The following is a 72089-nucleotide window of genomic DNA, read 5'->3' on the forward strand; positions in this document are numbered from 1 at the left end:
TTTGATGTAATTTGATTTGATTTTTCATTGTCATATGTACTGAGATACAGCAAAAAGTATTGATTTGTGTGTTACGCAGACAAATCATACCTCACATAAGTACGTCAGGGTAATAGATCAGAATGCAGGATACAGAGTTACAGCTACAGAGAAGGTACAGAGAAAGATCAACTCTAATGTATGAGAGGTCTGTTCATAAATCTGATAACAGCAGGAAAGACATTGTTCTCAAATACGCGAGTATAAATTTTCCAACTTTTGTAACTTCTGCCCGATGGAAGAAGGTGGAAGAGTATAACCACAGTGGGTGAAACCTTCCCAAGGCAGTGAGAAGTGTGGGGATGGGGTAAATAGAAGGTAGTCTAGTTTGTGAGATGGACTGGGGTGTGTTCACTACTCTCTGTAGTTTCTTGAGGTCTTAGGCAGAGCAGTTGCTATACCAACCAGTAGTTCAGCCAGATAATGTGCTTGCTATGGTGCATCAATAAAAATTGCTAAAAGTCATTGCAGACATGCCAAACTTCCTTAGCCTTCTGAGGAATTAGAGGAGTTAGTGTGCTTTTTTTTGACTGAAGTGTCGATGTGGATGGACCAGGACAGCTTGTTGGTAATATTTACTCCAAGGAAGTTGAAGTTCTCTACTACCTCCAACTTTGACAGCTTCCTGACCCCATCCTCCTCAGTGTAATCTGTCTCTGGGTAGTTAACTCCATTAAGATGTTGGGCAACCATGACGCATGTAAAGGCAGAGGAGAAGCCAGTCTACAATCAACAAAATGTAAAACTGGAAAATCCACCCTTCCTGGCATTCAAATCATGGAAATTAGCTGCATGTTTTTCTGGTCATAGAGTCATAGAGATATACAACAAAGGAAATGGACCCTTCAGTCCAATTCATCCATGCCGACTAGATATCCTAACCTAATCTAGTCTCACTTGCCAGCATTTGGCCCATATCTCTCTAAACCCTTCCTATTCATGTACCCATCTAGATGCCTTTTAAATGTTGTAATTATACCAGCCTCCACCACTTCCTCTGGCAGCTCATTCCATACATGCACCATCCTCTGCCTGAAAAAGTTGCCTCGAAGGTCCCTTTTGAATTTTTCCCCTCTCACCCTAAACTTATGCCCTCTAGTTTTGGACTCTCTCACCCCAGAGAGAGAGAAAAAAATTACTTTATTTATGCCCCTCATGATTTTATAAACCTCTATAAGGTCATCACCCAGCCCTTGACGCTTCAGGGAAAACAGCCCCAGAGTATTCAGGCTCTCCTTATAGCTCAAATCCTTCAACCCTGTCAACGTTCTTGTAAATCTTTTCTGAACCCTTTCAAGTTTCACAACTTCCTTTCTATGGGAGGGAAACCAGAATTGCACACAATATTCCAGAAGTGTCCTCTACAGCTGCAACTTGACCTCCCAACTCCTATACTTAATGATCTGACCAATAAAGGAAAGCATATCAAATGCCTTCTTCACTATCCTAATTACCTGAGACTCCACTTTCAACGAACTATGGACCTGCACTCCAAGGTCTCTTTGTTCAGCAGGACCTTACCATTAAGTGTGTAAGTCATGCCCTTATTTGCCTTCCCAAAATGCAGTGCTGTCACATTTATCTAAATTAAACTCCATTGCCACTCTTCGGCCCATTGGTCCATCTGATCAAGATCCCGTTACACTCTGAGGTACCTGTCTTTGCTTTCTACCACACCTCCAATTTTGGTGTCACCTGCAAACTTATTAACTTTACCTCCCATGTTCACATCTAAATCATTTAAATAAATGAGAAAGGTAGTGGACCCAGCACCAATTCTTGTGCCACACCACTGGCCTCCAGTCTGAAAAACAACCCTCCACCACCAGCCTCTGTCTTCTACCTTCGAGCCAGTTCTGTATCCAAATGGCTAGTTCTCTCTATATTCCTTGTGATCTAAACTTGCTAAATACTCTACCTTGAGGAACCCTGTCAAACGCCTTGCTAAAATCCATATAGATCACGTCCACCGCTCTGCCCTCATCAATCCTCTTTGTTATTTCTTCAAAAAACTCAATCAAGTTAATGAGACATGATTTCGCATGCACAAAGCCATGGTGACAATCCCCAATCAGTCATTGTCTTTCCAAATACATGTAATTCCTGTTCCTCAGGATTTATTTCAATAACCTGCCCACCACCAATGTCAGGCTCACTGGTATAATCAGGAAATCTGTATTTTTGCGTACACTTCGGACAGGTATAGTGGGAATGCTTCAGGGAGCCCTCCAGCTTAACCCTAGCTATTTTAATGGCCAACCCAAGTCTTCTGGTATACAGTTCAAGGCCAAATAAACTCAACTCAGGTTTCAAATTGATGATCTTTCATCAGGATTGCCAATCAGTCTCAAATGTTAATTTTGTTTCTCTACGGATGCTGCTAAACCAGCCAAGTATTTCCTGCTGAGAACTTTCCATTTTTATTTGAGATTTTCAGCATCCACAGTTCATTTTATTTTTACTTTTGGAGAGATGTTACACATTCGGTTTATGTTTCTTAAACCCGAAAAGGTTAAAGAAGTTACCTAATCAAAGTGTTCAAAATATTAAGAATCAACTAGGGCAGGTTTGAATAAATTATCCATGTTTGGGGGAATATAGAAGAGAGGCAAAATGAACAAATTAGAAATATTTCACAAATGTAGTTAGGAAATGCTTACTCACCCAAATTGTAGTGGAAGTTTGAACACTTTTCTACAAATGACAATTGATGCTGGATCTATTTTAAAAATTGGGGTAGATAGACTTTGGTTAGCCAAAGGTGTTTAGGGCTGTGAAGCACAGACAGATTATCTGAAGTTAAGTTACACGTCAGCCATTATCTTATTGAAAGACAGAATAGGTTTGAGAGCTAGATAACCTATTTCTGTTCATACACAACTTTGACAAAGATAATCAGTAATTAAAAAACAGAAAACGCTGGAGAAACTCAGCAGGCCTGACATCACCTGTGAGTGAGAAACAGAGTTAATGTTTCACACTCAAAACAATTCTTCTTCAGAACTGAAATGGGCTGGAACATTGTGTTTTTTAATGCTGTAGACAGAGGTGAAGAAGAGTGAGAGATGCAAATGGCTAAGGTGTCAGAGCAAGAGACAAAGGAATTGCTATTAATGGTAAAGGAGAGATAGAAAATTAAAGAACGTGTAAATGATAGTTATGAAAGATGAAAAAAAGGATCCCCTCTGCTGACAGAAAAGCTAATGAGCCTCAAACAAGACATGGGGGAAGACATTTGTAATAAAAATGAAGGACAGAGATGGTGACTACCAGCAACATACTCACCACCAAGCACATCTTCCTTCCCCTCCACTATCAACATTCTGCATGGATCATTCCTTCTCTGACTCCCTTCTATCACTTTCTCACAATCAATGGCACCTTGCCATGCAATGGCACCTTCCTTTCCACCTCCTCTGTCTTCACCATCCAAAGCCCCAAATCATATCTTCCAGGTGAAGCAACAGTTTAATAGTATTTATTTCAATCTGAGTTGTATTTTCTGCTCACAATGTGGTTTCCTTTCCATTGGTAAGACTAAATGCAGTCTGAGAGAACACCTCAGCTCTGTCTGCAAGAATGATCCTGACCTTCCAGTTGCTTGGGCTACTACAGTGTTGCAGTTAACATTCCAGCAAAGAACTTAAATTATGCATTTCATACTTGAAAAATGCTTGAATTAGTAATGCAAGGACAAGATTTTCCTGTGGGCTTCTGTGTGGAAAATAGTCACTTTGCTGTGACATAATGCAAATCAGCCAGTTTGTGGACAGAGAGGGGGCTTGCTATTCATGTAAAGACAGGAGGTGGTCTGCTGAAGCTGAAAAGCTGACAGAGCTCTACAGATTGGAATCAGCAGCAGGATGCCATTACAGTGAGGGTGAGCACCCCTAACATGGAGACATCCCTTCTCCCACTTCTTCAAAGTTTAAATTTCCAAATTAAAGAGAAGATCTTAGCTACTGGCCTGTGACAGGTTCACTCCACAACACAAGCAGACTGAAGCTTACAGTGACTAGACATTCGATTTCTTTATGGACAATCTGATTTGTAACTGGTCTGGTCACCATTTGATACTGGATGGCATCATATTCATATTATGACCAGTTAGACAAAAAGACCATAAGCCACCCGCCAACTGGAGGACGAACGCCTCATCTTCCACCTTGGAACCCTTCAATCACATGGGATCAACATCAACTTCAGTAATTTCAAAATCTCCTCTCCCACAACCTTATCCCAGATCCAACCCTCTTGGCCTATCCTACCTGTCCATCTTCTTTCCCACGTACGAGCTCAACTCTCCCCACAACCCATCACAATTAGCTACATCCACCTCCCAGTTACCTTACCCCCAGCCTCAGCCCCAACTCCCATTTATCCCTCAGACTCCCTTTCCGTCCACGTTCCTGATGAAGGACTTACACCCAGAGCATCGACTCTACAGCTTCTCGGATGCTGCCTGACCTGCTGTTGTTTTCCAGGGTCATACTTTTCAAAGAAATACATAAGAAATAAGAGAAGTCAGCCATTTTGCCCCTGAGCCTGTTCCAACGTTCAACTGGATCATAGCTGATCAGACATTCCTTATATTCACTTTGCTGCACATTTTTCCATAGCATTTGATTCCTCTATCAATCAACAACGTATCCATCTCTTGCTTAAATCTACACAAGGACTCTGCCTCCACAGCTCCCTGTGGCAAGGAGTTCCAAAGATATACAACCCTCAGAGAAGAAATGCCTCCCCATCTCAATCTTAAATAGGCACCTACTTTGAGACTACGCCTTTTGGTCCTACAAGGGGAAACATCTTCTTAGCATTTACCCTTTCAAGCCCCTTCAAAAACCCTATAATGTGTCTATGAGATGACCTCTCATTCTTCTAAATTCCAGTGAGTAGAGTCTCAACTTGTTTAGCCTTTGCTCATCACACAATTCCTCCAGACCAGAGATCATTCTAGTTAAACTTCTCTGAACTGCCTCCAATGAAATAATATCTTCCCTCAAATATGGGGACCAATACTGCTCACATTGCTCTAGATGTGGTTTCATTAGCAACTTGTAAAGCCACAGTGAGACCACAATACTCCTATACTCCAAAAACAAAAGAGAAAATGTTGGAAAAGCTCAGCAGGTCTGGCAGCATCTCTGGAGAAAAGTCAGGAGTTAATATTTTGGGTTGAGTGACCTTTCCTCAGAACTTCCTCAGTCAGGTCATATGACCGGAAACATTAATTCTGATTGTTCTCCACAGATCCTGCCAGATTTGCTGAGCTTTTGCAGCAGTATCAGTTTTTGTTTCTGATTGACAACATCTGCAGTAATTCTGGTTTTTAGTCTTATACTCCAATCTCCTTGAAATAAGAGCCAACATGACATGGTGGCTCAGTGCCTAGCACTGCTGCCTCACAGTGCCAGGGACCAGAGTTCAATCCAACCTTGTGTGAAGTTTGCACGTTCTCCCCTTGTCTGCTTGGGTTTCCTCCCACAATCCAAAGATATGCAGGTTAGGTGAATTGGCCATGCTAAATTGCCCATAGTGCTAGGTGCATTAGTCAGGGGTAAATATAAGGTAGAGGAATGGGTATGGGTAGGTTACTCTTTGGAGGGTCAGTGTGGACCTGTTGGGCTGAAGGGCCTGTTTCCACACTGCAGGGGATCTAATCTGATTCCACCAACCTTCCTGTTGCATGTGTGCTAGCTTTTTGTGCTTCATGCACAAGTACATTCAAGTCCCTTTGTGTTACAGCTTTCTCCAGATTTTCTCCATTTAAATAATCTTCATTTCTTTTGTTCACCCTTCAAAAAATGAATAACTTCACATTTTTCCACATTATACTTCATCTGCCAATTTTTTGCCCACTTACTTAACCTATCAATCGGTTAACCTAGTAAAGCAACCGCGGGGCTTAGTGCTTGTTCCTTTTCCATTTCTGCAGAAGCCTCAGTGTGATGGTAACACAGGGATTGAGTATGACTTTTTTTCTTCATATTCACTGCTCCGTGGTCTCCCAACAATTGTGTCCAAAATACTTGACATGTGCGCTGACACCACTTGACGTGTATTGTGGACCTGTCAAGTTTTGATGGTCGCCAGCACTTGCCATTCTCCTGTAGCTGTAGGGAGGTCCTCTGTTTGTTTGTGCACTGTTGCTCTTGATCTGCCGCTGTGTGGCCACATCCAGACAGCTGCCTTCCAAAAGTCGACCTTAAGTGACCATTAATGACAAAATTGACCACCTATTGCTTCTGGGCACATAGTCCTGCCACCGCTTATTCTGCCTCCAGAGAAAAGTTTCAGATACGTGATTGTAAATTTAATCCTGCACATCTCTGTGACTGTCTCAGTCAAGGCCTAAAAATTTAACTTCAGATATCAACTGACAATGACATGCTATAAATCCTAAACAGGCCCCCAATTGGCGGAAGGAGCAGATTGGAAAATGAAGCAGCACATAACTAGGAGGTGGGAGTTAAGTTGTTGGTATGGTTTATGATGCTAAAATTAGCTCTGTTTCATAGCAGAACCTGAATATCAGTAAAGGCTGAGTGGATAGAAATTGAGGCTAAGTATCAGTCAGTCATCAGCTGAAACTCACCATGCTGATTTAGCCTGGGGCCATGCCAGTTTTGTGGGATGGGTCATCTTCCAGCCCAATATTCTTCATTTGACATTCCTCAACCATAATCTATCTTTTTATTTCTGTGCAATATAAGGAGTGTCTTATTATTTGTAAGTGCAGTCTTTTAGGGGAGATACTACACTTTCTTAAGTAGACATAGTTCCCACCACACTTTGCAAAAGACCACAACATACTTCTGCGTCTAAGCCAAAATCTACCCCTCGAGGAGCATTATTAAAATAGAGCATCTGATCATTCATCTAATTTCTGTTTTTGACTACACTTCAAAACTACTTACCTGCTGCAAAATGCTTCTAGACATCCTAAGAACATCAAAAATGAAGTTTTCTTTCCTTCTTTTTAGGAACTGGGTCTTGCTTGAGTGGAGTTTCTTAGGAATGCATAGCCCTTCAGCATCTCAGCCCTAATACCTTAAATTTAAAATTGACGTATTTTGTCAATCCTTTCATAGCTTATCCCAGCTGCATCTTTTGAATTTTCTGCATCCTAAATGCTTCCATCCCTCCTTGCTCTGCCTCTAGCTCGACTACCCTCTGCAACACACCATTGAGGACACTGATTTTTGCTACTCAACATTAAGCTCTTGAATCCATTCCTAATATGCTTCAGCATTTACACTGGTCTCTCTTCCTTAAATGACCTCAGTTTAAAGCTCCTCTCTTTGACAGATAAAATGATTTAGCCTCCAAAAAGTTTTGCATTTTCTGATGTGTCATGTTTATGCATTTATACCTCTGAAATATTTTGGGACTGTATTTGAATGAAACTAACAGTTGATGGTGGCATCCATCATCATTTATACAGACTGAAATTAGAGGACAAAATATCAACCTGTATGGCTCTTCTTATGTTTCAACTATTAGATGACATGACTCTATGACCCTATTATAGTCGCAGAGATGCACACCCAGTCAGTTGAAGCAAGGGGGGAAAGGGAGATCTACAAGCCCAGATTACCTATCAGTTAGAGACCTGAATACCACCACAACCTTGTAACTGATCAGTAACTCCAGTACTGTGACAGGGTATTACTGCCCTGAGCAAGGAGGTCAGCTCAAATAACAAGGTTGCAGGTACACTTTCTTCTGGAAAGGTATGGCAGAAGAAAAATGCAAACTCTATGCAGTTGCCTCCACCATAAAAGGACTAACTGGTTGACTGTCTCAATAAGCCATCTTAGAGGCATAGAGATGTACAGCATGGAAACAGACCCTACGGTCCAACCCATCCATGCCAACCAGAGATCCCAACCCAATCTAGTCCCACCTGCCAGCACCCAGCCCATATCACTCCAAACTTCATATATCTATCCAAATGCCCCTTAAACATTGCAATTGTACCAGCCTCCACCACTTCCTCTGGCAACTCATTCCATACATGTACCAGCATCTGCGTGAAAAAGTTGCCCCTTATGTCTCTTTAATATCTTTCCCCTCCCACCCTAAACCTATGCAATCTAGTTCTGGACTCCCCAACCCCAGGGAAAAGACTTTATCTATTTATCCTATCCATCCCCTCATAATTTCATAAAAGCCTATAAGGTCACTCCTCAGCCTCCAACGCTCCAGGGAAAACAGCCCCAGCCTGTTCAGCCTCTCCTTATAGCTCAAAGCCTCCAACCTTGGCAACATCGTTGTAAATCTTTTCGGAACCATTTCAAGTTTCACAACATCTTCCCGATAGGAAGGAGACCAGAATTGCACGCAATATTCCAACAGTGGCCTAACCAATGTCTTCTATAATCGCAACAAGACCTTGCAACTCCTGTACTCAATATTCTCACTAATAAAGGAAAGCATACCAAACGCCTTCTTCACTATCCTATCTACCTGCGACTCCACTTTCAAGGAGTATAAACCTGCACTCCAAGGTCTCTTTGTTCAGCAATACTCCCTCAGACCTTACCATTAAGTGTATAAGTCCTGCTAAGATTTGCTTTTCCAAAATGCAGCACCTCACATTTATCTGAATTAAGCTCCATCTGCCACTTCTCAGCCCATTGGCCCATCTGATCAACATCCTGTTGTAAGTTGAGGTAACCCTTTTCGCTGTCCACTACACCTCCAATTTTGGTGCCATCTGCAAACTTACTAACTACACCTCTTATGTTCACATCCAAATCATTTACATAAATGACAAAATGTAGAGGACCCAACACCGATCCTTGCGGCATTCCACTGGTCACAGGTCTCCAGTCTGAAAAACAACCCTCCACCCCCCCACCATCCTCTGTCTTCTACCTTTGAGCCAGTTCTGTATCCAAATGGGTAGTTCTCCCTGTATTCCATAAGATCTAACCTTGCTAATCAGTCTTTCATGGGGAACCTTTTTGAATGCCTTACTGAAGTCCATATAGATCACATCTACCACCCTGCCCTCATCAATCCTCTTTGTTACTTCCTCAAAAAACTCAATCAAGTTCGTGAGACATGATTTCTCATGTACAAAGCCATGTTGACTATCCCTAATCAGTCCTTGCCTTTCCAAATACATGTACATCCTGTCCCTCAGGATTCCCTCCAACAACTTGCCCACAACTGAGGTCAGGCTCACTGTCTATAGTTCCCTGGCTTGTCCTTACCACCCTTTTTAAAATGTGGCACCACGTTTGCCAGCCTCCAGTCTTCCAGCACCTCACCTGTGTCGATGATACAAATATCTCAGCAAGAGGCCCAGCAATCACTTCTCTAGTTTCCCACAGAATTTGAGGGTACACCTGATCAGGTCCTGGGGATTTATCCACCTTTATGCATTTCAAGACATCCAGCACTTCCTCCTTTGTAATATGTACATTTTCAAGATGTTACCATCTATTTCCCTACAGTCTATATCTTCCATATCCTTTTCCACAGTAAATACTGATACAAAATACTCATTTAGTATCTCCCCCATTTTTTGCAGCTCCACACAAAGGCAGCCTTGCTGATCGTTGAGGGGTCCTATTTTCTCCCTACTTACCCTTTTGTCCTTAATGTATTTGCAAAAACTCTTTATATTCTCCTTAATTCTATTTTTTTTTACAGCGTGGCAACAGACCCTTTGGCCCAACAAGTCCACACCGACCCTCCAAAGAGTAACCCACCCAAATCCATCCCCCTCTGACTAATGCACCTAACACTATGGGCAATTTAGCATGGTCAATTCCTCCTACCAGCACATCTTTGGACTGTGGGAGGAAATCGGAGTACCGGAGGAAACCTATGCCGATACGGGGAGAATGTGCAAACTCCACACAGTCACCCAAGTCTGGAATCGAACTCAGGTCCTGGCGCTGTGAGGCAGCAGTGCTAACCACTGAGCCACCATGCCGCCCCATTTGCCAAAGCTATCTCGTGTCCCCTTTTTGTCCTCATGATTTCCCTCGTAAGTATTCTCCTACTTCCTTTATACTCTTCTAAGGATTCACTTGATCTATCCTGTCTATACCTTACGTATGCTTCCTTCTTTTTCTTAACCAGACCCTCAATTTCTTTAGTCATTTAGTATTCCCAATACCTAACAGCCTTTCCTTTCACCCTAACAGGAATATACTTTTTCTGGATTCTCGTTATCTTATTTCTGAAGGCTTCCCATTTTCCAGCCATCCCTTTACCTGCAAACATCTGCACCCAATCAGCTTTCGAAAGTTCTTGCCTAATACCAACATTGGCCTTTCTCCAATTTAGAACTTCAACTTTTAGATCTGGTCTATCCTTTTCCATCACTATTTTAAATCTAATAGAATTATGGTCGCTGGTCCCAAAGTGCTCCCCCACTGACACCTCAGTCACCTGCCCTGCCTTATTTCCCAGGAGTAGGTCAAGTTTTGCACCTTGTGGATAACCAAATGCCTCATGACCCTTTAGCTCACCCAAATGCAGAGGCAGTATACCACAGTCATCAATGAGCATGTCCCAATACTAGATGCAACAAATGTGGTCAAAGAGAAATTCTATTGAAGCACTGATTATCACTGAGAGCTATGCCAAAGGGAGGAAAGCTGATTTTCTTTGTTGAATTCAAAGTCAAAGTTCGGAGGGACAGAAAACTCTGGAAAGGCATGACTGTCAAGGGAGGAACAGAGACAGGCAACACCAATGGAGTCCTCCTCCTGTTAAAATGCCAAGAGCAAATGCATAACAAACACACTATTTCACCAGAGAGAAAAGTACAAGACTTCATGGCAATACCTTGAATCTAGACATTGGCTAGATTACATCATTGTCTGAATGAGGATGTTCATATCATTTGCACTAAGACAGCTGGGCTGACTAAACTGCTGGACTGACCATCACCTTATCCAGTCGAATACTTCCATCAGACTCGCCCAAAAGCAGCAGCGGCACCAGAAGCACTGGAACTTCTGGACTGAAGTTCTTTGCATGCAAAGATCTAACCAGTCAGTGCCTCACAATCAACTTGGCAACATTCAGAGAAAAGGAACAGCAGAAGTACACAACACCTGGTCTGCCCTTAAAATTCTTCACAAAGCAGTACGTATGAGAAGACGGTGGGTTTCTCTTATTAAGAGTCAAACTGTTTCCATCCATCAAGAGACACTGGGGACATGATTTTCACAGCAAGACAGTTTCATGACAAATGCATCCAGCAACCTCTATCTCAAGAGAGATTATGGAACATCCTCTTCAAATTTGGCCACCCACAGAAATGTGCCATCATCTTCCACCTGTTACAAGATGACATGCAAACCTTGAGTCTCACCAACAGATCCACCACAGAAGTCTAATCTGGTAGCAAAGTAAAACTTCATCATCTCATTTATGCTCTTCTCAATTTTCCAAAAAGTAACATTCTATTCTATATCCATGAAGCACCCTGCTGGAGTGTAGGTTATCTACAGGACAAAGGAAAACATTACAACCTCGAGACCAGATCCAAGTTCACCCCAATCACTGTCATCAAACTGCAACACAGTGACAACACTTATATGTGCCCATACTCAATGGCTAAACTACAAATCATTGTCAATGTATTCACTGAGGCAAGGAAAGGATACAAAAGGATTGCCCCCAGGCTAAACATCCTGAAAGCAAAGCTCCTCTAAAAGCCTTGGCTCAGTGAACTACACTGCTCTCAGACTATCAAGGTCAACTAGACAACGTGGATTAATTCTTATATCTTGGTAACATCATTTCGGACAGGGCAGTCAGAAATGTTGAGGCTCAACATCTTCCCAATATGCCAGCATGGACTTGTTCTCTGAGGAACACACAGCATTTGATGAGAAAGCCCAAAATCAAGCTAATGGTCTCCAGGGCAGTGTTACTGCCCTTTTGTACGCATCATAGACATAATCAATGTAAAACACTGGAAAAGTATCATCAATGATACCTTCACAAGACCCTATAAATCCAATACAAGATAGGTTTCCAATAACAGTGTCCTTTCTCAGACCATTTTCCCCAAGATCAAACCATGGATTATAGTCCAATCAGTTACAATAGATTGGTCACACCTTCCAAATGCAAGCACAAGTCTTCCAAAACCAGCCTTCTGCTCCAAGCCTCAACATGGCGTGTCGCTCCCAGAACGGTGGAGGAAAGATTTCAAAAGCATTCTCAAAAGCCTCTCTGAAAATTAAATACCTCCAACATGGGAACTCTCACCCAAGACAGCTCAAACTGAAGACGAAGCACTCACGAAGATGTCAACAGTTGAGATAGTCTCTAGCATGCCCAGGTGAAGTTGAAACTCAAACAGAGAGAAAATGAAGTGAATACCTGAGTATCCCTCCCACCCTGCCCCCTGTAAAAACTCCATCCCTCCCACCCTGCCCCCTGTAAAAACTCCATCCCATATTCCCAATTCCTTCGTCTCCGCCACATCTGCTCCCAGGAGGACCAGTTCCAACACCGCACAGCCCAAATGGCCTCCTTCTTCAAGGACCGCAGATTCCCCCCAAACGTGATCGACGATGCCCTCCACCACATCTCCTCCACTTCCCGCTCCTCCGCCCTTGAGCCCCACTCCTCCAACCGCCACCAAGACAGAACCCCACCACCCCACCAACCTCCATATACAGCGTATCATCCGCCGTCATTTCCGCCACCTCCAAACGGACCCCACCACCAGGGATATATTTCCCTCCCCTCCCCTATCAGCGTTCCGCAAAGACCACTCCCTTCGTGACTCCCTCGTCAGGTCCACAACCCCCACCAACCCAACCTCCACTCCCGGCACCTTCCCCTGCAACCGCAGGAAATGTAAAACTTGCGCCCACACCTCCTCCCTCACTTCCCTCCAAGGTCCCAAGGGATCCTTCCATATCCGCCACAAGTTCACCTGCACCTCCACACACATCATCTATTGCATCCGCTGCACCCGATGTGGCCTCGTCTACATTGGGGAGACGGGCCGCTTACTTGCGGAATGCTTCAGAGAACACCTCAGGGACGCCCGGACCAACCAACCCAACCACCCCGTGGCTCAACACTTTAACTCTCCCTCCCACTCCACCGAGGACATGCAGGTCCTTGGACTCCTCCACCGGCAAAACATAACAACACGACGGTTGGAGGAAGAACGCCTCATCTTCCGCCTGGGAACCTTCCAACCACAAGGGATGAACTCAATTTCTCCAGTTTCCTCATTTCCCCTCCCCCCACCTTGTCTCAGTCGGTTCCCTCAACTCAGCACCGCCCTCCTAACCTGCAATCTTCTTCCTAACCTCTCCGCCCCCACCCCACTCCGGCCTATCACCCTCACCTTGACCTCCTTCCACCTATTACATCTCCATCCCCCCACCCCCAAGTCCCTCCTCCCTACCTTTTATCTTAGCCTGCCTGGCACCCTCTCCTCATTCCTGATGAAGGGCTTATGCCCGAAACGTCGAATTTCCCGTTCCTTGGATGCTGCCTAACCTGCTGTGCTTTAACCAGCAACACATTTTCAACTATCCCACCCATTAGCCTCTTCAAACACCATCTGCCTCACCTGTGGCAGTATATGTGGATCCGGCATTGGCCTGCTCAGTAACCCTAATCCCTGAATTGAAAGAAAGTCATCCCTCATCCCGATGGTCCAACTCAGAATAAGAAAAAGAAATTTACCTCATTCTCCTATCAGTTATCTAATCCCTGTTCCACAAAGCAAATACTCATTTAATGAATAATCACTGTGTTCTCCTTTACCTTTGCATAAACAATTCACATGCTGTTTTAATTCGATTCCCTTTTTCAGTCATACTCATTTTCTTAATATTCTTTCAGATCTCACCAATTCCCTTTGGGCTTGCTCTAATTCTGTCCCTTTTTTTAAATTTTATGTTTCTGGCCTGCACTTGCTTTCCTAATTTTAGCTCTGCCCTACTTCCCTTCACTTCCTCTCCTAAATCTTATTCTAACTCCAGCATGTTTTCTGCCTTTTGGCACAGCTCCACCATGTTCTGTTTCCTTTGGCCTCAATCCAGCTTCACTGCAATCACTGCTGTTTAAAAAAAAATCTTGCATCGTTCTTCTACACTCTTTGTTTTCTAGACCAAAGCTATTACGCTCCTCTATCCTCTTCTTGCCTTAGTTACTATTATACCTAACTATTTTACCTTCTCAGTTTGAGCTTGTTGCTGTTTTGTTTCTTTGAAACTACTGTCCTCCATCTCATAAATTTTAAATTCCACCCGTTCAGCGCCAACAAAGTAACTATGTAACAGGAAAGGAAATCGAGGTGGGTAACAGATGGAGTGAAAAGGATGGCAAATTATAAAGTAAACGAAATAAAAGTAACTAAAGCAACAGTAAAAAAAAACTACAAAATGAAGGAAAGATATGAGTATAAATGTGATTGCTTCAACTAGAAAATACCAGTAATCAAAAATCAAAATAAAAAAATGTAGGCAAACAAAGAGAGCCATTACAGTAGCAAGCCTATAGAAAATAAATTGAGCAAAATACGAGTTGATAACTGAAATAACACTTGTTTTAGATCACTTATGCCTGCATGCAGAAGATTTGACACATCCGATTAGTCTCGTATCGGCTTTTACTAAGTTTCTTTCAATTGTCAGTTCAATTCCCAAACAGCCTACTTCTCCCATCAGGAGTTGAACTAAGATTTTGGTGCAAATTTCATTTTATATTTGTATAGTAGCAACAGCATTTCAAATAAAAATTCAGTAATGTAACAAGAATTTCAGAATGTAACTTCTTCCTTGGACTTCTTCAATTACACGGTGGCGCAGTGGTTACCACTGCTGCCTCATAGCGCTAGAGACCTGCGTTCAATTCCTGCCTCAGGCGACTGACTGTGTGGAGTTTGAACATTCTCCCCGTGTCTGCGTGATTTCCTCCAGGTGTTCCAGTTTCCTACCACAGTCCAAAAATGTGCAGGTTTGGTGAGTTGGCCATGCTAAATTGCCCGTAGTGTTAGGTGAAGGGGTAAATGTAGGGGAGTGGATCTGGGTGGGTTACGCGTTGGTGTGGACTTGTTGGGTCGAAGGGCCTGTTTCCACACTGTAAGTAATCTAATCTAGAATGTTGATTTTGTTATGTCAATGTTTATATATTAAAATGTACAATTTTCAATATTAATCACCTTTGATTCTTCTGTAATAGCATTGTGAGCAAATCTGTAATTTTTGTAGGAGTGTTAGAAATAAGTCTTCAGGAGAGTGTTTCATGTCAAGATTGTATATCATTTAAATCGACAGTTTAGGTAGTAATAATGGGGGACATTAATTATTTGACTAAAGACAAGGATGATGTTGGTGAAAAGTAAAGATAGAGGCATATATTTCTAACTTATATTCAGGAGTGTTGCCTACAGCAGAACATGTCTTAACCAATGAGAAAGGATTCACTGCTGCACTTGATTCTTAAAAAAACTGGTAAGACAAGTGGATCAATTGTCAGTGACAAAACTGTCAGTGATCATTGTATCTGAAAATGTGTTGCTGGTCAAAGCACAGCAGGCCAGGCAGCATCTCAGGAATAGGGAATTCGACGTTTCGAGCATAAGCCCTTCATCAGGAATGAGAGAGAGTAGCCAAGCAGGCTAAGATAAAAGGTAGGGAGGAGGGACTTGGGGGAGGGGCGATGGAGGTGGGATAGGTGGAAGGAGGTCAAGGTGAGGGTGATAGGCCGGAGTGGGGTGGGGGCGGAGAGGTCAGGAAGGAGATTGCAGGTTAGGAGGGCTGTGCTGAGTTGAGGGAACCGACTGAGACAAGGTGGGGGGAGGGGAAATGAGGAAACTGGAGAAATCTGAATTCATACCTTGTGGTTGGAGGGTTCCCAGGCGGAAGATGAGGCGCTCCTCCTCCAGCCGTCGTGTTGTTATGTTCTGCCGGTGGAGGAGTCCAAGGACCTGCATGTCCTCGGTGGAGTGGGAGGGAGAGTTAAAGTGTTGAGCCACGGGGTGGTTGGGTTGGTTGGTCCGGGCGGCCCAGAGGTGTTCTCAGTGATCATTGTATCACGAGATTGGCTTTGGAAAATAGTTATGAACAATCTATACTAAGCAAAATTAAGTGGGAAAAATCTGATTTTAATGGGGTGAGAACAGAATGAGCGAGATAGACTGGAGCCAAGGATAAGTGGGAGAAATTGAAGGTCAACTATGTGATTTCTTCAAAGTAGTAGTATTTTAAGCACAGAGAAGATTTATTCTTGCAAAAGGAAAAGTAGGGCAAACAAATCCAAAGCTGTCTTGATGAAGAAGGAGATAGAAACTAAGGTAAAGAGGTGAAAGCATGCTTTTGGCAAATGTCAAGTTGACAATACAATTGAGAAACAGACTGAACATAGAAGGCTCAAAAGGGAGTAAAAGGTGTAGAAGAGAAGGAGGGGAATTTTGAAAAGAGACTGACAGCTCACATAAAAGGGAATCACAAAGTCTTCTATAGGTACATAAGTAGTAAAATGGTGGTAAGGGAAGTAGGACAAATTGGAGATTTACAAGTGAAAGCAATGAGCATGGCTGGAGTACTAAACAAATACTTTACACCTGTCTTCAACAGGGAAGCAGATGCTAGCCTAGTCCTGGTGACAAAGGAGGTAATTCAGGCATTAGAAGGGACTAAAATTTGTAAGGAGAAGATATTGGATAGACTCTATGTAATTAAATTTGGCAAGGCACTAGAACCAAATGAGATTCTTGTAAAGGATACTGAAGGAAGCGAGAGTGGAAATTGCAGAAGTGTTGGCCATAACTTTTCAGTCTTCCTTAGTCTCAGGAGTGGTGCCAGAAGACTGGAGAATTTCAAACATTGTGCCTTTGTTCACAAAATCATATAAAGATAAAGCCAACAATTAGAGAATACACAGTTTAAATTCATTGCTAGAAACGATCATTCAGGGCAGAATTAATAGTCACATGGACAAATGTGGTTTAATTAAGGAGTACAAAATTATGTTTTGCTATTAACATACAAACAAGAATCAAAAGTTCCTCAGCCATTCAATTCTATTCTGCCATTCAGTAAGATGACATCTTTCCATGTCTCCTACTATTGCCACCCCCCACCCCCATTTCTCCACCCCACACCCCAGGGCTTGTCACGTAATAGTTTCCTTTCAACACAGCCAACCCATTTTTAACTACTCATAGTCCCCATTATCATCTTTCTAGCTTCTCTTCTTCCCTGGCTACCGATCACCAAGCCCTTTTACCTTTTTTGACCCCTCTCTCTGGGCTCCCTTTCCACTTTTCCACTTGCTCCTCTTTCTCCTCAATCCCTGTCATCAGCATAAATACCAAGCTTTCCTAGCTGCTATCAATTCTGAAAAAGAGTCACTGAACTTGACATATTAACTCTGTATTGGCTTCACAGATGCTGCCAGACCTACTAAGTTTCTCCAGCAATTTCAGTTTTTGTTTGTTCCAGATTTCCAGCATCTGCAGTTCTTTGATTCATTTCAATAAGATTGTTGCTGATCAGATTTTAATCTCAACTCTACATTCCTTCTTAACCCAATAACCTTTTATCTCCTTCGTAATCAAGAATCAACCTATCTCTGCCTTAAAAATAAAAATTCTGCATTCATTACCTTTTGAGAACGAGAATTCCAAAGAGTCATAACCCTCTGAGAGAAAAATGTTTCTACATCTTTGTCTTAAATGGGTGACGTTTTACAGTACTGATTTAAAGTTAAAAATCACACAACACCAGGTCATAGTCAAACAGGTTTATTTGGAATCACTAGCTTTCGGAGCACTGCTCCTTTATCACCTGATGAAGAAGCAGTACCCAAAAGCTAATGCTTCCAAATAAACCTGTTGGATTATGACCTGGTGTTATGTGATTTTTAACTTTGTCCACCCCAGACCAACACCAGCTCCTTCACATCAGTACTAGTATAATCTGGGTGAATTTACACTATTTAACACCACGTTCAAATATCTCTTCTAAGATTCATGCCCAAAAGAGAAAAAAGAAACAGTTTACTCAGCTTTCTACCATTTATAATCCAGAATTCTGCAAGTATAGACTAATATTCCATGAGCTTTTAGCAAATTGATTCAGTGATATAATTGGGCATTTTCTTATTCAGAGTTTTAATAGTGAATTAGGAAATTGAGCAGTTCTCACTTTATACCATCTAAACACAAAAGACTTCATTGTCCTTTCCAAATTTCTTCCTTGCTTTAATTCTTCACCTGCCTGACAGCAACTAGATGGCTGGCTTTAGAATCATCCAAGTTAGTTACCCACCAGAAAATTGCCAAGATTTGACAGATAGAAATTTAACATTTGCCCAAGTAGGAGCAAAGGTATCTGTTCAAAACTGGAAGTCTCTTTCATTACAAAATATATGCTGCGTCTTCAATTTTAATGGAGGTATGAACGGGGAAAGCACTGTCTCCTCTTCATCAAGAGAATAAAAGAATCAATCACCTGCTGGGAAATAAAAGGGGCCTGTTTTATTTCTCACTTTCCTTTGTGGCCCTGCAGGAACAGGAGTATATAGCCAGATATATGGAACATGATCAAAAGATTGTCACAATTCTTTCATGTTTAGTATTAAGGAAATAATTACTCACTGTAGGTAGTCGGGTAGTCACTTGGAAGCCAATACCACCACTTCATATTAACTCTATCGTCAATGACCCGCAGACAGTACAATACTGCAAACTCAAACTAATAGATTTTCATTCTGAATTGAAATGTAGAGCACCTTTTATGATGAGTGGTTTGAGCCAGGCATCAGTTCCCTGATGCCAAGAGTTTCAAATTGAATTCTAAATAGCATATGTGTGAAATGGGGGATATTCATTTGGGAATCTTGCTCAATTAAAATTACAAATTCATCCACCATCATACACTTTACATTGATCTAAATAATGTCAGGGTCAGAACCATTACATTCTGAGTACTTGAAATTGCAGTTAATTTTATAATTTTTTTAAGCAAAAAAAATTATTCAGTCCTTATTCAAATATCAGCACTGAATCAGAGAACATAACCAATAAGATTAAGGAGAAGTCCATTCATTGCCATAGTAACTTGCATGAGTGAATATGCTCAGTTCCTTATATTTCTTGCTAGAAAAGCGCAGCAGGTCAGGCAGCACCCAAGGAGCAGGAGAATCGACATTTTGGGCATGAGCCCTTCTTCAGGAATGAGGAAAGTGTGCCAAGCAGGCTAAGGTAAAAGGTAGGGTGGAGGGACATGGGGGAGGGGTATTGGAAATGCGATAGGTGGAAGGAGGTTAAAGTGAGGGTGATAGGCCGGAGTGGGGGTGGGGGGGGAGAGGTTAGGAAGGTAGTTTTTGGATTAGTGATGCTGGAAGAGCACAGCAGTTCAGGCAGCATCCGAGGAGCAGCAAAATCGACGTTTCAGGCAAAAGCCCTTCATCAGGAATAGGGCTTTTGCCTGAAACGTTGATTTTGCTGCTCCTTGGATGCTGCCTGAACTGCTGTGCTCTTCCAGCACCACTAATCCAGAATCTGGTTTCCAGCATCTGCAGTCATTGTTTTTACCTTAGGAAAGTGGTGCTGAGTTCGACGGTTGGGACTGAGACAAGGTGGGGGGAGGGGAAATGAGGAATCTGGAGAAATCTGAGTTCATCCCTTGTGGTTGGAGGGTTCCTAGGCGGAAGATGAGGTGGTCTTCCTCCAGCCATCGTGCCTCCGTGCCTACTTCTTCAACCAGGATTCTCACCCACCCTCTGACGACCCCTTCTTCTGCCTCCAACACACCCCATCTACATGGACACCCTGTACTGGCCTCTTACCTGCCCTCGATCTCTTCATAGCCTCTGCGACATTAACCGCCTCAACCTCTCCACTCCTCTCACCCACTCCAACTTCTTACCCTCGGAACGTGCAGCCCTCCACTCCCTCCGTTCCAACCCCAACCTCACTATCAAACTGGCAGACAAGGGAGGCGCCTTAGTAGTTTGACACACCAACCTTTACACCGCTGAGGCTAAATGCCAGCTCGCAGACACCTCCTCCTACTACCCCCTTGACCATGACCCCACCTCCCACCACAAAACCATCATCTCCCAGACCATCCATAACCTCATCATCTCAGGGGATCTCCCATCCACTGCCTCCAACCTCATAGTCCCACAACACCGCACCGCCTGTTTCTACCTCCTGCCCAAAATCCACAAACCTGACTGCCCCGGCCGACCCATTGTCTCAGCCTACTCTTGCCCCACCGAACTCATCTCAGCATACCTCGACATAGTCCTGTCCCCCTTAGTCCAAGAACTCCCTACATATGTTCGGGACACACCCACGCCCTCCACCTCCTCCATGATTTTTGCTTCCCCGGTCCCCAACACCTTATCTTCACCATGGACATCCAGTCCCTGTACACCTCCATCCCCCATCACGAAGGACTCAAAGCCCTCCGCTTCTTCGTTTCCCGCCGAACCAACCAGTACCCTTCCACTGACACCGTCCTTCAAATGATTGAACTGGTCCTCACTCTGAGCAACTTCTCTTTCCAATCCTCCCACTTCCTCTAAACCAAAGGAGTAACCATGGGCACCCGCATGGGCCCCAGCTATGCCTGCCTCTTCGTTGGATATGTGGAACAGTCCATCTTCCGCAGCTACACTGGCACCACTCCCCACCTTTTCCTCCGCGACATCGATGACTGTATCGGCGCTGCCTCATGCTCCCATGAGGAAGTTGAACAGTTCATCCACTTTACCAACACCTTCCATCCTGACCTCAAATTTACCTGGACCATCTCAGACTCCTCCCTCCTCTTCCTAGACCTCTCCATTTCTATCTCGGGCGACCGAATCAACACGGACATTTACTATAAATCGATCGACTCCCACAACTACCTAGACTACACCTCCTCCCACCTTGGCCCCTGTAAAATTGCCATCCCATATTCCCAATTCCTTCGTCTCCGCCGCATCTGCTCCCAGGAGGACCAGTTTCAATACTGAACAACCCAGATGGCCTACTTCTTCAAAGATCGCAACTTCCCCCCAGACATGATCAACGATGCTCTCCACCGCATCTCATCCACTTCCCGCTCCTCCACCCGTGAACCCCACCCCTCCAATCGCCACCAGGACATAACCCCACTGGTCCTCATCTACCACCCCACCAACCTCCATATACATCGTATTATCCGTCGTCATTTCCGCCACCTCCAAACAGACCCCACCACCAGGGATTTATTTCCCTCCCCTCCCCTATCAGCATTCCGAAAAGACCACTCCCTCTGTGACTCCCTCATCAGGTCCACACCCCCCACCAACCCAACCTCCACTCCCGGCACCTTCCCCTGCAACCGCAAGAAATGCAAAACTTGTGCCCACACCTCCCCCCTTACTTCCTTCCAAGGCCCGAAGGGATCCTTCCATATCCGCCACAAATTCACCTGCACCTTCACACACATCATTTACTGCATCCGTTGCACCCGATGAAGCCTCCTCTTTATTGGGGAGACAGGCTGCCTACTTGCGGAACATTTCAGAGAACATCTCTGGGACACCCGGCCCAACCAACGCAACCACCCCATGGTTCAACACTTTAACTCTCCCTCCCACTCCACCAAGGACATGCACCTTGGACTCCTCCATCACCAGACCATAGTAACACGATGACTGGAGGAAGAGCTCCTCATCATCCGCCTGGGAACCCTCCAACCACAAGGAATGAACTCAGATTTCTCCAGTTTCCTCATTTCCCCTCCCCCCAACTTGTCTCAGTCCCAACCCTCGATGTCAGCACCATCTTCCTAACCTGCAATCTTCTTCCTGACCTCTCCGCCCCGACCCCACTCTGGCCTATCACCCTCACCTTAACCTCCTTCCACCTATTGCATTTCCAATGCCCCTCCCCCAAGTCCCATCTCCCTACCTTTTATCTTAGCCTGCTTGGCACACTTTCCTCATTCCTGAAGAAGGGTTCATGCTCGAAACGTTGATTCTCCTGCTCCTTGGATACTGCCTGACCTGCTGCGCTTTTCCAGGAACACATTTTCAGCTCTGATCTCCAGCATCTGCAGTCCTCACTTCCTCCTTATATTTCTTAACATTATTGAACTTTTTTCTTGTTTCAGGAAGATTACAGTCAGCCGTTACATTCTAATTTCAGGATACATGTAATTCAACCAGATTAAATTTACAGAATATTTAAATTGTTTATAATACTTTAATGAGAATATAAAATGAGCTCACCTTGTAACTCTACAAAACTATTGTTCTGGTCTCTTGTGGCTTTGTTGACACTACCATCTTGTAAATTCTAGGGAATATGGTGAATATGTTAGTTAAATCTGCTGATGCTTTACTGCAATGACAAGACAATTTAAAAATGCTCAAAAGGGTACAACATTTAAAACACTCAACAACAGTTTCTCATTATCCTGCAGACATAGGGTGATGATAATTACTGCACATTAATGATGCTAAGCCTAGTGGACAGAGGAGATCTTCTCCTTTCCCCTTGCACATTGTAGATTTTATAGTGGTAAGCCTATTAAAAAAATTTTCCCAGCCTTAGCTCCTGATGTGACTTTGAAAGCTCTCCTCCCTTCTTCCTCGCAGCTGCAAAATCTATAGCTTGCAAATTGCTCTCAGTGGAGTTCCTCTGCACATGCCGGATTTGTGTTGCTGTACCAAACTGTTGGATATCAATGTACAATTTCTTACTTATAATTTGTCATTATAATTTGTCTCTGGGAGAATGTTGGGAGCAGGAGTGTCCTTCCCTGCATCACAAGTAAAATTTAGGCCTTACCTGAACTGATCTGTCATTTTACCAATTTTAACTGCAGGACTAGTTCTGGCATGTATGCAATGGTGTGAGCAACTCCAATAGGATACTTTAACTGAAATAAAACAGAAATTTCTGGAGAAACTCAGCAGGTCTGGCAGCTTCTGTGCAAAGAAAGCAGAGTTAACATTTTAGGGCCACTGACCCTTTTTCAGAATGCACCTGTTCACTGGATCTGAAACATTACCTCTGTTTTCTCTCCAAGATGCTGCTAGACTTGCTGAATTTCTCCAAAACATTTAGTTTCTCTTCTGATTTCCTGCACCTACAGTTTTTTGTTTTACTTTCGCTATTTTACCTGATGTGGCAATGTTTATGTTATCCTCTACAACATATGAAACAGACTATAGTTAACATGGTGCTGTAGAATCCAACAGATATTTTTTGCAGCAAACTGTTTTGTACAAACATTGCATTCTGTGGGCTATTAGCCTCTGGGATAACATTAAGCTAGGTGAAAAGTCACAGACTATGATATTGCTGATATCACAAGCATGTCTCTTAATGGCAGACTGATATACTGACAGTGAAATATGAACACGCGTAATGGCCCAAGAAATGAATTTGCATTAAATCTTCCAGCTGCCTTTCCCACAACACCTCTCCATCCCCATTTTGCCAACATTAGGTAAGTGATAGAATCTGCCAGGCTGTCTTGTTCTGGGGAGAAGGAGATTGAGCAGTTTAGGTAAGGCCTAAGTTTTACTTGTGGTGTGGGAAGGAGCACTCCTGCTCCCAACATTCTCTGCAAATCAAATTATAACTAAGAAATTATGCCTTGGTATCCTCCAGTTTGGTACAGCAACACAAATCAGGCATATGCAGGGGAACTCCATTGAGAGCAATTTGCAAACTAGATTTTTCAGCTGAGAGTAACAAGAGAAGTTTGAAGACACATTGGGAGCTAAGACTGGGAGATTTTAAACAAAAAAATGCTTACCACTATAAAATCTCTAAAGTGTAAGGACTCCAAACAAAAGGAGACGATTTCCTCTGTCCACTGGGTTTAGCAACACTGAATGTGCAGCAATAATTTTCACCCAATGTCTGCAACATTATGTGAAACTTGCTGAATGTTTTAAATATTTGAGCATTTTTAAATTGTCTTAACTGTCATTTCAATAAAATATCAGCATGTTTATAAATAACTGCCCAGTACATAATTCTGATTGACAAGATAGTGTTGCTTCACCATAGAATCCCTATACTATGGATGGAGGCCATTTGGCCCATCTAGTCTATACCCACCCTGAACCACCTTCCTCTCCTATCCCTGTATTTCCCATGGCTAATCAACAAAGACTGAACATTCCTGGACACTATGGGTCAATTTCATGTGGCCAATCCACCTAACCTACACATCTGAGGACAGTGGGAGGAAACCAAAGCTCCCCAGGAAACCCACACAGACACTGGGAGAACGTGCAAACGCCACACAGTCACCAGAGTCTGGAATCAAACTCAGGTCCCTGGCGCTGTAAGGCAGCAGTATTAACCACTGAGTCACCATGCTGCTCTTTTTAATTTGACCATTATCAGAAATCTCATGATTGAGATCCATTTCCAAAATGAAGAGGATTGGGAACAAAACAGCTATAACATTTAAACATACGTATCCGGAATCACAATAAGGAAACACCAGCTCCTGAGTAACAGCATGTACTGTGTGCTGTGCAGTTCCTGCCATCAGCTGCATGCTACTACTAGATGTATAAAATCTGTTACAGCACTTATCCCACTTAATAAACCTAAACTCCATATGGGCAAGATAATAAATGCTGGGACTAATCTTTCAAACAAAGCTACTTCAGTATGATCCAGCACTAATAATAGAGTCTTTTGGGGGAAAAAAGTAATTATTAGAGCAAAATGCTGCTACTTTGAGCAAAAGATTACTTTAAAGTATATCCAAAATTTAAAGGAGCTAGTTCCACATTCACCTACATTATCTTCCCCATGAGTGAATAGACCATATTTTCCCAAGTAAGTATTCAGACACCTAAGCTGTCATTGTGAGGTGTACAATTATATTTTAATTAGCTGGTGAAATACAAGAGAATTTCAAAGATGCATCACATAATTATGAAATCACATATTACACACATGTCACTGCATATTAATTATGTCCAAGAAACTAAAATTTTCACTGACTGGTTATTAAAATTAATTTTAATGAGCATTTAAAAATGGTGATTGGGTCATAAGCGTAAGCTGTGATGCAAAGGGCTGCAACTTAATAACTACTTATCAACTCACATTTCTCAATCCATCAAACAATAGCAAAATACTGTGGATGCTAGTGATCTGAAATAAAAGTAGATAGTGCTAGAGAAACCCAGCTGGTTAGGAGCATGTCAAGACCAGTCCTGGAGGTGAATAAGAGAATTGTTGATGCTTTTCACAGGTTAAGGAGTTCCCCAATAAACCAACCTCACCCCTCAATTTACCTAAAACACCTCTTGAAGTTAAAGCTTCTCAACTTATCACAAGCTGAGCAAGCATTCAAGATATGCAGATATAGTTTAGACATTTTTCAGCCTCTTGAGTGCATTTGGGCCTTGGAACAGTGAGCACAGCTGCTAGGACTGTTACAGCTAGGTGAGGATTGTTGAATTCATTCTTTATAGCCTACTTGGATGGCTGTAACAAACTTATATTCTTTTTAACTTGAGGCTATGCCACTCTCTAATAAATGTGTGTTTTGTCTATAAAGACCCACTAACACAAGATATTCTTGAATGAAAGATAGACCAATTTTAATATCTGTTAATTAAAAAAAATGATAGTTACAATGTCTAGCATACACGCAAGTATAAAGTTAAAGAGACAGAGGACCCTGGACACAGTAGGTAGAAGCATATTTGTTTTAATGTACTTACGTTGTACTTTGAGGTGAAAAACGTTTATCAAAGACCACAGTTGTTTACTTCCTCTGTCAATCTTTAAGTCCTCAGTGTTCAGATGACTCTCTCCAGTTGTTGTCACAGGATACTTTGTCCTTTGAGAGTTTAGGAGAGAATACCTTCTCCATTGCATTGCTATTATAAATCCATCTTGTCTACTCTGTCAAAGAACAGCTCCCTGAAATATAGCTGCTTCATGCGTGACACTGCGAGTTCCAGGTTTCCAAGCTTAATAATTGGAGGCAATGTTTTGCATTTTAAATATTTGAAGCTTACAATAAAAGTTGGAAATCAAATTAGAAGATGAGGGTTTCTTCAGGCCTAACCAGGTGGACACGTTTTTAACATATTCTGATAAATATGTTCATTTTTACTCAGATGATTTTGTCTATTCCACATTGGTTCCATAGAGCTTCGTTAAACAGTGTAGTCAGATGATTGCTGTGGCCATTTTAAAGACATGTTTTCCATTTTCAGAAGCATTTTATTCCATAAAGATCTCAGGTATTAAAATCAGAATATGCATTTTTGTATTTGTTCATGGGATGAGGGCCTCACTGGCAAAGCCAGCACTTATTGCCCATCCCTACTTGTCCAGAGGACAGTTAAGAGTCAACCACGTTACTGTGGGTCTGGAGTCACATATAGGCCAAACCAGATAAGGATGGCAGATTCATTCCCTAAAGGACATTAATGAACCAGATGGTTTTTTTTCAATGATTGACACTGGATTCACAATCATCAGATTTTACTGAGTTCAAGTTATACCATCTGCTGTGGTGGGATTCAAACCCAGGTCCCTCAAACATTACCTGGGTCTCTGGATTAATATTCTAGTGATAATACCATTGCCTCCCATTGAGAATCAAAATACCTTTTTTTCACCTGAAGTTACATAACAGGACACCCCAATGTGTACCAGGAAGACTGCAGAAGGCAAAGGTACAGTACCTTCAGAAATTGAGGCCAGTGGAGCTGATGAGCGCTGACCTGCACAGAAAGGACAGAGCTGGGCATCAGGAAGCTCACAGAGGGGGGCAGGAAGCATGAAGGAGATGAAGGCACATCTCTGAAAGCCAAATCTATGGGTAGAGGCAAAAAGACCTGTAGACGGCGGAGAACCAGTACTAAAGAAGACTGCAGACTACTGCAGCCTCTCATAGGTGGCTACACACAGGGACATCACCCATTGGCATATGCCGTCTTCACTGAGGCTAAACAAGCATTGGGTAGTGTTCTAGAAATATAATTTTGAAAAGGTGTCAGACATTGTAGTGTTTTGCTCTGTCCTCCAGAGAAAAGTTGGCTTTGAGCACCATGAGGCACTATGGCAATAGTCCTGGGTGAGAAGCAAGAGTTAAGGGAAGAGGAATTGGTGACAAAAGGAGATAATGCTTAACAGAGGTAACCTGCAACTTGATGAGGGGCATACTCCTACAACTCTCCAGGACCTCCCTCTACCTCCACATGGCTGCCAGACCTACAACTCTGTGTGATGACTCATTTAACTACCGTGTAATGGCAAGGTTTAGCACAAACTCTCATTCAGAACAACCAGACACCTACCTCTTGCTTGCTGCCTTAGATGCCTGAAACTGACCCCCATTCCTGCTCCAGCTAGCTTTAATTAGACAGGAAAGTATCTTGATATCAATTAAGAGAACATAAACTACTGCAAGAAACTCAATTTCCCATAGGAAGCAAAGTCTGACACAAAAACAGATCCAGCACAGGCGGAAGTTGGCCACATAAGTCTATTCCATTTTTAAAACTACTCTCCACTCTTCTTTCAATTTAAGCTCCTTGGAATTTAAATCCTGATACATGTCAGAAGATTTTCTGTGAGATGTCCTGATCATAATCTGGAAACATTGATCATGGCACCTAAACAATCAGACTGCAAGTTCTGTGGCATTCCTAAAGTATAGGGAATGACCAAATTAATTAAAATATGAAAGGGTTAAATTAATTTAATAAGAGTTATTGGAAATAGAATGCACTATGCAGCATTTCAATCAGTGCCAAGAAACCAGTGAGAAAACAGAAAAGCTCAGAACTTGTAGGGGTCTTGGAGGGTCACCAAAGAAGAGTTGAACCATTAAAAATCATGCAAGCAACTGTAAAAGTGAAATGATAAGGACAGTTTTTTGTTGACATAAAATAGATAATGACAGCCTGCTTAAACAGCCACAGACAGACAAAGTTTTAAACAACAACACACGGTCATACAAATGGTGAAACAAGAAACAGGTGAGTTCTCTTAAAACAGAATTTCTCTCAGGTTGACGTAGAGATACTCTAAAGAAATTATATTGAATTGAGAGTTTACTTCTCTTGTTTGATGTGAAAGCCGATAATAGGATTAAGGTTAATAAGTTTGATTTGGTAGGTTTACCTTGCCATGGGTTAAAGATAATAGAACCGCGAACACGTTCTTCTTAAAGGCTCCACTTAACTAAGTACATAGAAATGTAAATTAAATTCATGCAAAGTTTCAGTTATTATGTGCCAAAATAACAAAAGGTTTCCAATCTGCAGAAAAAATGTTGATGACTGGCAGACGTAATTGACTTTGAAGGTGACCTTGTAAATATGTATATATCTAAGCAAAGATAGAAGGATTCAAATCAGCTGAGAAACATAATAAATCCCCTTTTGTGTTTGTCCATAGCATTGATGCAACCATTGCACAAAATTTGAATCCCTTTGAGCATCAAAGGTAAAGGGAATATTTGGAACACATCTGCACAGCACAGGGTGATTTCAGTTCACTGTAGTTCTTTCATCTGCACCTTTAATATATCTTTGAATTATTCAGAGGATTTGAACTGTCAGTGGTCTCCAAAGGTCAGACCAGGCATCTAATCACAGTCAAAATGCTTCATGCTCTAAAGAGCTATTTCATGCAAACAGGATTTTGCATCCTTCTTTGCACTAATTAGATGATGGTATGTCACATTATTAACATTTTGTCCATTTTTCTACAGAAAGGATAGGGGAGAAATATATGTTCAAACAATGGGTAAAAATTCACACACCTTCAAAGTTGGGCCTCCTTTAAATAAGGTAATCTGGCAATAGTAACAGAATTTCTAAGGCAAGATATTTAGCTTTAAATATGAACATAGGCAATATGAACAACAAGATTATGAATATTGTTCAGGTCATGACACCTCTATTCAATGCTTTTTCACCTGTTGATATCAAACAAGATACAATGCTAACTGTACCTTGTTGAAACAGGATGACACATCTCTGAGATCGAATTTGTACACTTTCATTTGTGACAATATACACTGGAATACATCGCTGAATTGCAATCCCGTAATGATTAAGATTCCAAATAATTTCTCTAATGTACTCACTCAAAATGTTTGCCTCTTAAATAGAGTCATAGAGATACACAGAATGTAAACAGACCCTTCAGGCCAACTCGTCCATGCCAACCAGATATTCTAAATTAATGTAGTCTCACTTGCCAGCATTTGGCCTCTCAATCCCTTCTATTCATATACACATCCAGACACATTCTAAAATATTGTATTGTAACCAGCCTCGACCACTTCCTCTGGCAGCTCATTCCATATATGCACCACTCTCTGTGTGAAAAATTTGCCTCTTTGGTCCCTTTTAAATCTTTCCCCACACACTTTAAACCTTTGCCCTCTACTTTTTGATACCCCAACCATAGGGAAAAGACCTTGTCTATTTACCTTATCCATGCCCCTCATGATTTTATAAACTTGTGTGAGGTCATCCTTCAGCTTCTGATCCTCCAGGAAAATAGCCCCAGCCTATTTGGACCCTCATTATCACTCAAACCCTCCAACCCTGGCAATATCTTTGTAAATCTTTTCTGAACCATTTCAAGTTTCACAACATCTTTCTGATAGCAGGGAGACTAGAATTTAATGCAGTATTCCAATAGTGGCCAAACCAACGTCCTGTACAGACGCAACATGATCTCCCAACTCCTATACTCAATGCATGCATACTAAGCATCTCCTTCATTATCCTATCTACCTGTGACTCCACTTTCAAGGAACTATGAACTTGCACTCCAAGATCTCTTTGTTTAGCAACATTCCACAGTACCTGATCACTAAGTGTAAATGTCCTGCCTTGATTTGCCTTCCCAAAATGCAGCACCTCGCTTTTATTCAAATTAAAGTCTCTTTGCCACTCCTCGACCCATTGACCAATCTGATCAAGATCCCGTTGTACTCTGAGGTAACCTTCTTCACTGTCCATTACACCTCCAATTTTGGTGTCACCTGTAAATTTACTAACTTGCTGCATTCACATCCAAATAATTTTATAAATGAAGAAAAATAGTGGACTCAGCACTGATCCTTATAGCACACCACTTGTCAAAGACCTCCAGTCTGAAAAGCAACCATCTGCCTTCTGTCTTCTACCTTTGAGTCAGTTCTGTATCCAAATGGCTAGTTCTCCTTCTACTCCATGTGATCTAACCTTGCAAACCAGTCAACCATGACGAACCTTGTTTTACATCTTACTGAAGTCCTTTCAGATCACATCCACCACTATGCCATCATCAATCCTCTTGCAGCTTCTTCAAAAAACTCGATCAAGTTTGTGAAACAGGTTTGACTATCCCTAATTAGTCCATGCCTTTCATAGTACATGCAAATGCTGTCCCTCAGGGCTCCCCCCAACAACTTGCCCACCATCGAAGTCAGGCCCACTGGACTATAGTTCCCTGGTGTTTACTTACCACCGAGTGGCACCACATTAGCCAACCTTCAGTCTTTTGGCATCCCACCTGTGGCTATCGATGATACAAATATATCAGTAAAGGGTCCAGCAAATATTTCTCTAATTTCCCACAGAGTTCCAGGGTACACCTGATCAGGTCCTGGGGATTTATCCACCTTTAAGTATTTTACGATGTCCAGCACTTCCTCCTCTGTAAAATGTTCACTTTTCAAGATGTTGCTTTATTCCTCACATTCTCGATCTTCCATACCCTTCTCCGCAGTAAACACTGATGCAAAATACTCGTTTACTATCTCCAAAAATGTTGGCACTGTTGCAAATGTACAAGAAGTATACTGTTTGAGGAATTAAAGAGAATATTTTCTGGGTAATGTTGCCATTCCTTCACAGCTGCTGGGTCAAAATCCTGGAAATCTCTCTCTAAGGACATTGTGCACCGACATATAGAACACGGACTACAGTAGTTCAAGAAGGCAGCTCACCACCAGCTTCTCAAGGGAAACAAGGGATGGTCAATCCCTATTTCCCACAAGTGAATAAAAAGAAATTATACAGGGCCTTGGTGATGTCAGACCTGGCATACTGAGTTTGTCAACATGGTGGCTCAGTGGTTAGTACTGCTGCCTTACAATGGCAGTGACCTGGATTCATTCCACCTTCAGGCAACTGTCTGTGTGGATGCTAGATGGATTAGCCATGGGAAATGTGGGGTTACAGGGATGGGGTGGGTCTGGGTAGATGCTCTTCAGAAGGTCAGTATAGACTTAAATTGGCCAAATGACTGTAGGGATTCTATTTTGTGAATGCAGTTTTGGTCTTCCTAAGAAGAGATATACTTGCCAAAGAGGAAGTGCAGTGGAGGTTTACCAAGCTGATACTGGGAATGGCAGGACAGTTTTTTGAGGAGACATCGGTTCAACTTGTCCTGTATCCACTAGAGTTTCGAAGGATGAGAGAAGATCTGATTGAAGCAGCTAAAATTCCTGGAGGGCTGTGTAGATGAGATGCAGGGAAGATGGCTTCCCTCGTTGGAGAATCAAGAACCAGGGTGACAGTTTTTGGATATGAATTACGCCATTTAAGACTGAGATGAGGAAAATTTTCTTCTCTGAAAAGTAGTGAACAGGTGGAATTCTCTACCACAGAAGGAAGCTTGTGGAGGTCAATGAGTATGTTGAAGAAAGGTATAGATACCTTTTTATAGAAATTGAAGGCATTGAGGAATTTGAGGATAAAACAGGTATATGACACTGAGATAAAGGATCTGCTGTGATCATTCTGAATGATGGAGCACATTTGAAGAGCTAACTAGCCTACTCCTATACCTCTTTTCAATGTTTCTCTATTTAGAGTGATTAAGTGAGGGGTCATGATCACATTTTGTGATCATGTCCAATTTGGCATGTTATTTAAATTGTAAGAGATTGCAGAAGTCTGAGGTATAGAGAGATTTGGATCCCTTGGTAAAAGAATCTCAAATATTAATATGCAGATACAGCAAGTAATTAAGAACACAAATGAAATGCCATCACTTATTGTCTGGAGAACGGAACAGAAAAGTAGAAACATTTTGCTACAGTTGTACAATTCAAACAATTCTAGCATACTTTATGATGTTGGTCTCATTTTATAAGGCTATATTGACACTAGAAGAGTTCAGAGAATCACAACTTTTTTTCTGGGTTGATGAACTTATTTTATGAGGAAAGGTGGGAATGGCTGGGCTGACTAAAAAAATGTGAGGGATCTTATTGCAGCATACAAGATCATGAGGAGACTTGACAGGGTAAATACTGAAAGGTTGTCTCCATTTATGGAAGAGATGCAGTTTAAAAATAAGAGATCTTCCATTTCAGAAGGCCATGAGGAGAATTTGATTTTTCTCTCTGAGGGTTCAGGATTTGTGAAGCTCTCTTTGCCAGAGAATGGTGTAAGCAGGATCACTGAGCTTATTTGAGGCAGATTTATATAAATTCTTGACCAGCTAAGGAATCAATGTTTAAGGGGTAGCCAGATACGTAGATGTGAGGCAATCAGATCAGCCATGGTCTTATCCATTGCTTGAGCAGGATCAAGGGGCTGAATATCTTATTCTTGCTCCTAAATGCTTACACTCAAATGTATGTACTTTGGTGTCATTTCAAGGACAATAATATCCTTCCTGTTACTACATATATGGAAATGTGGGCAGTTCTTCAGTTAGGTTTAGGTCAATATTCAATACAGCAATACCCTCTCTGGTTTGCATTCTATTCCTCTGATTAACAGCAATCGATTAAATAATTTAAGCAGGATTTTCCACTCATTCTTTATGCACAAGAGGAAATAACTAGTTCTAGTGTGAAAATGGACTCTGAATAAATTTGATGAATTAGGATGATATGGGTTTAAGGAACCCTTAAATTGTTGCTCATCTTTTTCATGTTCATCAGAAAGGTCAGATTAAAATGTTTGTAATTGTAGCAATATTCTGAAGTCCCACAAAACCTCCCCAAGGCTTATTTGGAGCTGCCAAATCCAATCATTTATTCTTTAATTAAAGAGACTTTTTAAATGCATGGGCTCACATCCTTCAGGGATAATGGAGACGAAATGTGATCTGAAACCACAATAAATATTAAGAAATTTTCCACCTAGAGATTTTCAGATCCAGGCTTTGCAGCTTGATGGCTCTTGATTATATTTACATTCTTTCTTTTCCTGCACAATGCCCCTTCACCTCCCTATCTGTCTCAATTGAATGACAGCATCACACTATACAACTAGCCACAAGTATAGCTCTTCCCGACCCTCTCACAAGTTGATTTCAAGAAGTTTGGCTTTGCAGGTCCAGCTGACTTGCCTTTGTCTGGTCTGTTTCCTTTTGGCTGAGATTTCACTTTTTAACTTGTGCTCAAACCAGAAAGTGAGTCTTCCTGTCTTTTTACCTGAAGGTCAAGGCATTACCAGGGACTTTCACAGGGTCATTCACAGCACACACTGACCAGATTTGAAACTGGCTTTTAACTTTTTTCTTGATTCTTTAAAGGGAAAATACAAACAAGTCTGCAGTTTGGGATATTAACACAAGATGGTTTTCAGCTGAGAGGGGAGGTCATCAGCCTGTTATTATCACTGTAGCCATAAGAGATAACAATCCAGTTTGATTTGACTTGCTTCTCTCCCTTTGAAGGCTGTTGTTTGAAAGTTCCTTTGGAACTTTCATGTGTGTAGTTCCATCTCATCTCCAGCCAATCGTTAAATATGTGGTCTTTTGGTTGTATGTCCTCTTTTAAAAAAAAAGCATTGTAATTAAAAGTTCAATATGTCCATAAGCTCAAATCCATCACCAGGATAGTGAACTTGTCCAATTTAGCAGGGTAATGGAAAAGCAGAGTGCTATTTAAATGAAAGTGATGACAGAATTTTGCAATACATGTCTCAGAAGGTTAGTTTGCAGTAATGTGTAAAACAAATGGAATGGTAGCATTTGTTGTGAAGAGAGTGGAATGTAAGAGGAGAAGTATTGTCCTGTAGCCAGGCAGAGCCTTACTGAGAGCACATCTGAAGCACAGTGTACAGTTTTAACCTCCTTAACTGGAAAAGATAAAATTGGGTTTAGAAGCAGTTATTTCCCAGAAAACTATAAAGACTGTGTCATTGAATTTATTCAGTGCTAAATTGAGTGATTCTAATAGACAAAGGAATCAAGCATTATGTGGCCATCTAGGAAAGTCGAGTTCAGACCTCAGTATGGCCTTATTGAATGGTGGAGCAGACTTCAAGGCTGCAAAGTACTCTTCCTGCTCCTATGTCCTGTGTTCCTGATGCTTATGAGAAACATTCTATAGCAATAGAACTTACAGCACAGAATTTGCTATAAATTCTATGTCTTACAATTTTATTCTCCACAACCACCTGATGAAGGAGCAGCACTCAGAAAGCTAGTGCTTCCAAATAAACCTGTTGGACTATAGCCTGGTGTTGTGTGATTTTTAACCTTGAAACATAAAGGGGCTGAATTTTACATGGCATTTCAAATTAGACATGACAATGTGATGGAAACTGGGTAAGAATCAGTTCTATGTGCTCCGCCTTTGTTTCTGGATCCACAGACTTTCAGAGTCAGGCTTGGAGAGGGTATCTGCAGGTCCAAAACATTATTATTTACAGGGACCAGGGAATAACACTGAGTCACCTTCCAGAGTGGTTCCAGATTTTGAACCCTACCTTATCTAATGACACTGAGCAGGAAGAGGAACCGGGAAAATGCAAAAAGACTTTAGTAATCTTTTCTGGTTTTTATTTGAGACCTCATTGTATTTTGTTTCAGTTACACATTTTCAAAAGCCTTTTGTGTTAATCCAGATCATTCTAACTAACAATTTGAATAACAACATCTCAGACTTGCATGTTCATTCTATCATAGAGGTCTACAGCACAGGAAAAGACCCTGCAGCCCCCTGCATCTATGTCAGTGAATAACAACCATCTAACTATTCTAATCACATGAACCAGCTTGACCAGACCCTTGTGCACCCTAGCATCTGTACAATGCTTAGCTTACTTTTATATTGCTTACGTTGTTGACTGATTACCTAGCAGATTGACCACTGACAGGATTTATGCTGAATGAATGACTGCAGGACCAACCGACCACACAAAAATGTAAGCGGGAGACTCATACTAGAGTGTCACATATCTTGATGTCATCTAGCTGCCTTAAAGAAATAGTGTCTTTCTGAGATCTGCGCAATAACCCTACTGCATACATGAAAAGAAAAGTGCCAGTATTCACATTGCTTCATTCATTGCTGTCAAAAAATGACTCAATTCCACAGGAACATGCAGAGCAAGCACGGTGGCACAGTGGTTAGCACTGCTGTCTCACAGCGCCTGAGACCCGGCTTCAATTCCTGACTCAGGCGACTGACTGCGTGGAGTTTGCACGTTCTCCCTGTGTCTGCGTGGGTTTCCTCCGGTTGCTCCGGTTTCCTCCCACAGTCCAAAGATGTGCGGGTCAGGTGAATTGGCGGTGCTAAATTGCCCGTAGTGTTAGGTAAGGGGTAAATGTATGGGTGGGTTGCACTTCGGCGGGTCGGTGTTGGGCTGAAGGGCCTGTTTCCACACTGTAAGTAATCTAATCTAATAGTGAGACTGCAGTACTCTACAGTTTCAGACATTGGGTCAGCAGAAGGAAAAGTGCTAATCTGTTGCAAAAGCACCCACAGCGGTCAGGCATCATGGAATTTTTATATGTGGGGGGATAATATCAGCCTGAAATTTTGTTATGTTTCCTTAATTGTACTGCCACAGTGCTGATCAAGATGCAGTGCAGTAGTGTACAAGGCAACTTCCTTAATGAACATTTCATGGAGTTGCATCTGTGTTTTAACAATCAAGCTATTGGATAATACCTTATTTTCTCTAATGACTCTTGGCTCCATTGGAGATTCATTCCTTTCAACTTTGCCTGTTATTTTTCAAATATCTGCCCTTTCAACTTTAGCATCACAATATCCCTCCACCTACCAATTAGTCCATATGCAACAGAGTTTGGAATTGAAGTTATGAACAATTTTGCAAATAAAGCACGTTATACAACAAAAGTTGAATGCTATTTACGCTGAAGATTTAAACGGCTCTTATACCATTGCAAATATTTCAGAATTTAAAAATAGAATATCTGAAAAGAAAAATCAACAAATGTTCATGAAACAAAATGATTGGCACACTGTAGCAAAGTGTTTTGTAGCATTAAATTTTATGTTTACATAGTTAATTGTTCTATGAAGTGAATGATCTTAGCTATAATAACTTTTGCGTTACTGCTCATTATTGACAGAATGTGAAATTAGTCATTGCACATTCTGAAACAAAGAGCTAATAGCAGTTATCAGCAACCATTTATTTTCTTTTATCCTTTGGAAAAAAGGAAAGATTGTTGGGAACAATTATCATCAAAACCAATCAGCTGCAAAAAATGTGCCTAAAGTTTTCCTATAATTAACTGTGATAGAAAAATGTGACACAGGAAGCATGAAGTAATGGAAAGAAACATATGCACACATACTATTTTCATTAACCTACAGATAAATCGCTAATATCATTGCATGAGAATACATTGTTTTACAGCAACAACTTCTTATGCAAGGTATCAGGACTCCAAATTCCTACAACTATATATGTCACATTTCTTACCATAATGCAATATCCTGGCATTTTCTTGTTATTGCTTTGGGGATTATAAAATTCTACAGCTCTGTTCACTTTTCCAGGAAAAATGTGTGGCTTTATTACATGATATCGAAGGGTTTTTAGATCAATATCATTAGCCATTTGCTTTTTCCTAAAGTGAAGCTCTCAACCAAGGTCCCAACAGCTGGTGGCATTGGTGTAGCAAGGCAGACTATATGTGCACAAGGGACAATCTCTGAGTTGTCATGGCCAAGTTCAAGGTAAATAGAATATTTGGCCTTGGGCTACATTCAGGTGTGGCAAACAAATTATGGCTACATGTAGGCCTGGTTTGCCTGGCACAACTATAACCAGCAACTTGAGTGTAAACTCACTTTTCCATATGTCATTAATTGATCATTTTTACCAAAGTGTATTCAGCAGTCAGTTCAATTCTGGATTCTTCTTTCACTGTACTTATAATCTTTTAGTTTCTTCATTCAATCAAAAACAGTCAGTTAACTATATTTGCAAAACAATTTAAAGAAGGGGTGTGAATGATGCTAGAAAATGCAGCCCCATGTAGTGTACATTACTTAACAAGGAAAAATATGGTTTTATTATATAGAATCTGAATTAGTGAGCTGACCTTCCTCAGTTTAAAAGACTGATGAGAAATAGTATCCTGCTTTGATCAATTAATCTCAAAGCCCACAAATATGAGAATGACACTAACCTTGATTACAATTAGTAAAATGACATTGCCACAATAATCCCTGCTGGCAACCCCAAGCATGGGCTTAGTTTCAAGCACAGTTGTCTGTCTGCTCAGTAACTTGCTTAAGCACAAGCTCAAAAGGGAGTGTCATCTTCAATAACAACATACATCTTCAGATCCTGCAAAAACCTTGATCAATACCTATAGAATTTGCCAAATTAAAAATCTTGATAAGTTGGACTCATCACAATGAAATAACTAGGCTTCGAGTAACAAATGTCGGTTCACTTATTTCACTGCTTTGATTATCATTAGAAAATAATGTTTTATTATAATTAATTTGGACTGGTTTTAAATTAATATATTGACAATTAACATAAACGTCAAAGTGTGAATTTGTTCAATTTCAATGTCAGGTAGTGTTGAGACGGTTCTACCGTCCCCGTGTTCGTTTTCGGAGGAATGAGACACCGAGTCAGATTCTAAGAAACAGACTGCTTTATTCGAGAGAGAATCGGTTACAGCTAGACATTTGTCCAGCTGGAGAAGGCGTTCTGACCCCTTTGTTCTAAGTTGTTTATTCTTATACCCCCCTTATCCCTGCACCGTACCCTTATTTGGTAATGAACGGTTTTTACAGTTTGTCATTGGCCCCAGTCTCTTATCAGTGTTTGACCATGCCGTATTTGGCTATCAGCTAGCTCAACTTGTTATGTGCCAGATGGCCCCCTTTGTTCTGTTTTCCCAAGTTTTACTGCTCCTTCAGTACTTTTCCACTGGTTCAGTTATCTCCCTCAGACCTCGTGTCTGTTTCCCCCTCTGGGGCCTCCTGGGCACCTTAGCCTGAGAGCTATTTCTATCTAACATTTTAGTGTTACATCCATCTTACATTTGCCCGAGTGTTAATCCTACCTAACAGTAGGAAACCTAGTTTTAAAACTCTGGAAGACAAAAGTAGACTTAAATGTTTCATCGATATACATGTTAATACATGTGCCATCCTTTTAGAAGTTCAGAACACAGTCTAGAACGTCCAACTGATAATATTTCCATATGCCCTAGCACAGACATTTATCCTTTTGTGAAAAAACTCCTAATTTTAACTTTTGCAATCAACTCCAATAACCATCTTTTACCTCTCTAATATATACTTCAGACAGAAAGCCTAAATATTGAATGGAGTATCTCAAATACTGGCTCAATAAAACTCAAACACATGTCTATGAATCAAAATTTAAACATATGACAAAAGGCAAATAAATCTCATTTTATAAGATTGTAATGAACCATCCCATACTACTTCTCAAATCGCATATTCAATTTGAAATAATTGCTTTCATAGCTGTAACAGAAAATAATTTAGGAGGAGAAAGTGAGGACTGCAGATGCTGGAGATCAGAGCTGAAAATGTGTTGCTGGAAAAGCGCAGCAGGTCAGGCAGCATCCAAGGAGCAGGAGAGTTGACGTTTCGGGCATGAGCCCTTCCTCATTCCTGAAGAAGGGCTCATACCCGAAACGTCGATTCTCCTGCTCCTTGGATGCTGCCTGACCTGCTGCGCTTTTCCAGCAACACATTTTCAGCAACAGAAAATAATTTACCCATATTTGCTCTCTATAAAATTTAATAACCATTGTTTGGGAAAGATTGCCGATGAAACTTATATAACTGTGGAAGAATGCATTGTGTATTGGTGCTGAAGGTCAGTGCCACATTAAATATTTCCTATCATTGTCCAAAAGATTGACTGCATTATTGAATTAGTTTATACGTAAATTAATACTGTAAAATAGTTTTCTCTTTGGTGTTAATTAATGTGATCTGAAAGGTCCAAAGTGCAACAATATTGTAATTATTAAAAAACAATTTATTAATTGAATTTCTGAGAAATAACTGCCTTCAAAAGCGCAGAAAACATAACTGATTTCTTCTAGCTTATTCTTAGCAGTTTTTGTGAATTTTGTACCCATTAACATGGGCATTTTAGCATGGGAAGTGGAAAATCTTCTCATTGGTGCTCTGTAAGAACTCCCACATAGAAAGGAGCATATATAAGGTGCAGTTTATGCTCAACCAATTAACTTTGACCCAATACACCACTTAGGGCACCAACATCTGAAGGAAAAAGAAAAGATTGCTTTATATATTGGCTATGCAGCCTTCTCTTCCTGGCTGTTTTTTTCTCATAACTAAGGAAACTGAGAATTTCAGTAGTGAGGCTGAAGTTCCTAAACACTGAAACTGCATCTTTTGTGCGTTCATGTTAACATCCTATAGATCAAACAGTAGCCTCAAACTACAGTAAACTGCTAATTAGAGTACATGACATTCCTAATATATTCCCTAGTAACTCAAAGATGAAGAAAAGTAAAGCATTTAATGTCTCAATACAAATTAAACTACTTGTAGAGATTTATTTTTAGATAAAATAATAGGCAAATGTGCAAGATGGCAGTTCAATTAATACTGACGATGGTATTATTTAAAAATTCCTGCAAATTCGGCACACATTCTCGACACTGTCTAATTTGTCATTTCCATAATGGAAGCCCAATGTAGAATTTCAATTTCACATTCATGTAAAGTCTACCCCAACAGAGAGAAGTTGAACATGTTAATAAAGAATCATATGTTTCCTTGTGAAAAGGCATTTATGGAACTAAGCCTATTAACAAGAATTACAGAGTCAGATCAAATTGCCAATATTTCATCTACATGCATACTCAAAAAGCATGCAACTTGACTGATTTTAAATCAATACTTTTTCCTTTGACCCTTTTGACCCCAGTTGATCTAGGGTTTTCTGCTGTCAAATGTTTGGTTGAATGCTGACTTGACATTAAACACAGCTACTCTCACTGGTCCTCATGTATGCAATCCTTCTAACAATGTATGGATCAAGTTGTGACAAGGTCAGTTGTTCTATTGGAACCTAAAGTGAGCATCAGCAGCATCCTAATGGTAAGTGCATGATACTTGATGATACTAAATTATAGTTCCATCAGTTATGATCTGAAGGGGGTATACTGACTGCAAATGCACGTGCTGGAGATTTGCCCTTCATTTTCTGAATAGGACATATGTTCCAGTTTGGGTAGGTAGGTACTAGTATGGAAATGACCTAAGAAATAAAATACTAGAAATATTAAATAAAAACAAATTACTGGAATAACTCTTAACATTTCATTTATTTCTCTCCTCATAGCTGCTGCCAAGCTGGCTGAGTTTTTCTAGCCCTTTGTTTTTATTACAGTAGAGCAGGTTGCTAAGGACAAACTAATTCTGGTACACTCTTCAGCAACTATTTCAACAGTCTCTCTGCTCAGCTAGTTGATGACAGTCATGCACTTCAAGTAAACGCTGAGTAGGAGTAGTTCATAGCTTCAGGTTTCATTCTTGAAATGGTGAATTAAAAATCTTGCTATCAAGTGACAGGAATACATTTTAAGTTTTATTAATTACCCAACTCGACCCCATCCCAATCGACTTATGTCACATTCAGAATCACAATGTTTCCAAAATCAAGCAGGTGCCTACTGTATTGGGTCTTAAACCTCACTTGCAGGTGCATACATGGCTTGGCTGACATCCTCCTTTTCTGCACTATGAATGGATCCATTACGACTGCAGAAGGTGCTTCCATGGTCACTGGGTATAATGTCTCCCTGCAGCCTCTGAACATCCAATTTGGCAACAGCTATGCTCAAATGTCAGGATGTCAGATTCCATAGTTGCCAGCAGGCTTAGACAGCAGCTTTTCTCTGAGGTAGCCGATTAGCGAGCAGGGCAATCAGTAAATTTTACCTGATTACCAGAGGGAAAACCTTCATGCAGAAGCCCTGGCATCTACCTCGCCAACGGGAGAATTACCCAGACTAATTTTATTCAGAAAATTCAGGTCAAATCCCTGATGCAGCCAATTACCTTTCCATCTACCTCCTCTGAATCAAAAGGCCAATCTGTGGGTTGAGGCTTGAAAATTGCCAGTAGCGTTTTGTCTGGCACAATTTTGAGCAAAACCTTCTCCCTGCTGAGATACACATTTCTCAAGGAATGACTTGTGTGATGGATGCAATAGAATGTTTCTTTTTTCCAACTGCATCTCTGATATTCTTACCTCTATAAAAGGTTTTAGTGTCTGCACAAAGCTTGTCCTACACCAATGTTAATGCTAAAGGTTAAAAAAAAACTGCAGATGCTGGAAATCAGAAACACGAACAGGAGATTGCTGGAAATCCTCAGCAAGTCTGGCAGCATCGGTGGAGAGAAAGCAAAGTTAATATTTCAGACCCAGTGAACCTTCTTCAGAATTGATTTTAGCTAGGACAATGTCAGTGTAAGTCATACAGCATTGACAGACCCTTCAGTCCAACTAGTCCGCGCTGACCATGTTCCCAAACTAAACTAGCTCCACTCACCTGTGTTTGGCCCATATCTCTTCAAACGTTTCCTATTTATGTTCTCATCCAAATGTCTTTTAACTGCTGTAACAGTAACCACATCCACCACTTCCTCTGGCAGTTCATTTCATATGTGAATCATTCTCTTTCTAAAAAAAGCTGTCCCTCATATCCTTTTTAAAACTTTGTCCTCTCACCTTAAGAATATGCCCCCTGCTTGTGTACTCCCCATCCTAGGGAAAAGACCCTTGCTATTCACCTTATCTATGATTTTATAAACCTCTATACATATCAGTGAAAAATGTCCCAGCCTATCCAGGCAAATTTTTGTAACTCAAACCCTCCAATCCCAGTGGGGTGAGGGGAAAACAATAGGTGGAGATGGAGCTCAAAGAGAGAGAACAGCAATTGGGAAAACAAATGTGTAAAACGCAGCTTTGCAGAATCAAAGCTGCTAAATGGACCCCATTAGTGACTGACAATGGTTGGTTGTGGTCGTAGTATCTAGATTAGAGTGGTTCTGAAAAAGCACAGTAGGTCAGGCAACATTTGAGGAGCATGAAAATCGACATTTCGAGCAAAAGCCCTTCATCAGGACTGAAGGGCTTTTGCCCGAAACGTTGATTTTCCTGCTCCTCAGATACTGCCTGACCTGCTGTGCTTTTTCAGCACCATTCTAATCTAGACTCTGATCGCCAGCATCTGCAGTCGTCACTTTTGACTGGTTGTGGTAGTAGCCCATGTGATGACAAAGCCTGGTGTCTAGGAGTTGGGGTAAAGACATTGGACAAGGTGTTCAGGTCCTTAAATTATCAGACCAAAATCCCCGCTGAAATCCATTCCAGCAGTCTCTGTGTTTCTGATTTGCAGCATCTACAGTTTTTTTTTGCCTTAGCATTAATATTGATGCTGGTCAAGCTTTGTCCAGGCACCTTTGTAGAGGTAAGTATATTAAAAGACATTGTTGAAAAAAAAACACTTTATTGTATACATCAAATAGAGAAACAAGTCATTCCTTGTATCTCAGTAGGCAGAAAACTTTGCTCAAATTGTGCAAATCAAAATCTTACTTGCAATTTTCAAACTGTAGCCCACCGACAGGCATTTTGATTTGGAGAATGTAGACAGAATAGTAACTGGCTGCATGGTAAATTTGTATATTATAACAGAAATCCTTTTATTTTGTTTAGTGTTTAACTCATTACCACAACTCTTCCAGGTATGTCCACCTTGAAGAAGTTCTGCTCCTCTCTCTGACAGGATTTCTGTTCTATTTTTTTTCTGGTTCATCGTCATTACTTTTGGATTTGCTCCTGGTGTTTGCAAAACTGATTGCCAACAATCACTTCCACAGCCACACCACATTCCTCAGTAACTGGCTTTGCTCAGACTCACACTTCATGGATTCCAAGTGAAGTTTGTGTTTTGAATCCACCCAGAATCACAGGTATTTCCTGTACAATGCTCCTCAAAAAGTTGTTCCTGTCACATCCTGAGATCCACACTCAGTGCCACATACATACTCGACTCTCTCTCCATCAGCACTACATTAAGCAGCCTCAGAGCTGCCTACCCCTCAGGTCCACTTCATCCTTTGGCTCATTTGACTTTCTAATGAGAAACCTTTTTGTTTTCTTTCGGGCATTAACGAACACAGGGTGCAACAACTCAGAGATACCATGATCATCTGGCACTTTCCTTGCCTGCCTTTCCCTCTTATTGCATTCCCTCTCCAACCCCACCTCATGTTGTTTATTTACCATACCTTCTCCCCTTCCACTCTCTGATGCGGAACATTCTGTACTTAAAAAGGTCTTAATTTTATCCATCTGTACCTCTAACTCATTGAACTTTTGGCATGACATTTACCTCCTCGCTCCTTACTATCTAAGGCTTCAGACACACCTTCAAGGTGAAGCAGCAATTTACCGGCATTTCACTCAGTCTAGTCTATTGTATTCACTGCTCACTATGTGGTCTGCTCTACGCTGTGGAGACAAAACACCACTTTGAGGAAATTCTACCATCTGCAAAAAAAGACATTGAGCTTCCTATTCAAAAAGTGTGGTGCTGGAAAAGCACAGCTGCTCAGGCAGCATCCAAAGAGCAGGAGAATCGATGTTTTGAGCATATGCTCAAAGCGTCAAATCTTCTGCTCCTCGAATGCTGCCTGACCACCTGCGCTTTTCCAGCACCATACTTTTTGACTCTGATCTCCAGCATCTGAAGTCCACACTTTCTCCTCCTTGAGCATCCTGTTGTCTACTACTTCAACATATCATCCTATTCCCTAGCCAACGTCTCTGTCTCAGGCTTGATGAAGTGCTTCAGTGAACCTCAGCACAAAACAGCACCTAATTCACCTCTTTGGGGACTTCTATAGCCTTCAGGACTCAATGTGGAGTTCAATAATTTTAGAACCTGAGCACCTTCTCCCATGTATTTACCAGAACCTCCACACATCAGGCCTTGTCATGGCATGGACTGTACCACCTTCCTGATGAAGGGCTTTTGCCCGAAACATTGATTTTCCTGCTCCTCGGAGGCTGCCTGACTTGCTATGCTTTTCCAGCACTACTCTAATCTTGACTGCTACTACACACAATCTATTGTCAGCCACTAATGATCCCCATTAGCAGGTACTGACTCCCTCAAGCTAATCTTTATCCATTCCTTTGCCTGCCGAATTGTGTTCGCTCTCTGGACTTCATCTCAACTGATCATTTACTCCTAACCCCTCCTGCCACCCCATCTTCAGTATATATACCAAGCTTTCCTTAGCTACCATCAGTTCTGAAAAACCACTGGTAACTCTGTTTCCCCAATCTAGCTAATGAGATTTTCCAGCAATCTCCGTTTGTGATATTGCTAAGGCAGCTGTATTACAGTGAACAATTCATACTTTGCACTTCCTGGATGTAAAGGCTAAAATGGGTTTTGCACCAGAGATATATGAGTGCCATCAGAGATTCTACCCTTTAATGAAGACTGCTGAGTGTGAGACCCATCTCTGCCCCTGCAATAAAACTTCACTGAACCATTGCATTGCCTTGACAAAGCTTCCACTGATATAGGCTACAATTTATTCACAGTGTTATGACAGAAACTGAAAATTGGCAACTTCACAGATTTAAATGTTACAATATGGCTTTAAGACATGGGACAGACGGTCCCCCCTGCAGTCTGTGGAAACCTGACAGATTCCTCAATCTCTCCCATAAGGTCCATATGTGAGTCTACCAATTGCACATCCTAGTCCCTGGTTCCTCCATCCTGAAGTCTTTGACTTGCTTTATTATTGTCACATATACCCAGGTACAGTGAAAAGTTTTGTTTTGCCTGCAGTACAGGCAGCTCTTACCAAACAAAGTACATTAGGGTAATAAAACAGAGTGAAGAATACAATGTTACAGCTGCAGACAAGGCGCATAAAGAGTGAGGTAAACGCTAAACTTTAAATTTGAGGGGGACTTTCAGAAGTCAAGTAGAAGTGGAGACGAAGCTATTCTTGAACCTGTTGGTTTATGTATTTAAACTTTTGTATCTTCCGACTGGTGGAAGAGGGTAGAAAAGATTATTGTTTTTTTTCAGTATTCCCAAGATTCCTCTGTTGCAACTTGGCTGAAATACTTGACGTCTAAGTTCTCTGATGGATAAGGCTATCTGCATTTACCCACTTTGTTGATGAGAAATACAAAGGCATTATGGTGGACAATTTTCCACATTAGATTACTTTACACACTTACCCTGCTTATAAATGCAGAATATGTACAATGGTTGAGCACCGGCGCTGCTGATGTGCTCTCAGAATTTTTTTTTATTCTTCCTATCCCTCCCACTACATCCAGGTGCCATCTTAACCTCTGAAGCTGTGGTGGGACTAATCTGGTGTCTGATATGCTCTGAAGATTTGGGAAACCTTCTCCTGGAAGCTTTGGTCTAGAGGGTCCTGAACTGCTTAGAGTGTCTTTGTAGGTGTAGTCTCACCCTCCTTGGCTCAAGTTGCTGGAGGCTTTGAAATCACAGTCAGGGGGGAGCAGAGGGGCACCAATCTATCTCCTGGAGAAGAGGGGCCAACTGGAGTGCGATTCAGAAGCTACCTTATCTCCCGAGCATATTGTTGATGCTGAGCACCCAAGCTATACAGCGATGGAGTGCAGATCCAAGCTACACAGACTTCTGATGGAGGTGGGTCTCCACACGTGGCTGCCATTCTTTTCATAGCAGCAGCCAGGTGCTCACACATCAGAGCTATCACAGTAATGTGAAATAAACAGACACGTCCACCTCGCATTTTAACTTTGGCAGACTTACTTGGTGTTCCTGTGCTTATCTCTGTAAGTTAAGCTGTTCATTTAGAACAGAGTAGAGTGACACATATTTTGCATGGGGTTGGGTCAGTGAATGGTCTGCAGCAGACCTAGGGCATTTCTTCCTTCATTGGCTGCGGTTTCATATCAGTGACATTCTCACTAGATTGTGTCCCCATGGTACCACCAAGGTGACAGTCACTGCGGTGGTGGAGGGTTAGGTGAGTGCCCTGCTCGTATATCCTGAAGTTTCTCAGGCTTCCTCCTTCTGACTATTAGACATAGGAACAGAAGAAAGCAAATGAACTCATCATGCCCGCTCTGCCCTTCAGTTAGATCACAGCTGATCTGGTAATCTTTAAATCCATCATTCCTGACTTTTCCCTGCAACCCGCAATGCAGTTACTGGTTGTAAAATCTGTCTGTAGAAGGGATGCTGGCACAGAGGAATACAGGCTCCTTGTTGAGGGGTCATGGGTACCATGAGAAGGGAAGAGAAAGAATTAATTGTTGAAGATGGAGAGCAGATTATGCAGACCAATGCATTCGAGGAGATCAGAGCACAAAGTTGTTGATTGTTGATGGCTCCCTTAGGAAACGTCCTGCTCATCTCTAGCCTGCACGATGGGCCCTCCTGAAAAGGGGGCATGCAGATTGATGTCTGCCAACTACTGCCAGCATTGGCCCTTGACCCAGTTACGGGCTAGTTTATCCTGCAATGAGATAAAAGAATTGGAGGTTGATGGCAATGGGTGCAGTAGCAGTTTGTATAAGTATGCTAGGTGGCAAGACATCCCCAGTGAGTAGTAGGCAGTGCATTGGTCAGGAATGATTCATTGTTGGAGTGGATGAGGTTGGTGTGAACCCTTAAGTGGACAGTGTGTGTGTGTGTGTGTGTGTGTGTGTGTGTGTGTGTGTGTGTGTGTGTGTGTGTGTGTGTGTGTGTGTGTGTGTGTGAGAGATGGTGAAGCTTGAGGGCTAAGAGGCTTTGAAAGATGTGTGCAGTGACAGAGTTAGAGTAAGTGATGGCCTGACAATGTAAGGTAGAAGACAGAACAGATTGCTACCTACCCCAGTGAAGCACACTGAATTTTCGTCAGCAATGTTTGCTATCTCTTTTGACTCTATCTCTTGACTCTATTCACAGGGAACAGAATATCCCATCTTTCTGTGACACCATCCAGCAACACCTGTTGGGTAGTGAAGCAAGGAGCCAATGAATGGGAGTTTGCTGGTATGTGTGGTGTTGTAACAGAGACCAGCACATCTGATAGGAAGATCTTGGTGCACACCTGAAGTGATATGCAGCTGGGTTTTCAACATGATGTCTGACCATTCAAACCTGGAAAGTGCCTTTGGTGATGAGAACTTCCAGCTAGCTAATGAGTCAATTTGCTCAGTAATTCACACAACATAGGATAGCTTTGACTAACAGTCATCTAGACTCGAGATGTTAGCTTGCTCTCTCTTCATGGATGAGACTTTATCCACTGTGATTTCCAGCATATTTTCAACTCATAAACCATCTTGTATGCAGAGATAATGAGTTGAGAAGTGCTGTTCCAATGAGATACCTTAGAGTCAGAGAGCTGTACAGCATGGAAAAAGACTCTTCAGTCCAACTCGTCCATGCTAACTAGATATCCCAAATTAATCTGGTACCATTTGCCAGCACTTGGCCCATATCCGTCTGAACCCTCTCTATTCATGGACCCATCCAGATAGCTTTAAATGTTGTAATCGTAACAGCCTCTACCACTTCCTCTGGCAGCACATACCAAACACATGAAAACATTGCCCCTTAAATCCCTTTTAAATCTTTCCCCTCTTGGCTATGTCCTCTAGTTTTGGACTCCCCCACCACAGGGAAAAGACCTTGGCTATTCACTATATTCATGCCCCTCATGCTTTTATAAACTTCTATAAGGTCACCCCTCAGCATCTGTCACTCCAGAAAAAATAGCCCCTGCCTCTCCCTTTGGTTAAACCCTCTAATCCTGTCAACTTCATAAATCTTTTCTAAACCCTTTCAAGTTTCACAACATCCTTCCAACAGCAGAGAGACCAGAATTGAACATAGTATATCAACAGTGACCTAAAATAAACATCCTGTACAGTTGCACTATGACCTCACAACTACTTTAGTCAATGCACTCACCAATAAAGGTAAGCATACCAAATGTTTTCTTCATGATCCTATCTACTTGTGACTCCACTTTCAAGGAACTATGAACCTGCATTACAAGGTCTTTTTGTTCAGCCACACTCCCTAGGTCCTTATTGTTAAGTGTGTAAGGCCTGTCCTGATTTGCCTTTCCAAGGTGAGAATTTGCAATATCTCACATTTACCTAAATTAAACTCAATCTGACACACCTCAGCCCATCAGCCTAACTGATCAAGCCCATCTGTACTCCGCAGTTACTTTCTTCACTGTTCACGACACAGCCAATTTTCCCCAGGAATTAGTGAATATGATGCCAGGCAACAGACTGAATGACTTTAACTTCAAAAGAGAACATTTTGCCCTTGGTCTTTGCATTTTTTTTAAAAAAACCTTCAAAGTTTAGGGACCTTGAATTTAACTAAGAACAAAGATGGTAGTACCTGAACCCCTTAAGATTATTTCCTATTCAAGCTGTTCAGTGATGTTAAGACACACCTCTGGATCAAGTGGGACTTGAACCTGGGTCTCTTGGCTTACAATATGTTTAATGTTGACTGTTTAATGCAATAACATGTTAGATGTATCAATGTTTTGTCATTTCCAACAAAAAAACTGTTTCCAAAATGATTTCAAAACATGCAGGTGTAAAAGAGAAATGTATAAGAAATCTGTGATGATAATATATTAGCTTTAACCATCAAAATTCTATCCATAAATATTAAACTATTCCAAGGAATTCTGAATAGTATTGTATTGCCTTGTTATGTCCATTCTTAAACACTCTTGCCTTGAGTGATGAGGACATAATTAATAGCACTAACGTGAAAGATTACTGCACACAATCACTAGAAAGCTGCATTAATTTTAGCAATCATTAGTTCAGGAATAATGTGGCATCAACTGTATATGTTAATTTAGTTCTTTTACATGGTCCAGGCTTAGCAGTCTTCCAAGCTGATCTTCCTAATGATAATTGACACTTACTGCTCAAATATTCAGAACATTTGCAGAAATGGACAGCCTAAGAGGATTAACATTAATAAGAGATTGGGTTGTTGAAATAAGTTACTATGGCAAAATTCCTTCTTTAAGACAGGGAAAATATATGGTTGTGCGTCAGACAATACCACTATTTACTAACAGTCATTATTTTGGTGGACTGTAGTCAACGTTATTTTTGTTTCAATTATCAATATCGTTGGTGCTAATGTGACAATAACAGTAAAGGTAACTGATGGTAGAATTACGATCCATTTATCATGCAATAAATCAGTCTGAAACTAAAAAGAAAGTCCCCTTTGGCACATTAGGCCAATGCGCATTCAAGTCAACATACATTTGGAGCTATACTGAAAATTATCCTCTTGAATAAATATGATACACACACTGTACTGATAACACAGTTAAATGTTTCTTAAAGTAGTAACTTGTTTACAGTGCAGTTATTTTGTTTGTGTAACCACTCTGCCGAGGATATGCAGGTTCTGGGCCTCCTCCACTGCCACTCCCTCACCACCCAACAGCTGGAGGAAGAACACATCAATGTGGACTTCACCAGTTTCCTCATTTCCCCTCCCCCCCACCCTACCCCAGTTTCAACCTGCTTGCTCAGCACCATCCTCATGACCTGTCCTACCTTCCAATCTTCCTTCCCATCTTTTCCACTCCACCCTCCTCTCTGACCTATCATCTTCATGCCCACCTCCTTTCTATTATACTCTTAGCTACCATCTCCCACCCCCCACACCCCCCTCCCATTTATCTCTCCACCCCGGAGGCTCCCTGCCTCATTCCTGATGAAGGGCTTTTGCCCGAAATGTCGATTTTCCTGCTCCTCAGATGCTGCCTGACTTGCTGTGCTTTTTCAGCACCACTCTAATCTTGACTCTGATCCTCACTTTTGCCTCGTTGATTTTAACTTTACTGCGAATCCTCTTGCAAGGATGCCTATCTTGAAGATGTTCTCCTCTGCTCTCTACAAGGAGTTCAGTGAGTGTCTCTCTTTCTCACTGCAAACCCCAGGTCATCTCCTCTGCCCTGAAGCTCTTCAACCATGTACTGAAACAGATTCGCTCCCACAGCCACATCTGCTTCCTCGGTGCTTGCCTCCGCAACCAACTGATTCCACATGGACTTGTGGACTACATTCAAACCAGCACAATTTGGATCCGAACAGGACAACCAGCACAGAGTACAAGTTCAAAACCATCAGCAACGGTTTTCCTTCAGGGTCCTCCACTCCACACTCACAGCCATGCGCCGCCACCTAATCTCTCTACAGTCAGCTATGCCTCAACTGAGGGTCACACTCTCTCAGAACTACAAAGGACCCATTCTGTACTATATCCTAAGAAACCACATCATCCGCTAACATTTCCGCCACCTCTAAACGGACCCTACTGTCAGGGATATATTTCCCTCCCCACCCCCTTCCGCCTTCCGCAAGGACCATTCCCTTCGTGACTACCTGGTCAGGTCCATGCCCCTCAACACCCCACCCTCCCTTCCTGGCACCTTCCCCAGCCACCGCAGGAATTGCAAAACCTGCGCCCACACCTCCTCCCTCACCTCCATCCAAGACCTCAAAGGAGCTTTTCACATCCATCAAAGTTTCACCTGCACTTCCACCAATGTCATTTATTGTATCCGTTGCTCCTAATGCGGTCTCCTTTACATTGGGGAGACAGACGCCTTCACGCAGAGCGCTTTAGGGAACATCTCCAGGACACCCGCACAAATTAACCACACCACCCTGTGGCCCAACATTTCATCTCCCCCTCTCACTCTGCTGAGGACATGCAAGTTCTGGGCCTCCTCCACTGCCCCTTCTTCACCACCTGATGCCTGGAGGAAGAACGCCTCAGCTTCTGCCTCGGAACACTTCAACCCCAGGCCATCAATACTTCATCAGTTTCCTAATTTCCCCTCCCCCCACCTTACTCCAGTTCCAACCTGCCAGCTCAGCACCAGCATCATGACCTGTCCTACCTGCCAATCTTCTTTCCCACATGTCCGCTCCACCCTCCACTCTGATCTATCACCTTCATCCCCACCTCCATCCATCGCACTCTCAGTTACCTTCTCCCCAGCCCCCTTCCCATTTATCTCTCCACCCCGGAGGCTCCCTGCCTCATTCCTAACGAAGGGCTATTGCCCGAAACGTAGATCTTCCTGTTCCTCGGATGCTGCCTGACCTGGTGTGCTTTTCCAGCATCACTCTAATCTTGACACTAATTTTCTATGTTGTCTACTTCCACCACAATATGTGTAAAATCCTGTGCCTTTTACACCTTACATGAATCTTGAAATAAAAAGTAATTTTTTAAATTCCTTAGCTTTCTGATTTTCTGAAAGGCATCAATTCATACTGCAGAGTAATCTGTCAACACTGGAAAAATAAGCATGTCATTCTTGACTATTCTGAGGCCTGACTGGATGCTGCAGATAGTTGTAGAACAATCTACACAATTGACTACATGTTGCTTTCATTTTAAGACAACGAGGTAAACAGCTAGTCTCTGTCACAGGATAAACAGTATTATTTTTCACCATGTTTGATCCTCCATTGATACTGGGGAAAATGATCTCTTTAAATGGATCTTGGTCCTCTGGAATCAGCAGCATTGCTAAAGCTCTCAGCAATAATGATGTGTGAGGGCCATCAGAGTGAAGTTCCAACTGGTTAATGATTGCTGCAACTTAATCTCACTTTCCACAGAAAAATTTTACCACTTGCAAAATTAAGCAATCTTTAACTGAATTTGATTTATTTTGACTTTGCAACTTCATTATAATAATTGCAATAATTGTAATGTTTTTCCCCTGTTCCTTTTGATAAGTTTGTATTTCATGCTAATAATGTGGCATTTGCCTCTCGGATCGAAATCTCCCAATTATAGATGTTCAATTTAGATCCTGTTTGGCTCGGTTATATATCAGCAAATTACGCCTCTCTATCTAACTGGGTTGAAGTCAGACATTCATGCCTCTCACATTTTGCAGTGTTGAAGTTTTTTTTTCAAACTAATTGGCAGTGAAGAAAAAAGTACAAAGAAGATTCCATTCAAATCAGACAATGGGAAAGTGCACTTTGTATTTTTTTTAAAAAGTCCTTATTAATTCCTTGCCCTCATGAACCTGCATATAGACACAGACATCTTTAACTGGCAAGTCAACAGCTTATAATGAACTCTTAATCCCTCATTGAAATTTGTTCATGTGCAACTGCAAAGACTTGTACTGAAATTAAAATGAAATCATTTTGATTTGCCATTAATGGTAGACAATCACCGGAATCCTCTCAGGAATACTGGAATCAACCTTCGCTAAGTTAATTGTGGGGGTCACAGAAATCAAGCCTACTGAATATTGTCTGGAAATTTCCATCCAATTTTGGGAACTACTTAATTTTTTTGTGAAATGCAAGTGGAGCCTCCTCGAAAAGCACTGTTTATATGTAATATTTCGTGAAATTTATTGTTTTGTACATCCATTGTTGACATACTAATCCCAGCAATTTTCAGGACCAGATTTAAACTAAAATAATTGACAATCCTTTATTTGTCAGTAAATAAAATGCAACTGGAGTTAACAGCCCTATGGTGATGTTTCAATTACTGTGTTACATTACAGTTACATCTTGGGACTGTATTTTTTTTTAAAAAAAGCTATCAATAATGAAATACTTAGGAAAGTGCATGCATGATATACTACATTGTGAATCCTAAAACTTGTCTTCAGATGTGCTGTAATCACTTATGTCAGTCAAGACAACACGACAGGTCATGTTAGCTCCACAGGATGAGTGTTGTGATGTGAGGGCTGTGAACTCAAACAAAGTTCATCCTTATAATTGCTAACCAGTGACCCACACTACAGGAGGTCCTGTTGTAGCACCTGGACCATAAGCTCTGGGCTCAAGCCCCACTTTAAATCTTGGTGGACATGGAAGTTGTGCCTGTAATGTGATCAAATACATAGAAGATATAACACAGAACACTATGGTCCTTCAGCCCACGATGTTGTGCCGAGCATGACACCAAATTAAATTAATGCCTTCTGTCTGTCCTTGGTTCATATCCTTTCATTCTTTGCACATTCATGTGCTTATCTAAAAGTGCCTAAAAACTGTTATAACATGGGATAAACCCCACTGCTAATTTAAACCAGCCACACAGAAAAAGTTTATCTCACGCGCTAATCTGTTAAAATTCAAGAGGCAAAAAACTATCCCAGAGGTCACTATTTAAAGCAAAACTTAACAATTTTATTCTTTAAGTCCAACAAAGGATATTAATGATTTGGAGATGCCGGTGTTGGACTGGGGTGTACAAAGTTAAAAATCACACAACACCAGGTTATAGTCCAACAGGTTTAATTGGAAGCACACTAGCTTTCGGAGGACAGCTCCTTCATCAGATGATTGTGGAGGACACAATTGTACTTTACAGCAAAAATTTACAGTGTGATGTAACTGAAATTATACATTGAGATATACCTTGATTGTTTGTTGAGTCTTTCATCTGTTCAAATACCATAATAGTTTCACTTCTTTCATGTGTAAATCACAAAACCTTTTTTAAAAGGTTGCATTCTCAGGTTAATTGTAACAATTGCTGTTAGCTAGACAATATGTTGAAGGTGTTAGCCCCCTGTGTTCTCTGTCTATGCCACGATAGTTAGATTGATTTTAATCTAAAAAGTGAGATAACAGAGTTTTACATGAATTCATGCAGTTTTTGAGCAAAGTGCAATGCAAGTACAAATTCACCCCACAAAATATATGTATGTGTGCATGTGGGTCTTTGTGTCTGTGTGTGTGTGTCTGTCTGGGTTGGGGGTTGTGAGCGTAAGGGAGAGTGTATGTGTGTGTAGTGAGTGTAGAGTGTCTTAAGTCTGTGAGGAGGGTGCGTGTATGAGTGTGGGAGTGTGTGTGTCTGTAAGGGTGTGTGTGAGTGTCTGTGTGCGCATCTGTGTATATGACTGTCTGTGTCACACTACAGGTAACCACCATTGCACTACACACACACACACACACACACACACACACACACACACACACACACACACACACACACACACACACTCTCTATCCAGGCAGCATCCCGACAAATCTATTCTGCATCCTCTCCAAACCTTCATGTCCTTCCTGTAATGTGGCGACCAGGATTGAATGAAATACTCGAGGTGTGGCCTAACCAAAGCCTTATAAAGCTGCAGCTTGAAATCATGATTCTTGTACGCAAACACGTTGATTATCTGGCTATAAACCCTTTCAATACATTTTATGGCAGGCAGTAAGAGCAGGAGAGGTTCCCCATCAGCTATCCTACAGATGGAAATGGCTCCTACTGCAGTACTTTCTCAAGCATAATCTAAGACAAGTCCATGATCGTCAATAGGACATGGTACTTGAAGAGGATGACCATACTGAAAAGCAAATGCTCATTAGCATAAGACTCAGCTCAGATATTTTTCAATGTGCAATCTTGCCTATATTTACCAACACGTAAGTCACATATGTTGACAGCACCAATGTTACTGGTGCAGGAAAGTTGGCATCTTCCAGATGAGGAAAGGAACAGTGAAGCATTGAACTTACTAGTTTTCAGTAAGATTTGTGTTCACACCTTCTATAATGTAAATCTATGGTATTACAAGAAGGTATTTAATCTGACCAGACACTTTAAATTCAATCATTAGGAATTTAAAAGATTACTGTCAATCACAACTAAGCACTTTCAACAAATATCGCATATTTCTTATAAACCTTTAATCCACTCAAGGGAAGGCACAGTTTATAGAAGCCAGTAGGTTAAAGATCTTTATAAAATTTTATAAATCAGTAATCTATTGATTCTTAATTATCCACAAAAGAAAGGGAAGTTTAAATGAACAATAATTCACATACATATTAACCTTGCTTGTTGTCAAGGCAACCAAGCCCAAGAAATTTCAACACATATACATACTTTATATGTTTTTTATGATATTGTCTTAGAATTGCTAAATAGCTCAGGAATATTAAGATGCCATCACTTGCATTTCACCATGCAACCTGACATCAAAAGCAAATTGTACTTAAATAGCATCCTGAAACAAAACAAAATGTCAAGTTATTTGGTAATACAAAAACAAAATGGAGTTAAAGCATTTATTAGGACATTAATTTGGAAGGTTGTCCAAGGAATCATCAAAATATTAAGGATAAAGTTGGAAATGTAAACACCCCCAAGATTGCAGACAAAAAAAAAGCAAATTATGATCCAGAGCTTGAAAAGAAATTGCAAACGTAGGGTATATTATGACTATACAGCAAGTTAGAGACAAAAACAAGAATTTTAAAACCAATGCACAGTGATGTTAAAGAAACAGTAGAAATCTGAAAACCCAGCGGCAATTGGTGCAGATGGAACTTGGACATGGATGGCTCATTTTGAAGGATTGGAATTTCTGTGTGGTGTGATGACTGATCAAAATTAGGTGTAGAGATACTGAAGGCAAGATTAAAGTTTGTATTGACTAAATATGAACAAAGGCAAAGGCAGTCAGTGGAAAAGGGTGGCTTGGTCAGTTTCAAGTTCAGTTAATGGTCAAAAGTCCAAATTCAGAATTCAAGCTGAGTGAGTAGTTGTGAAAAGGAATAACAGTATAGGTAGAGGTGCAACATTTTCAGTGAGGATGTTATATGAAAACTTCACTGTTACCAAGCTTAAAACCAAAGGCAGTCCTGCTGTATTCACAGCTCAGTTTGGATAGATAACCTCCTTCCACATTCCCCGATTCCCTTCCCAGCTCCTCCCTAATCCCTTTCACTGCTCAGCCAACAACTGGATCATTTCTCCCATTGACCAACCAGGTCTTACCCTCTACCCGTCTTCACCTATCCCCATCTCACCACCCTGCCCCAGCCACCCGCTTTACCTGCAGCCCCTGCAACCCCCCCACCCCCCAACACCCACCCCCAGTCCTGAAGAAGGGTTCCACTTGAAATTTCGACTTCTCTACCTCCTGATGCTGCCTGGCTTGCTGTGTTTTTCCAGCCTCCTGTTTGTCTAGTTTGAATTGACAACATACAATTGTGGATGTCAGCAAAACAGATAATGTATTTTTTTCTGAAAAATCCATCATCTGATTCTGTACATTTTCTATAATTAAATAGTGCCTTTTGAGTATAAAAAAAATAGTATGTGAGTAGAAGGGCTTCTCAAAATGATGAAGGGCTTATGCCCGAAACGTCGAATTTCCTGTTCCTTGGATGCTGCCTGACCTGCTGAGCTTTAACCAGCAACACATTTTCAGCTCTCCATAATATAGCCCTGTATCAGCTTTACTTCAACTAGATATCCAATTTCCATTTAAAAGATGCAATGCTCTCAGCTTAAACCAGTCCCTTTGACAAAATACTCCATAGACTTCCACATCTCCAAGTAATCTCTCCATTGCCATTGAAAATCCCAGATTTCTGATCGTAAGTCACTGACTTCTTAATCAGAGGAAACAATCTGCCCCTAGTTAGCTTATCAAAATTCTTAATATTCTCAAACTCAATCAAATATCCTTTCAGCCATTTTTTTACATCATTCATCATGACAATGGTTATCATCTCCAGTGTTATCTTGATTAAACTACATTGTGATACTCATGCACTTGTACATTGTTTAGGTATTTTTGTGTGGCTCTTGCATTGCCATCAGATCATAAAAGAAACATAACTGAATCATTAGCTCTGACCTACCTTGTAGATGCAGAGATGTACTGGAGTGTTTCAGTAATAATTTAGCTTCCTTAAATTTTCTCCCATTATCAAAGTTTCTTAATAAAATGACTGGAAAAAAGTTTGAAAGAAAATATCCATATTTTGTATTAAATGCAGACAATTGGAATCTATGTACATGAATATATGAAAGTGGCTTCCAATATATTGTTACTCAGTAAAATGTTCGTGCTTCCTCCTTCTTATGATGCATATGTTTAAAATTTCATAATTTATAAAGAGTTTTAAATTTTGAGTGTAAAGGATGATAATATTTTTGAAGATCTAAATTCATCTCCAGGTTGACATTGGTGTAAAGCCTCCAATTCATCATTAAGTGGAATAAATGGGAATGCAGGGAGGGGATCAGAACAAGTATCTTTCTAACTGTGTACTCAAGACCTTTGTAAGTGACGTGGAGTTTTGCTTCAAGAATAATTTTATTTCAATTTTCTGAAACTTCAAACATATCTTGAGATTATAATACACCAGGACATCCCAAACCATTTTAGATTAAAGCTGTTGCAACAGATCACAAGATTATTAACTATGCCAATCCTGTTATCACAGCTACATAAAAAGGGTGTACAGATGACAGTCTAATCTGATATGTATTCAAATTCTGGCTTTCTAACTCTTTGGCATTTCCACAAAATAATGACAGGAGGAATGATACTGACATATCACATTGATTCTGTTCTGGGTTGTCTTCAGGGTTTGATCATAGTCTCTTTGGGGATCATAACGTTGTTCCTTGTAACGATGTGACCTTTGTTGGGACAGTTAACTAGACTTTTACATTTTTTCTTAAAAGCTATCTGCACGTGATACCACCATATTGTAAAACTAATTAATTTTCCTATAAAATAATCAAGAGCAAACACTAAGTAAACTCTGAGGTAATTACTTGTAATTTACATTGAAAAGCTTAGTAACATGCAACCATGTATATTTCAGATGAACGTCTTCATCTGGCCCTTTCTTTCCTAATATGACTCCCTCAGAAGTTTTAGGGCAATTTATTGGGATCCTTAAGGCTATCCACTTTCTTGACACCAGCTCTTCCACAGCTGCCTTTTGTCGCAGTCTTGGTATCAGTATTTTGTTATTGTCTCTGAACGAAGTATTGTTGTGTTTGAGGTGTATGATTATTTTATAGACAGGGTGACTTATCCCAATTTAAATAATTTGTAGCTGCAGCTTTTGTGAATTTAAAAATAAACATGATTGTTTATTATCAATATGACTCAGTATTTAAGCATGATAACTCACACACACTATTATACACCCAAGAGATTAGAAACGTTTGGGAATAAATATATAAATGAATTATAACAAGATCAGTCTCTTTTTGTAGCAGGATTGTAGTTTCTTAGCTGAATTGATGACTGGAGGTCTGATAAAAGCAGAGGTTCTCAATAAGCTGTGAAACAGCTTACAGTTAAATTACCTCAGAATTGAATCTCAGATGAATTTGAAGCTGGAAAATGTTGGTTATAGTGCTTCTTTCAGTCTCAAGATATAGTTTTGTTTTAGACATGTCAGCAAGATTGGTATCACACCAACTGTAAGCAATTCAAAATATGATCCAATAAACTATTTCATACAGTACTCACATCTTGTCTTGTTCATTAACACAGACATAAAGCCAGCAATCATGCTTGCCAGGAATGATCAATCAAGTGGTTGGAAATGTTGGTGTACGGCACTGTGCTATGTCATACCTGCAACATTTACCAATGGATTACATGGCAAATATACACAAATGTGCTTCAATCAGAAAGCCATGTTTGAAAATCAGGAGGAATGTTTTTTCAGTCAAGAGGGACTGTCATTAGTCGGGGATACCAGCAGAGTAGGTCAAAGACTTTATCCATGATCAGAAGGTCATCGGGTGTGTCAAGTTTCAAAGGTTCTATATCACTCCAGTTTGGGATGTAGGTCACACTCAGTCCTGCAAATGTAGTCCAACCAGTCAGGGAATTAATGGGAAGTCAGCTGGAGATCTCCATACAATGCAGTCAAAGGACTAGTCAGTCAGTCATCAGTTGGGAAATAATAGTGGAAACTAAATAAGATTTTATAAAACAGGTTTCAAAAGTAGTAAGACAGGACAAAACTAGGTCATAGTTTTAGGATAAGTGGTAGGAGATTTAAATCAGAAATGAGGACAATTTACTTCTCTCAAAAGGTTGTGACTGTGTTGAATGCATTACCCCAGAGTGTGACATATGCTGGAACATTGAGTAAGTTTAAGTAACATTGAATAACACTGAGTCACTGGACTCTGAGGCAGTTCCATCAGATTATGACACCACTGCTTAAAAATGGAGAGAGACAAAAGATGGAGAATTATAGACCTGTTAGCTTAACTTCTGTAGTGAGGAAAATGGTAGAGTCTATTATCAAGGAAGAAATAGCAAGGCATCTATATAGAAACCATCCCATTGGGCAGATGTAGCATGGATTCATGGAGGGAAGGTCATGGTTAGCAAATCTTTTGGAATTCTATGAAAATATTACGAACATGGTGGACAACGGAGACCTAATAGATGTGTACCTAGACTTCCAAAAGGTATTCAACAAGGTGCTTCTCAAAAGGCTGCTGCATAAGATCAAGATGCAAGGCATTACAGGTAATGTATTAGCATTGATAGAGGATTGGTTAACCAACAGGAAGCAAAGTGGGAATAAATGAGACCAAAAGAGAAAATGCTGGAAAATCTCAGCAGGTCTGGCAGCATCTGTAAGGAGAGAAAAGAGCTGACATTTCAAGTCTAACTGACCCTTTGTCAAAGATTTTCCAGCATTTTCTCTTTTGGTTTCAGATTCCAGCATCCACGGTAATTTGCTTTTATATGTTATATATTATATGGGAATAAATGAATGCCAATCTGGTTGGCAATCAGTGACTAGTGGTATGCCTCAGGGATCAGCGTTGTGACTGCAATTATTCACAATTTACATAGGTGATTTGGGGCTGGGGACTATGTGTAGTGTGCCAAGGTTTGCAGATGACACTAAGATGAGTGGTAGACCAGTGTGCAGAGGACTGTGAAACTTTACAAAGGGACATAGATAGTTTAAGCGAGGTCGAAGATCTGGCAGATGGTGTACAATACTAATAAATGTAAAGTCATCCATTTCAGTAGGAATAATGGAAAGGATTATTACCTGAATTGAAAGAAATTGCAACATGCTGCTGTGCAGAGGGACCTGATGCATGAATCACAGAAGGTTGGTTTGTTGATGCAACAGGTAATTAAGAAGGCAAATGGAATTTTGTCTTTCATTGCGAAAGGGATTGAGTTTAAAAGCAGAGAGGTTATATTGCAGCTCTATAGGGTTCTGGTGAGGCCAGACTTGGAGTACTGCGTGCAGGTTTGGTCTCGTTACTTATAAATGGATGTACTGGCACTGAAGGGGGTGCAGAAGAGGTTAACAAGATTGATTCCTGAGTTAAGAGTGTTGACTTATGAGGAGAGACTGAGTAGACTGGAATTGGGGGAATTTAGAAGAATGAGGGGTGATCTTAAAGAAATTCATGAAATTATGAAAGGAATAAAAAAGATAGAAGTAGAGAGGATGTTTCCACAGTAGGTGAAATGAGGACAAGAGGACAAAATTGGGAGGGTGGGCAGATTTAGGACTGAATTGAGAAGGAACTTCTTCACCCAGAGGGTTGTGAATCTATGGAATTCCCTGCCCAGCGAAGTGATGGAGGATTCCTCAGTAAATGTTTTTAAAGCTAAGATAAATAATGTTTTGAACAGTCAAGGAATTCAGGAATGTGGTGAGAGGATGTGGCCACAGAATGATCAGCCAGGATCTTATTGAATGGTGGAGCAGGCTCAGAGGGCAGGATGGCCAGCTCCTGCTCCTAGTTCTTACGTTCTTAAATTTAAAGAGGAAAAGACAGGTTTTTAATTAGTGATTGGTTGAAGAGTTATGAAAAATGGACAGGAAAATAGAGTTGAGATCAATCACAATCATTGAATGGCAGCACAGGTGTGAAGGGGTGAAATGCCTACTTCTGCTCTGAGTTCTAGAGTCATAGAGGTGTACAGCAGAGAAACAGATCCTTTGGTCCAATTCATCCATGTCAACCAGCTATCCTAACCTAATCTATTCCCATTTGCCAGCACTTGGCCCTCTAAACCCTTCCTATTCCTATATCCATCCAGATGCCTGTTAAATGTTGTAATTGTACTAGCCTCCACGACCTCTGGCAGCTCATTCCATACATGTACCACCCTCTGCGTGAAATAGTTGCCCCTTAGGTCCCTTTGCCCTCTAGTTCTGGACACCCTACCCAGAGAAAAGACTTTGACTATTTACCGTATTCATGTCCCTCACGATTTTATAAACCCCTATAAGGTCACTCCTCAGTCTCGTACACTCCAGAGAAAACAGCCCCAGTCTATTCAGCCTCTCCTTATAGCTCAAATCCTCCAACCCTGGCAACATCCTTGTAATTCTTTTCTGAACCCTCTGAAGTTTTGCAACATCTTTCCGATAGGTGGGTGACCAGAATTGCACACAATATTCCAAAAGTGGCTTAATAAACATCCTGTACAGCTACAAAATGATCTTTAGTATAGTAAAGCAGATTTTAACAAACTTGAACTCCCCAAGAGTACACATCAGCAGAAATGACTGAAGAGGTACCTTATCAAGCTTGACAGTAAACTAGAATTTAAATGGATTCCTGTTGAATGGATAAAAGAAAGACCAGGAACAGAAGATTTTTGTTTGTTGTACAAGAATAAAATATAAATGAATGCATAATGCTCATTTTCTGTAACAATTAAGACTGACATTAGATCAAAATTAGACAGACATGTGACACGTGGAAAAGGGATTGGACAGAGGTAGAACAGAGTCAGGACAAAGTATTCGACATAATTCTGTTTAGCCAGTATAACACTGAGATTGTTTGTACGAGCATGAAATTAACCTACATTTTCATATCCTCCTGCGGTGTTTTGCGGGGAGAATAATCACAAAAGGGCTGCAATTTCAAGTCGGTCCGGGTACTGGGCCTCAGTCAGTCCAGGGGTTCTGTTCATTGAAAGTCAAGGAGGTTGGGGGTTATCAGAGGCCAGTGTTGTAGTGGGGCAGTTAATTGTGGGTATTTTAGGATGCAGAGGGGACAATCATTGTGAAAGGGAGGATCTCAGTATATAAGGATATGACACATCAGAGCAGGGAGGGCATCAACAGTCACCATGGCCATGACTTCAATGATAGTGTGGGGGGAATGCAATATGATGTTGGGCATCATAACATCTCAAAGGATAAAGAAGGGTAATGAACAGTTAAATAAAAATAATTGGGTTGGAATGTGGGGACACTGATGAGATTGACAGGGACTGGAATGCAAAAAGGAATATAAATTTTTGGTGGATCTCCTAAATTGAATGTCTGAGTGTACAACTCACTCTGAAGTGCTGTGATGCATTCCATCCTCATCTAAATCTCAACAGAAATAACAAATGCTGCCACCTCAGCTAGAGTGGTCGGAGTGAGTGTTTATTCCCTCGGAGGATGCAGTTTCTACTTATGAGTGTTATGAGGCCAATCAAGGGCAATTGTACTAACCAGATTCTCATACAGTCCAGGTGAAGAGCACCTGTAAACAGAGAATTCTGCATGTGAATCTCATGCTGTGGCCAACTTTGCTGACTACAAATCCTGGCCATGTCACAGATCATTACAAACTAATCCTAAAGATAACTGGAAAGCAGAAGTAATGTCAGGTGAGCTGCCCAATTCAAAAACCCATTCCAAGGTCTCACAGCATGCACAAAATGCAGGAGCTGCTTCTGTCACACTTATGACTGTAGAATATCCACACTACTATTGTGTGTGCAATGCCGTTTTTCTTGGGTAATTTTAGGGGAGAAGTTCTCATTCTTCCTACCTCAATCCCAATCTCCCACGGTATGTGAGCACATTGCTTGTGTGTTTGAATCAGATCTACTTTGTAAAAGGTAGAATGTTGAGATATTCTATTTTCCTCCTTGTTGCTTAGATGATTATGGTTAAATGCTACCTGAATTATCTCATTACTGATGTACTGTTTGTTTCTGATATGCCCCAGAATAGGCTCTTAGGAACCATTCTTAATGGATCAATGAGGTTCTCATGCATGCTCAGGTCAGGGATTTGTTACAATACCGACACAGGGCACTGCATAATCCTTGTATGTTACACTCTGGCCAAATGGAGCATGCATCAAGGGTATGTGATGAATGATAAAGATATGCAAAGCCTGTACCAATTGATCCTTCAAGCAGCTACATTGTACTTGGTAACTCTCAAAGTCAGTTTCCATGCCAACATGGATACAAAGTCCACATGATTTAAATAGAATAGCTGATTAGCTATTCTCTAGATCAGAACTATATTCTACATTGGTAGTAAATAGGCAGTTGAAAGCAAAACCATTTACATGACAACATCCACAAAATCATGCTCAATGTTCTCCTAGGACTTTGGAGCCCAGCATCTGAATCATCATAAACACAGATGCTGTTGCCATTGTGTCCAGATCAGAGCACTGTACATCTCTTTCCAGCAAAAGAAACTAGACCTCCCTCTGTCTTTGAAAGCCATGCCACACAAGTCTGTTGTCAGGTAGATTTCAGAACAGATCAGATGAACCCTTTATTTTAAACCACAATTAAAGACATAGTCAGATAATATAACCATAATATAAGCTTCCTATCTGTAACAATGTTCCATATTTTCATGTAAGCATTCCTCTAATGAATACAGGATATGGAGAGTGGAATTATGTTGATCTGTGAATACATACCACCATGCAGTTTGAACTTTAATGCACCATAGGATTTAATTGCTTTTTAAAACACAAAATTGTTTCAAATGAAAGCTATCTTAGCAAATGACAAACAATTGAATTCATTATTTGTTTTAATCAATTTGTATTTTAGTGTATAAATGGATTATATAATTAATATAAAAGTCAGGTCAGGTTTCATTGATGGGGTGTGGCATCACTTACTGGGCCAGTATTTATTGCAAATCTCTAATTGCCCTGTAAAATGATGGTGAGCTGCCTTCTTGAACCCCTGCAACCACTGAGATGCACATGTACCCACAATGTTAAGAAGGGAGTTCCCAGATTTTGACACTGCACCACTGAAAGAATGGTGAAATATTTGTAAGTCTGGATGGTGAGCGGCCTGAAGGACAAAGTGAGGTAGTGGTTTTCCAATGCAGCTGCTGCAATCATTGGCACTGCTGGCAGCGTTCAAGGATTTGGAAGGTGCTGGCACAGGAGCCTGAGCTGCTGTTCTGCATCTTGAAGATGGTACACACTGCTGCAACAGTGTATGAGTGATAGAATGAATGTTGGGAAGATGGTAAATGTGGACTAATCAAGCATTTTGCTTTGTCTTGGAAGGTGTCAAGCTGTTGTTGAAGCTGCATTCATCCAAGCAAGTGAGAATTACTCCAATTATATTTCTACTTTACGCTTTGTGATGGTGGACAGGTTATGGAGAGACAGATGGTGAATAAATCGCTACAGAATTCAGAATGTCTGACCTGTTCTTATAGCCACATATTTATAGGGATAGGTTGTTTCAGTGAATGGCAACCCACTGGAATTTTGATCCTTGCAAACATACACATAAGTAACAACAATCTGCTAATAAGCCCCTCGAATCATTTAATAAAAATCATGGTTGATCTGATTGTATCCTCAAACCTACAGTCCCATTTACCCTTAATAACCTTTCACCTCCTTGCTGACCAAGCTCTGCTTTAAAAAATAATTAAAAATACTGCTTCCATCATATTTTCAAGTAGAGTGTTCCAAAGACTTAGAACCTTCTGCCTCCTTTTTTTCAAAATGGGCAACCCCTAATATTTGAACAGTGATCGGTAGGTCTGGATTCTTCAACAATAGTAAAGGCCCTCTTCACATTTACCCTATCAGAACACTCAGGATTTTATATGTTTCAATAAAGTCACCTCTGACTCTTCTAAATTCCAAAGGATACATGCCTAGCCTGTCTAACCTTTCCTCACAAGTTAACACATCAATTTCAGGTATTAGTCTTTGAAACACTGTTGCTGAACTGCTTCCAACAGATGTACTCTTTTTTAAATAAGGTGAATGTTACAGTATGCAGTAGTCCAGACATGGTCTCACCTGTTTTTGTAAACTGAAGCATAACCTCCACATTTTTGTATTCGATTCTCTTCATGGTAAATGATACAGTCTGTTTGCTTTCCTAGTTATGGTTGTACTTGCATACTAGCCTGAACAACTCATGCATTAGGACATCCTAAAGCCCTTACTCTCAGAGATCCACAGTCTCACCCCATTTAGATAATATTATCTTTTTTTTATTCTTCCTGCAAAGATGGATAATTTTACATTTTCACACTTTGTACTGCATTGATCAGGTCTTTACCCACTCACCTGATCTATCGCCATCTCTTTGTTGCTTGTAAATGTCTTCTTCACATCCTACTCTCCTCCCTATCTTTGTGTCATCAGCAAACATGGCAAGCATACTTTTCATCCCCTGACCCAAGTCATTTATAATTGCAAATAGTGAAGGTCCCAACATTGATCCGTCATTACATGTTGCCATCCCTAAAAAGTAATATTTATGCCTGCTTTCTGCCAGCTGGTAATCTTCTATACATGTAAATATGATATCCCTCACACATTGAGATTTTATTTTCCACAATTACCTTTGATATAGGACTTTAGTAAATGCCTTACGGAAATCTAAGAAAAGCAGCACTTCGTACTAGTAAAGTAGTACACCGGTTTCTTATACAGTACATGTTCCTTCCTGAAATAACTCCAATGGATTGATCAACCATGAATTCCCTTTCACAAAACCATGTTAACTCTGCCTGGTTACCTTGAACTTATGTAAGTAGCCTGATATAATTTATTTAATAATATTTTCTAAAATTTTTCTGATGATAGGAGTCAGCCAACTCGCCTGTAGTTTCCTGTTTTCTGTGTCTCTTCCTTTTCAAATAAAAGGAAGAGACACAGAAATTTGCTATCTTTCAATCGAATTGAACTGTCCCCAAATCAAGGGAGTTTTGGAAAAATAAAACCAACTAACTCACCAGCCATTGCTTTTAAGACACCAGAATGATCTTTGTCAGGACTCTGGTACTTGTCAGCCCATGACTCCAACAAATGATATAGCACCACTTCTCTGATGATTGTATTTTCCCAAGTTCTTCCCTTTCTTTGATTTCTTGATTTAAACCTGTTTCTGGAATGTTACATTTACCTTCTATAGTGAAGACTGATGAAAAGTACGTGTTAATTCAACCGCCTTTTCATTATTTTCCATTATCAATTGTCTTGACACTTCTTGGAGGATATACATTTTGTTACCTCTTTCAAAACCTTGAAAAAGATTTGTAAGAGGTTTTATGTCTGGTTAGCTTTCCGTCGTATGCAAATTTTTGTTTTCAGTCATTCACTGGTATCTTTTCAATCATGTCCAATCTTCTGATCTATCACGTTTTAAATCTGATACTTTCTTTAATATTTCTATTAACCACAGATGTTGGCCCATCCTTTGGAACTTTCTTACTCATTAGACTATTGTTATTCTTGAATTCTGAAATATCCTTTTAAATGTCTACCACTGCATTTCCATTGAGCTAACCTTTCACTTAATTTGCCAACACAATTTAGCCAGCTCTATTTTCATGCTGTCATAAGTACATTTATGTTTAAAAAATAGTCTTGTACCAACATATCTCTCTTTCAAAATGAATGTAAAGTTCAATCATTTTACAATCACTACTCTCTAGGGGAGTTTCAATATAAGGAGTTCAGGCTAAGAAAAAATAGTTGCTGGAAAAGCATAGCAGGTCAGGCAGCATCCAAGGAACAGGAGATTCGACGTTTCAGGAATAAGCCCTTCTTCAGGAATCCGAATATAGACCCAGTTTGTTCAATCTCTCTTCATAGGTGCCAAACAACGACCATCTCCAATCAGAGAGAATCGAACCATCTCTGTTTGATCTTCAATGGCATTGTGTTCACTCAATTTCCCTGCAATGTCCAACCAGAATATTTGGTTGGCATGGACAAGTCAGACCAAAGGGTCATTTCCATCCTGTACACCTCTATGACTCTAAGATATAGTTAATTAATTTTACCTTATTTTATCCAACAAATATTCTGGTTGGACACAATGCCATTGAAGATCAAACAGAGATGGTTCGATTCTCTCTGATTGGAGATGGTCGTTGTTTGGCACTTATGAAGAGAGATTGAACAAACTGGGTCTATATTCTCTAGACCTTTATTGAATCATGCAAAAATACTTAAAATGTTATACAGTGTAGTTGCAAGTAAAATGTTTTCCTTGGCTAGAGTCTGATTTGATCTCAGTCTGACTGATAAAATTTATCCACGGTAGCAGTGCTTCATACTTTGCTCAATAGTCTGATGCCAAAATTTGCTGAGAATATGATTATCATATATACAAACCAATGTATAGAAGGAGAAATCAACAGGCTCAAAGAAAGCACAGAAGTTAAGACCTATTCCTTTTTCAAGTCAATTCTTACATTTGAGATTGAAGTTTGAAGCAGTCAAGCTATCCTTATGATGCCGTTGGTACAGAGGTCAGGACTTCTCCTTTCCTTAGAGATGGCAATGAAATTGGAAAGAAGGGCAAATATTTGGGCAGACTGGTGCTACGGAGAAACCTGCACTTTTCCTGATACACCTGGCATTATGTTTAGGCAGAATGGTCCATGGTTAACCCTTCTGACTCATTGCCATTTAAGACCGGTAAATGGTCAAATAATTGTAAGAGCCTTACCCACCACTGACCCAATTAATTAATTATATTCCTGGTTAGACAGAAAAAGTGACAGCCTCCCTGCCAGGTTGGGGAGGTAAGTGATTTGCCCAAGTATGGGGTGATGAGGTGATCAATAAAAGCTATCACTCTGCCTTTGCATATGAGCTTCTATTATCTCCTTCTCTCTGCAAGACCCATCCCATGATATCATAGCAAAAAAAATCACCTACCACCCCACAGCTCCAGGTGCTCAGCACTAAAGCCTAGGCCTTTGAAACAGCAATGCCTGAGTGGCTGGTGACCTCTGATTGACGCACTCCACCTAAAGCCACTGGTTATCTCAGGAATGGATTGAGAGTATGTCGCTGGAAAAGCGCAGCAGATCAGGCAGCATACGAGGAGCAGGAGAATTGACTTTTCGGGCATAAGCCCTTCATCAGGAAGGGCTGACTCCTGATGATTCCTGATGAAGGGCTCACGCCCAAAACATTGATTTTCCTGCTGCTCAGATACTGCCTAACCTGCTGTGCTTTTCCAGCACCACACTCTCGACTCTAATCTCCAGCATTTGCGGTCCTCACTTTCTTCAGGAATGGATTGGCCAAGGCGACTGCCTGGCCATTATTTAAGTGATTCACCGGCACCTGAACCAATGACCGTCTTTTGCTGGTGGAAGCAGGGCTGTCCCATACCTAAAGACACCCACTCAGACAATTCGATAAGAAAAGGAAAATTCCTAGCTAATTGTATGTGCAATTCTGAAAACCTTAAAAATAAATTGCATCAGAATAGATACAAAAAATGCAAGTCTTGAGTGAAGTGAAATAATGAAATGTCATTAAAAAAATGGAAATGTGACTAAATCTATATAAGTGTTCATTTAAAACCAGTTGAGAACTGGCATTAAATTTAGGTAAATTGCATGAGATTTTCTTTTGTATGAGGGCTGAGCCATGCTAATGAGCAGCTAATTCATTGACTTGGTGCAAAGGCCAAGGAAATACAAGCATAGCATGAAAATGGGCACAAATTTCCTCACACATTGCACTGCAATAACATTATGCTTGGTTATTTTTTATGCATAAATTGAGGAAATTCCACATCTCAACATGATACCCACTGGAAGCTTAGGCTAAAAAAAAACCCATTCCAACAAACCACCTTATATGTTTAATTAGAGTTATCTGGAGTTTAAAAACCTTTCTGACAAAGAAATTAGCCAGGGCGAGCTTTGTTGATATTTTCATAATTTTAAATACATTACTTTGACTTGGCCTTTTAATCTCTTGGGAACAGAGAAGACTTGTTATGTCGACTTCCTACATGTATGAATGATACCAACTGCAACTGTCTAACAATGGACCCATACAAAATGTCATGTTCACAATGGGCAGTGAAAAGGATTCAAATGTGTCTTTTGTGATTTTGCCTAAGGCAAATAAACATTTTTGGTTTAGATCATGGCTGCTTGATGTTAACAGCACTATTACTCCTGAAATATTTCTGTGTATGTAAAAGTAAGGTTAAACTGTCAATGATGTCATTTAAAATGGATTATAGGATTGTTATATTTTGTCAGCTGTTGTATTTATTTTGCCTCCTGGACATTAACAAGGCTACCACTGGGAACTGACTGCTCTCCCAAACCGTCTCAATCTTGTTTAGTTCAAAGCTTTCTACATGCTTCTCTTTCCTTATCTGTTCAAGACACAGGGATGTTAAGTATATGCCTATCACTACAGCAGAATTTTAAATAGATTTCTACCAATTGCCTGCAGGAGCTCATCTCTAAATATTACTTTACAAATAAAAACAATGACTCTATTATATGAAACAAACACCTTCTACAGGTCTGCTCATTTTTCTCCCTGTCACAAGTACAATGAAGTGAAAAAGCCCCCTTTATGTAGAACTGCGCAAGAGGTTCAGGCTAATTGATTGGCCATGTCTATCCATTGTGGGTGCAAAAGGCCAATCAATGTACATTGATTATTTCCAAAACAGCACTTTATTTTCTAGGAGCCAAACTGGACTTAAAATATTTGTTTTCGACAACATGTCTGCTGCTTTATTTCATTCTGCTTGTTGATATTTACCAACCCAATGGGAGAATTTTATAAACAATTGGAGGGGTTTTTTAATGACTCCAAAAACTTGCAAACTAGCCAATCTTATGGAGTGGGTTTAGTTGAACGGGGCCATCATCAACCCATTAATTAGCATTTATGCAGACCCCAATTTTCTTCTCTTTTACACACACTCCTTTCCACTGAACATATTTATTTTGTTGTTCTTCCCGAGCAGTTCAGATAACCACATATCTCCAGGTTTACAGTCAAGTAAAATTAGCCACTTGAATGAGTCAAGGATGCCAATGGAAGTGTTAAGAACATTAATGCTCTTTTTCTTGGCTGGAGTAGCAATAAAGGAGTATGGCATGTGAATGGCAATGAAGGCCTTAGCACCACACAGAATGTGCCATTTCCATAAATAGCAAAATCAGCTTCATTCTCAACTCTCTATCAACTTCTGTTACATTTAACTACAATGCCATAATATAGAAATCCTATGCATTAAACAGTTATCTTCTATAACTCGCTGTCTTATCTCGAGAAACCTTCTGGACTACACCATTATTGAAAAAGACAAGTATAGGATAACTGATTAACACATTCCTACCATGACAAGTTCATGATTAAATGCAAACCCACTATAATAAATTATACTCTGTTTGGATATTGGAGCCACAGAATTAGCTAATGATTTATCCATTCACATTATCAACACAATTTACTTTACAAATGAACATTATATTCACATTTAGATGTTTTAAATGTTGTGGGTGTGCAGGAGTCAGATGTTTTGACGAATAATTTTTCTAACAGAATGTCAGTAATATAAAAGAACAAAAAAATGTCATATGCAAATCATTGGCTTTCCTAGTAGCTCATTAGATAAATATAGACAATGGTATTGAGTCATGTAGACTAGGTAGTTATAAATTCAAATTGATGCTAATTAATTTATCTAAGCAAAACAACTTAAGTAAAGATGCCACAATTTGATGCTCCTCAGCTAAGAGGAGAAGAAATGTCCCTGCTTTTGATCACTTTTTGGTGAACTTATTTCAAATATCTGTAGAATTACATTTTTTAAAAAAACCTTATGGAGGACCCATCCCTCTGTAGCCGCCTCCTCTACCCACTCCTCCAATTGCTCAACACTGCTCATTATGGGACATTTTCTTTTTGTAGCTAGAACAATGTCAAAAGAGGAAGATTAGATGGGGAAATTACAACATCTACAAAACCGAAAAAATTTATTTTCCGGCAAGTTCAATGGAAGGGAAATTAGACAAATTCCTGTTCCCAATTTATGGACCCTCACCTGCAGATTCCCTCTGTGCTTTCCACCCAGATGGTGCTTAGCACTCAGGTGGTGAGGTTAAAAATCTACTCCACTGTCTATTCTCATGAAGAGAAATGGCCACACAGCGGAGGCTACAAGTGCCAGTGAAATCTTGCATGGGTATCAGTGAGTGCCTTGAGACGAAGGAAAATTATGAACGGATAGAGGAAGAAAACAACATATAAAGAAATATTTGGTAACCCAAATAATAGCCTTTTAATTTGATGATAGTCAGCTTCCCTATTTTAGAAACAATGTTAATCCAAGCTCAGTTTATTGAATATTTGTATAGTGCTCTGTTTATTGGTTCTCTGTTTCCAGTGTCTCACTGCATCAATTAACTAAGTCTGGATGAAAGGATCATCCCCCGAAGACATCTTTAATTTTTAAAAAGGATTCCAGGATGCTCAGCAACATTGCAATAACATGACAGATGCTCATTAAAGCAAGAGTGTGCACCCTGCATGCATTAATAAATCAGTGGTGAAATTGATGCTGAATTTCTTTCTAAGTCATGATCACATAAACCTGCACTTTTCCAAGGACAAACTCCACTGAATGATAACCTCTAGACACAAAGCCCATTTAAAAATAAACTGATTCAGATGTTGTGTAATCGTTCCTATACCCTATAATTGAAAAATTACGCCTGTGATTTTGAGGTCTTCTTCAGAGCGAGAGTTGACAGTTTGGGATAATGGAGCATTTTTCATTTTGCTTCTGATGACTGTGTCATGCGGAAGGTCAACTATAGGAGGACTGTCATAGCAATATACTCCCAACTCTCAGTGCCTGAAGCAATTAATTATGAGTCTGACATCAGATTCAAGTTTTTAG

Source organism: Hemiscyllium ocellatum, chromosome 9, assembly GCF_020745735.1.
Source record: "Hemiscyllium ocellatum isolate sHemOce1 chromosome 9, sHemOce1.pat.X.cur, whole genome shotgun sequence".
Classification (NCBI taxonomy): Eukaryota; Metazoa; Chordata; class Chondrichthyes; order Orectolobiformes; family Hemiscylliidae; genus Hemiscyllium; species Hemiscyllium ocellatum.